The sequence below is a fragment of the Mesoplodon mirus genome, assembly GCF_964341445.2.
Source record: "Mesoplodon mirus genome assembly, chromosome: 8".
NCBI classification, from domain to species: Eukaryota; Metazoa; Chordata; class Mammalia; order Artiodactyla; family Ziphiidae; genus Mesoplodon; species Mesoplodon mirus.
In genome coordinates this window covers 103,151,585-103,223,673 of record NC_138984.1, presented here as the reverse complement: position 1 = coordinate 103,223,673, position 72,089 = coordinate 103,151,585, and positions in this window count along the sequence as shown.

The window sequence follows — 72,089 nt, the reverse complement described above, 5'->3', positions numbered from 1 at the left end:
AAATATTTGTCGAATTGAAAATTATACAGATGGGTATATGAAGGCTAATCCATAAGTGATTTTGGATTTACTGACCCAATGTAAAGCAGTACTTCTTTAAGATTAGAGTGGAACTTGAGTGAAAATGAGAGAAATTCCTCAGGATTCAGATAAGCTTAAAATAGACAAAATATACATCAAGATAATGAGTCATTATCTGATTCTTATTTCCTGATACAGCTCTCTGTACTTACTGTTGGGCAAAATAGTCAGAAATGTTAGCAAGAAAAAATAGGGTATATTTACAGGAAAGTGTGGGAGCAATTTGTTATGTTAAAATGTTTAATTACTTGAACAGATGTTCCTTTGGTACATTTTAAGCTAGGGTCTGTCAAAGCACTGTGGATAAAATAATCAGATAATTCTCCCCTTTCCTTGGAATCTTGTTATGTATTATGAGAAAGAGTTACAAATAACCAATTACGTGAAATATCTCCTGTTTTCATAGTGATGTATTAGTTTCCTGTGGCTGCTATTAAAAAAAAAAAAACCCACAAACTTAGGGGCTTAAAGAAGTAGAAACTTGTTTTCTCACATTTTTGGAAGCCAGAATTTCAAAATCAAGATGTTGGCAAGGCTACACTACCTGGACACAGAGTCTGGGGGAGAAAATCCAAAACCCATTCCATACCTCTTCCTCTTAGTTTCCAGTAGCTGCTGACCTGCCTTGGCTTCTTTGGCTTGTGGCTTCATTACTCACTTCTCTGCCTCTGTCTTCACGTGGCCTTTTGTTCTTCTGTCTATATAATCTCCCTCTGCTTCTCTTTTATAATGACACTTATGATGGCATTTAGGATCCACCCAGACATTCCAAAATAGTCTCTTTATCTCACTATCATTAATTTAATTACATCTGCAAAGACCCTTTTTTTTTTAATGTATAATAAGAAATAGAAGAGAATTTTATTTGAGCCAAGCTGAGGACTATAGCCTGGGAGACACAGATTCAAGAAGCACTTGAATTGTGTTTTGCCAGACTACAAAACGGGGGAGGCTTATACAGGCAAAACCCACCAAGTTACATAAATTGTTTGTCAAGAATTAGGATTGGAGCTGGCAAGAAGTAAGGGTGCTTGTTAAGCAAGGGTTGCTGGGGTCCAAAATGGTTGCACACTTATAAGGGGAGACCTTGAGACCATAATGTTTTAGCTGGCAGCTGCTAGCAGATACTATTTTGAAAATGGCTGGTGGTGGTGTTCTTGAGTTTGATACAGTTCACAAAACTCAAGTTCTCAGTGATGCAGTAACATGTTTGAAACTATACCCACAATGGCCATCTGACTCCATTTTGGATGCCTGAACCACAGTTACTCCACTTTGATTTTTTTTTTTTTTTTGCTTTATAACAAATTTAATCAGTTATACATATACATATGTTCCCATGTCCCCTCCCTTTTGCATCTCCCTCCCACCCTCCCTATCCCACCCCTCCAGGCGGTCACAAAGCACCAAGCTGATCTCCCTGTGCTATGCGGCTGCTTCCCACTAGCTATCTACCTTACGTTTGGTAGTGTATATATGTCCATGCCGCTCTTTCACTTTGTCACAGCTTATCCGTCCCCCTCCCCATATCCTCAAGTCCATTCTCTAGTAGGTCTGTGTCTTTATTCCCATCTTACTCCTAGGTTCTTCATGACCTTTTTTTTTTTTTCCTTAGATTCCATATATATGTGTAGGCATACAGTATTTGTTTTTCTCTTTCTGACTTACTTCACTCTTACTTCATTCTTTGTGGTACGCGGGCCTCTCACTGTTGTGGCCTCTCCTGTTGCGGAGCACAGGCTCCAGACATGCAGGCTCAGCGGCCATGGCTCACGGGCCCAGCCACTCTGCGGCACATGGGATCTTCCCAGACCGGGGCACGAACCTGTGTCTCCTGCATCGGCAGGCGAACTCTCAACCACTGTGCCACCAGGGAAGCCCCAAACCTTCCCTTTGAACAACATTCCCAGCACACTTCCTGTCAGAATAATGTTGAGACCCCAGAGAACCTTTTTACATTTGAATATTTTCAGTCTGCTTTAGTCTGGGCTGATACTATTTTTACTGGTAATACCATTTCAGAAACTTTATGTGTTTTTTAATGAATTTGAGTCTATTCCAGTCTAACAAGTCAGAAAGCCACATCAATACTTACTTTCTGTATAGGCCTTTCTGTTTGGTTTATTCAGTATTATTTAGGTGTGCCAAGCTTCTTAGATTCCTAGAAGCCCTTACTTCCAAGTGAGAGAAGCAGAGTGAAATTGTTTATCTTATCTTTTCCGTATATTCTGTAAATACCTGTGTATGCATATATTTTTATGACTGAATGTCAGAATAGGAACCATGGGAATCTCTTGAGGATACTTAATTAAAACGCAGATTCCAGAGCCCAACAAGTCTTACTCAGTAGGAACCTCTGATGGTATATATAAGAATCAAAGAATTTAGAAGATCAATGATTCAGATATCTATTACAGCAATATAGAAAATTAATATTTTAAGTTAACTTAAAAATTAAGTTATTTTTAAAATAATGAATTGATATTAAAGATAAAAGAAGAAACTAATAAAATAGAAAACTAAATGATAATATACAGTATAACAAAAACTTGGTTCTTTAGAAAAAAAATAAAATTAATAACATGTTAATTGAACAGGAAAAAAGTGATTAGGCACAAATATCCAATGTAGGAAATGAAAAATAGAAATAAATGCAGACCTAATAGCTATTGAAAAGATAAAAACACATTATGAACAATATGACAATGAAAGTTTAAATAAAATGATGAATTCAGATAAAACCAAAATTTACTAATAATGATGCAATAAGTTACAGGAAACTTGAATAATCATTAAATAAATCAAATAACTATTAAAAATCAAATCCATAATAAGCTTCAACAAGCAATCCTAGGTGCAGCTGACATCATAGATAAACTGAAACAAAATTTTAAGTAGGAAATAAAGTTAACATGACACAATTGTTTCCAGAGAATGGACAAAAAGTAACATAACACAATTGTTTCCAGAGAATGGACAAAAAGTAACATCTCTTCCTATACACTGTCCTCTATATTTTTAAAATCTACGTTATCGAACCCAAGTTCGGCAGCTCACCACCAGAAGCCAGTAATTTGAGAGGCAAGTGTCAGTAGAAAGGGAAGGTGCTTTAATCAGAAAAGCCAGTAATCTGGGGAGAAGGTAGATTCATGTCCAGAGACCAACTCCCAAGATTCTGCTTAACCATGACAGTTTTAAAAGGGAATAATGAGGGGGAGAATCTCAGTGACCCATCAAGGCAGGAGGGTGGGTCCTGCATCCTTTTCCATTGCTTGCAGACTGGCTGACTCTCTCTTCAGATGTTAATTTGCCCCGTGTGGTCTGCCTGCAGGTGATCACACAAGTTGATCTTTTCCTTATCTAGGAGAAGAAACAACAGGTTAGGCAAGGCATGTTGTGCTTTCAGGAGAGCTTAAGTCAGGAGTTAGGTTAAATTGCCTAGTGATCTCATTCCTATAATGAGGTTCTTTTAAGGTTAGAGGGGAACAGAAATGGGCAAACAGGAAAGGGGCAAAAGAGCTGCTTTCATCTATACAAAGGAGATAGGACAATAGAAAAAGGAGCAAATTCTTGAACATAAGTTTCCAAAAAGACCTAAATGGCCAAAAAAAGCATATAAGAAGAGCTCACTCTCATTTATTATCAGTGATATGAAACTTAAACCATAATAAGAAACAATTTTGTATGTACCAGTATAGCTAAAATTAAGGAGATTAAAAATAGCAAATTTTGGAAAAAGTTTCTTCAGTTTGAAGAAACTGAAATTCCTATGCAATGTTGAGAATGTAAATTTGTACAACCACTCTGGAAAATTATATTGTGGTATTTATTACAGTAACAATATGCAAAGCGCTTTTGTATTTTCTTATACGAACATAGACAGCAGAAATGCATGCATATGTGCTCTCTCCCAAAATGTAAAAGTATGTGTATAATAGCATCATTCATGAAAGAAAAAATTTGGATGTTCACCCACAGATGTAATGAATTATATTCATACATTAAAATACTAGACAACAACAATAATGGGTAAACTATTGCTACATTCAACAAACATGAATGAATCCCACAAACATAATGTTTAAAGAAAGAAGTAACACATCCCCCCGACCCCAAAGTTCATACTTTATGATTCCATTTATATAAAAGCCAAAAACAGGCAAAACTTATTTATGGTCCTAGAAGTAGGGTTACCATTTATGTTTGTGAGACAGTAAGAGTCTGAAAAAAAAACTTTCCAAATGTGAACAATATTTAGTTTCTTTAACTGAGTGCTACTTATAAGGGGATGCCAATTTGTAAAAATTAAATACCTCTCTTTGGGTTACATATATACATACATATATGTATACACATGTATTTATATGTGCTATATTTCATTTGATTTGAATATAATAATTAAAACAGTAAGCAAAAGACGAGCAAAATGTGGTCTTTTGAGAGCGTAATTTTCTCCTCAATTTTTCCCCAAGTTTAAATACAGATACAAACCAACAATTCTTTTAAATAAATATCTGTTATTACATTAAATGTTTTACAAGTATCCTTAACAATTAAGTTTAAAGGGAAGAGGGTTAAATGAAACAGCAGTATTATGCAGTGGATTAGAAGGATTGGTAAGAGGTTCTGTTTCCTGGAATTTAGAACGAAAACAAAAACAAACATGTTCTAACAAAGAGAGTGTGTTTGACTGCGTTGAATATTTCTGAGACGGTCTGTGAGGCACAGACCAAAAAGCAGCCTTTTGGATTTGGCAATTTTGGAGCTATTGTTTACTTCTCTAGATTGGCTTAAGTGGTGTGGTAAATGCAGAAACAAGTAGAACTGATTTCGGATGCAGGCAGCAGTAAGTGGCAGCTTGCAGCAAGCTGCAGTGAGCAGTAGCTGGAAGCAAGATGTTAATTCCGGGACCAGGAGTCCTAACCACTAGACCACAGGGGCCAGCGGCTAGGGCCTGGACCCTTAGTTCTTGTCTGCCTTGTCAAGAATGAATTCAGGCGAAGAGGCAGAGAAGGTAAAGAGAAAGGCAGAAAATTACTGGAAAAGCAAAGTATGTGCGGAAGGGCGCACAGGCAAACTCAGAGACAGAGTTGCGCCTTTGGGAAATTCTTAAATTCTTTATGAAGGGGCAGTTTTCTGGGTCTTTGTCTTCCTTCTGGCTAATCATCTTGCTTTGTCCCCCCTGGCTAATTAGTCTCAGGAGCCTCCCCTTAGGTGCGCACACACCTCTCAGCTAAGATGGATCCCGATGTGAAGGCATCTGGGAGAAGCGAGAATCACAATGGCCTGGCGTTATCCCCTGACTTTTGACCCCCAAGGAGCCTTTCTGTGCATGTGCAGTGTCTCCCTTGCCCCAAGCAGGGGGGAGCGGAGATCCCTTGATACTTTCCTCAAACAAGGTTTAGCTCCTCTCTGTCTCTGCCATGACTGTTATCTTAAGGTGTCCACAGGAGACAAAGCCTGGCTCTTTACCCTGTTTCTGTTGTTGCTTCCATTTCGGAGGGCAAACAGGAGGCTGATCGTAAATGCCTAACCTGGAGCCCAGCTATCTCCTGTCTCAGGGAATGCAAAGATGGGGCTAGTTGCAAGTGTCCGGCCTGAAGCCCACTTTTTTATGCCTCTTGAAATGTAAACAGGAGGCCAGTTTTAAATGTCTAACCTGAGGCCCATCTATCTCCTGCCTCAGAACCTGTCAGAGATTTCAGAGGCAAAGAATTTTGGAATCTTAAATGACATCAAGTTAAGCCCTTGCATTCACTGTGAGCTGTGAGGCCAGCAATAAAGAACCTTGCAGGTAAACTTATTGAAATTAGTTGACATCACAGTCCATGCTGCTGAGATCACCAAAACACCACCTTTTTGCTTTAAGTAATTGAGTTGTACCCAGAACGTATAAGGATAGGATAAGCTAATTAAATTAATTCTTTCATGGGAATTATTTCAAACATGTAATATAGAAACACAATTCACATGTTGACATATTTTATTAATGAATATGACTAAAACCCTAATCTCTTGGTGAAGACTCCTTTGACCTATTTTATTTTATTCTTTAGTTTTGAACATGATAATTTAGAGACTTAAATCTTGCTTTGTCCTGAGGGAGGGGACATATGTATACATATAGCTGATTCACTTCATTTGTACAGCATAAACTAACACAGCATTGTAAAGCAATTATATTCCAATTTAAAAAAATCTTGCTTTGTATCTGATATTTAAAATATTTAAATTTTATTAAGTTATGGCTATTAGTTTACTTATTCAGATATTTATATTAATGGAAAAGGTATATAGCAAACCTGGTAGAGAGTTTTCACATAGTGAATATTTAATAAGCAGTTTATGACGACAGCAGACCAAAGATCCTACAATTCACATTTCCAGAGTCAGATAGCTTTTATTTCTTTTTCAAGACAGAGACTGCTTTCCTAAACCAACTGGTTACAATACATTTATATCTCTGTGGGTGACACTGATGAGATTCCTGGCTTGGTCACCATACCTGTGTCCTGGATTGAATGCAGAACTTTGTTACCTAAAACATTTTGTAATTTTTATTTCATCCTTGTGAACTTGACTGTGATTTCCTAAATGAGACACTGGTAATAAGGCACCAGAAAATCAGGGAAAAAAAGCAATGTATTTTGATTTAACTGGTCTATGATTCAAACAAGACATCAAACTTATTTATTCTTTTATTATAATTCTGCTTTCACAAATATGCTTGCCCTACCCTTCTGACATGTCAGTTATATCATTTACCTTTCCCAGAAGATCCTATGATTTATCAACTATGTCTGAAGAGCTCAGGGAACTAATAACTACATCTAGCCATTTTTAGTATTACATTTCTAGTAGCCACGATGAGTAGAGATTTGTTCAATTAACAGGGTAAAGTACTCCTTTCAAAATACATGTGACTTAAGGGAAAGTTCATGGATGAAACTTGAAAACTTTAAGGTAAGTGAAAGAAGCAAGACACTAAGACAACGTGCTGTATGATTCCAATTATATGAGATGTCTTGGACATGCAAATCCATAAAAGCAGAATGTATATTAGTGGTTACCAGAGACTGGAGGAAAGGAGGGTGGCTGTTAGTGGGTAAAGGGTTTCTTTTTGGGGTAAAAAGAATGCTCTAGAACTAGAACATTGACATTTTCTAGAATTCACATCTCTGTGAATATACTAATAAAACATTGAATTTTACATTTAAACAAGTAAATTTTATCATATATGAATTACATCTGCATAAAAATTAAATAAACCCCATATGATCATATCAATAGAAGTATAAAAGCATCCAACAAAATTCGCCAGGCATTCATCATGAAACTGTAAGAAAACTAGTAATAAAGGGGAACTTTCCTAATATAATAAAGAGTATTTTTAAGAAAATATTACCTAACATCATGTTCAATCATTAGAGACCAAACTCTTTCTATCTAGGATAAGAAATAAGTCAAGCAGGTCCTCTCTCACCACTCATATTCTCACATTCAGCATTTTGCCAGAAGTCCTAGCTAGTTCAATAGAAAAGTAAACAAATGAAATGTATAGAGACTGAAAACGAAGAAGTGAAACTCTATTTGCAAAGAGCATATACCTAGTAGATCCCCAAATACCTATTTTTTTTAAGAAAATAAAGAAACCCTAGAAGTAATAAGAGAGTGCAGCAAAGTATAGGACACAAGATAAATATGAAAAGTCAATTGCTTGCCTATATACCAACAATGAATAACTGGAACTTTAAAATTAAAAAAAAAACAGTTAAATAGTGTGCACATGCAAAAAATAAATATTTAGGTATAAGTCTAACAAAACATGTACAGGAAAAGATATGCAGAAAAAGATAAAACATCAAAGAAAAAAGTCAAAGAAGATATAAATAGAGAAGTATTCCATGTTTGTACTTTGGAAGACAATTTCATTAAAGTGCCAATTCTTCCTAACTTTAGCTAAAGATTCAACACAATCCTTATCAAAATCCCAGCAAGCTTTCCTATAAACATTGAAAAAGTTATTATCAAATTGATATGGAAAGGGATAGGACCTAGAATAGCCAACACAATTCTGGAATAAAAGGTCAAATTTAGAGTATTCATGTTACCTGATTATAGAACTTATTATAAAACCACCATAATTAAGACCTCATGTCGATTGACACAAGTACAAACGCATTGATGAACAGAACAAAGTAGAGGATGCGGAAATAGACCTACACAAATGTAATCAAGTTATTTTCTATAAAGGCAGAAAGATAATTCAGTGGAAGAACAATTGTCCTTTCTAAAAATAGTGCTAGAGCACGTGGATATCCATATGCAAAAAAAATAAAAAAGAAAAAGAAACTAGACACAGAACTCATGGTTTTAAAAATGAATCATAGAGCTAAATGCAACAGTCAAAACTATTAAACTTCTATAAGAAAATATAGCAGAAAATTTGCTAATAAACTTTTAGTTTTTAACACTGAAAGCAAATCTATGAAAGAAAAATTTGATAAGTTGGCCTTTATTAAAATTAAAATTTTTGTTCAACAAAAGATGCTGTTTAAGAGAATGAAAAGACAACCTGTTCACTGAGAGAAAATATTTTCAATTTGGGGATGGTTAAATATGTAAAACACAAGGGAATTTTTAGGGCTGTGAAACAGTTTTCTATGATACAATAGTAGCAGATACATGACACTATTAATTTGTCAAAGGGAATTTCATAGAGAAAAGAGTGGACCATAATATATGAAAGTTCAAATAAAATTCAGCAGAAGATTGGAGGATCCTCTGATGTAATGCAGACTGTGATGAAAGAATCTAATTCTATTCCAAATGTGGGGCATACATGACTAAAGAGGGTGAGGGAAAAGGGGCTAACCTAGGTAACTTCAGAAAGAAGTAAAAACTGTAAGACTAGAGATGAGATCTATATATCAGCACGGTAGTTGGTAAATTTATTTCCCATATGGATACAGGTTAACAATTCTGAAAGCAGTGTTCATGTACAGTGGGATTGGACAAATAAGTAAATGTATGGTAGACAGAGCCAGATTTCTTCCTGTTGGAATGGGAGTTTAGTCATAAGCAAGCAGGAAAGGCTAGAATGAACAGTATACACTAAATGAAAGTTGGAGACATCAGCATGAACTCACATTGATCTTAAAATAAGTATGTACGTCCCATGATGTGATGTGATGTTATGAGAATGGCAATTCTGTGGTCTCAGTCCCATTAACCCATAATCCCAGTAATCATAAGAAAAATATCAGAGAAATCCCAATTGAAGGACATTCTACAAAATACCTGATCAATACTCCTCAAACTTGTAAATGTCAATAAAAAAAAGAAGAAAGAAAAAAGAAAATCTGAGAAACTGAGACAAGTCTAAATGAACCTAATGAATCTACTTGTAGGAATATATGAACTAGATTAGGGAACAGAAAAAGAATATGGGGTAAAAATTAAGGAAGTACGGGCTTCCCTGGTGGCACAGTGGTTGAGAGTCCGCCTGCCAATGCAGGGGACACGGGTTCGTGCCCTGGTCTGGGAAGATCCCACATGCTGCGGAGCGGCTGGGCCCATGAGCCATGGCCGCTGAGCCTGCGCGTCCGGAGCCTGTGCTCCGCAACGGGAGAGGCCACAACAGTGAGAAGCCCACGTACCGCAAAAAACAAAAACAAAAACAAAAAACAATTAAGTACAAAAAAGTATGTGCTTTAGTTAACAATAATGTATCATTATTGATGTATTAGTTGTGACAGATGCACTAAGGTACTGTTAACAGAAGGAAAGCTGAATGTGAGGTATATAGGAACTCTGTAGTGTTCTTGCAGATTTTGGTAATGCTAAAATTCTTCAAAAATAGAACAAATTTTTTAAAAAAATGCAACTGTCAATTATTGGCCTTGTGATCCTGGGAAAGTTGCTTATTTTCATAGTATCTCAGGTTTTTTTAACCTGAAATGGGAATAATTCCATAAAATTTATGGAATTGCAATTCAGAGCAAGTGAGAAGTATTTTTAAGAATGCTTTTGAAATTGTTTAGTAAAGGTGGGTGTTACTGGTACTCAAAAAAAAAAAAGAAAAAGTGCATGCCCCAGTAGGATACTTGATATTAAGACTTCCTACATATTTTACTCAAAATGTGTTTGTATGAGTATATTCCAAGTAGTAAGTGTATGTGGTTGATTGTATGCATGTGCCTGTGTGTTATTGGTATATTTACAGAGAAAAATTATATGCCTCCCAATATATGATAAATATAAGATATCTTCCACTCTTATTATGAACAGCTTTATTCAGAACAAAATGAGTGACATACATAATAACTAAATGCAGATGTTATAAAAATAACAAAACTCTTAAGCTGTTTGATAAATCATGAAGATATCCTGTTGCAAAATATATAAAGCAATTTGCTCTTTGAAATACTGTAACAGTTGGATATGGTCAAATCTCTCCTGAGTTTAACAGAAAACACAGAATGACTTAGCAATCCATAAATCCACACATGACAGTACTTAAGCAGGTTTCATAAATGATTTGCAGTAGAAGGAGGATTTTACTATAATTGTTCTCCATGGCCATAAAAAGCATTATGGAATAGGAAAAAAAAAAAAAAGTGCACAGTACAAGATGTGGAAGAGAAAAAACTTTTAATGAGCTAAAATAGATGTATTATCATCTATATAAGGACTGAAGGGGGTCTTTCCAAGTACCTAAGACCTGTCCTCTAATTTTTCAAGCAAATAAGTCCAGTTTCTTCTTGATTAAGTCACAAAATAAGTGGGTTTTAAAGCTTTGGGGTATAGAAGTATCTCATGGGCTTCTTGTTAAAATTATCCTTGACCCTTATCATCAGAGCTTATATCGGTCCTTTTTTGAAAACAATGTTTTATTTTTATTTTTTTTCTGGTCGTCTTTTAAGTTTTTTTTTAGTTTTCAATAAGCTTACCATAATGTATCTATAGAAATGTTTGCTTCTTTGCCTTGATGTCTTGCATCAGTTTTTGAAATTTTTGACTTGTTTGACTTTATAACCATAGTTGACTATTTTCATAAACTTGAAGTTTGAAGAGTTTTTGGATGGGAAACATATCTGTGTTATAGATAATTAGGTCTCTTTACCATATCTTGAACATATGCTCTTCTTTCTGTATTTTAATTATTTTATTTTCTATCCTGTTTCAATCAGAATATTGTTATTCTGATTTATATGCTAGTAAACTACTCCTCTCTTTCATGCTGTCTAAACCCCCAGGTGAAATGTTATTTTCGTTTATTGGATTTTTGTCATTCTTAAATGTACATTGAAATTTTATATAGCATCCAGTTTTCTAACAAGATTATGTATCAATTTTATCACCTTATTTAATAAACAAATTAATCACAGATATTATAAAGTCCATTTCTTATAAGAATAATATTTGACTCCTATAGTCTATGTCCATTTTTATCAGCTTTCTTTAGATTTATGCATTATATTTTATTTTTTTACATTCCTGGTGTTGAAATGAATTTTTATGCTCAAGATGGAACTGCTCTTGCCCCAGGTGGTACCTCAGCAAACCAAACTTTTATGTTCCTCTAAATGTTCCACTTGACCAGAAACATAGTTTATACAGTCAGCCAATCCCCAGATGCCAAGCTAACTCTAGGCTCCATAATTCTCTGTTTCTTTATCTTTCTAAAGAAGGTCAGATATGCAACCCCAGCCAACCATGGCCTGTTCCCATGTTGCCCCTTCTACTGCTCTGTAAACTCACTCTTGCCCAAAATCCCTCAGGAAGAATGAACCACTGCTTGTGAGGCACTGTATTCCCCCAATCTATGGAATGCTTTCCCTTGAATAATGGATATCAAACTTGTTACTAAATTGTTTTAGTTTTGTGATTTGACCCTGATTATTGTTAACCACATACTATTGTGAATGAAATGATGTATAAATAATTTGAGATACTGAAAAACGTTATAATGATTTAGTTTTGTTTGTGACAGCCGGTTAAGGTGGGGACAAGTAATTATAATACAACCTGAGATTAAGAATAGAATGTTAGTTTTAGGAAATCTGGTCTAGACCTTCAGAGTGACATTCAAAGCCTGAGAGAATCTGTTATCCAATTTTTGTCTCCCATAAGACCATCAAAATCTCTGTTTAAATTCAGCATCTTCACCTTCGATTTCTCCTAAACTTTTCATTCTCCAAGCATCAGCTTTAGAATCATTAAGTTGTAGATTCAAAGAAAAACTCTCATTGCTTTCAGAAGATATGTTTGCATACATAGAAAATTCAGTGGATTCAACAAATGAAAAGTATTAGAACTAATTTAGCAAGGTTGCAGAATATAAGGTCAATTTAAAAAAAAACAGTCACATTTCTGTATATGAATAACAGTCAATTGGAAAATAAAATTTAAAAATTAAGTTATAAGAGTTCAGTTTCCGGCTCTGACATAAGCCTGGACTGAAAAACAATTTTCCTTGGATGCAGTTGAAAGGTAGAAGAATATGCCATCCCAAAACATGCCTCTTTGGCCTAAGGATTATTTTGAGCTGATTATTTTTGAGACACAGAAAAAAACTGTGCAGACAGAAAAAAACTCTGAAAACGGAGTAGGAGATGTTTTACCCTTTTGTAAAGAAAAATCTACATTTATAAAGGCAATTTACGTTAGAAAGGTGCCTGTACCAGGAAGAGAGCTATTACCAGAGACAACTTTTTCACCTGAGAGACTTATCTGCTTGCCTTGGCAAACTTTGTTTACCAAATATTTCCTCCTTTCACCTACTTAATTGCTTCCCTCCCTGCCCCCAGCATCTTTCTTTTGTCTTTAGCTGAAGATAGTATTTAAGGTGATGGCTTTGGCCATCTCAGGGAGTTACTCAGTTTCCTTGGGCATCTCCCATGTGTCAACTGAAAAAAAAAATGTGCAACTTAGAAACTGAGAGTTATGTTTTATTTCATGGGCATTCTGAGGACTTCAGACCCGAGACACAGGATCTCAGATAACACTGAGAAACTATTAGGAAGAGGAAAGGGTGGGATGGGGGGGAAGCCAGGATATATAACAAGTTTTTGCAACAAAAGACCCAGTAGTCAGAACATCAAAAGATTACTGTTAGGAAAACCAGACATCTCAAGTTAATGAATTTAGTGCTTTTCTATATTTGGGAAGATGCAAAGTCTGGGCTCATTGAAATCATTCCTTTGATAGGCACCTCAGCTGTCTTGGGCCAGTGTCCCATGCTTTCTCATCCTGAGTATCCTCAAGGTGCACTTTTGGGGGTGGTTGCAGCATTCTGTTTCCATCCTGAGTTCCCTCGGGGCTCACTGTCAGGGCTGTAATGTGGTGGCTTGTTGTCTGCAACATCCTCTGTTTACTGATACGGCAGGCAATAGTTTTCATTCACACATCCATATTGAAGTATATATTTAATAAACTTGTGTGTTTTTTCTCCTTATTAGTCTGTCTTTTACTAAAAGGGGTTTCAGCCAAGAGTTCAGAAGGGTAGAGGAAAAATTATATTTCCTCCCTTACACATTAAAGAACTGAGTTTTCAGGGAATGCTACCACCCTGAAATCAAGAGACAGAGTAATCCAAAGAGACACAGCTGAGAACTGGTTTCCTGGAGCAAAATCTCCAGGAATCATAAACTGGTAGAAACACTTAAAATGATAATTTTGACAAATTGCTAGAGGCCAATAGAGTACCAACATGACAATGAGACACTCCTAGGAGGTGCCATCTTAGAGAGGCCCTGCACTTTTATTGGCTTTATTTTCAGGAACCCTACCAGATTCTCATAGAGAAGATGCAATAAATAACCCCTAATGTCTCTGGCAGGGGGATGGGAAGAATAATCCTTGTGAAATAGTCCTAGAGCCTTTTCCATAACAGAGACATACTCTCTGGAAGAAAGCCCTTACAGAGTCATGTTTCAGAACAACAAGAGAAGGTATTCCTCTCACTCTAACCCCCATCTCACCTAAGGAGTGGGATAAAGTTATACAAGAAGAAACACTTAAGACATCAGAGATGCCGACTGAAAAACAACAACAACAAAGCACAGCGCGCACACACACACACACACACACAATGTGAGAGCTATGAGTTGTTTTATTTGGGGCTTTCTGAGGACTATAGGCTGTCAAGAGACAGCCTCTCAGATAGCTCTGAGGGACTGTTCCAAAGAGGTAGGGGGGGAAGGTCAGTATAGATGTGATTTTGGTGAAGGGGTGGGGGGGTGGTCCATGCAATCAAGAACACAGTTTTTGCAGAAGGTGCTGCTAGTCTCGTGAGGGTTACTGCTAGTCATGAGGAGCAGACATCACCAGGAAGGATTTTGATGCTTTTCTAGGCACAGGAGATGCAAGAATTGAGCTCCCAAAATCTTCCCTTGACAATATCTAACTATCTGAAAGCCTATTCTGCCAGCTTTTTCCAGAGCACAGAGTGTCTCCTTCTTAAACTCCACCCTGAACTCCTTTCAGGGTGTGTTGAAGGTCAGCGGTTGCTGTGGCTCATGACTTAATCCTAGTAGGTGTAGATGGCAAGGGCCAATTTTTAGTTGGCAGGTATCTGCAATCAAGGCGTGGCTCTTGCTTTTAAGGTTCAGGCCTTTGCCATGTCTTAGTTGGATATCAGAGATGTAAATGCAGTGTTAAAATGAACCATCTGTTTTGGATGAGTCAGAACAATATGTCCCCAAGCACTGTTCTTCCTCCAAGAATGCTCGATCTCTGTCTTCTCATTACCATTCTCAACTTCATAGTTTTCATGGTAGCTGCTATTTGGAAAGCCTCCATCAGTCTTCCTCTGTTTGTGTGGAGCACTGCCCTCAGCTCAACAGTGGCCCAGATATGAGCTTCTGGGGTCTACTCTCTGCTCAGCTCCTTGAAATGATGGTTACTTCACCTCTTTCTGGCCCTCATCTCTGCATCCACTACTCCTCAACACTGTCATGAACTGCAAGGACTCTAGCTCTCTGTTGCAGTTAGAAATTGTCCCAAAGCAGAGAGCTGAGTAATTGTGGAACAGACTTCTTATGAGTCTTCCTTCCTTCTTTCCTTCTGCCCTATTTTCATGGAAAGTTTAATGTAAACTCCTTAAGAAAAAACAGTATAGTATCTGTAGCTTATTAACATTAAAAAATTAATATGAATTGACTAAATTGCACTGAATTATCTTCAACTGATTAATCATTGTGAAACAGGAGGGAAGGGGGTGCACAACTTTTGAAAGAATGACATAGCTCAAGGACATGACATAAACTAATTAGAACCCAGTGAGTCCCAGATGGAGGATAAGACAACTTCCAGTAGACCTTGAGCCTCAGTATACGCTCACTGTAACACATCACCAAGCTAAATGACACACCCATAGGCGCCATGACACTTCCAAGACTGACCTTAATGATCAAAGAGTGGGCGGTGGCCCAATTTCTGGAAATCCTTGCCCCTTCCTGAAAGAGCTAGAATACTCCTCCCACCCATTGGCCTATGAAATTACCCACCCCTATAAAAACTGACAACCCCATACCCTGGTGCCTTTCTCACTTTCTGGGATGGCCCACACTCTGTCTATGGAGTGTGTTTCTCCCAAGGCCTTTCTCGCCTTCTGAGATGGCCCACACTCTGTCTGTGGAGTGCATTTCTCTCTAAAGAAATCCACTTCTTACCTATCACTTTGTCTATCACTGAATTCTTTCTGCGAAGAGACATCAAGAATCTGAGCTTCATTAAGTCCTGAAACCAGGTGTGTGATCTCAGTTGGTAGACTGTGGGTTTTGGCCGGGTTCAAGTCCGGGCTGCGTGAGTTCAAGTCTCAATCTGGGTTTTGGCTGGGTTTGAGTCCTGGCCATGTGGGTTCAAGTCCCAATCAGGGTTTTGGCTGGGTTCAAGTCCTGGCATGGGGGTTCAAGTCCCAATCTGAGGTGCGTGGTTTCAATTGGAAGAATTCACAGAAAAAAAATATTGGAAATATCAGAGTTAAGTTTCTTGAGAAAAAAAAAATTGCAGATGAAGCTAAGTGAGATAATTCTTTAAATAACACTCTCAATTAAACCTGCAGCTAAAAGTAATTCACTGAATCATGTTTTATTGGGTGGGGAATTTTGTCAAGGTCATTTGGAGGTTGGGTATAGCTGGTCCCAAGGTAGGTGTCTAGGAAAACAAAAGGAAAATCCAGTCCAACATTGAAGGAAGTATACTGTGACAAAAAGGCTGGATAAGTAAGACAGTCCAGAATAGAATTTTGAGCAATGCTAGCAGTTTGGACTTCATTTGCAAGCCTGTAACCAGCTTTTATAGGATATTAAATAGTGCAGTGAAATGATACAGAAAACCACTTGAGATCATTCTTTCAATAGTGATTAAATATGTAAACCATACTGAAATGAAGCAGGACCCTGTGAGGCCCTCCTGGGTACAAATCCCTTTCATGCCCCCCATTTCTTGTTTGTAGGAAATAGGCTTCATTCAGCCTCTTTGACCTTCCCTGATTTCCAAGGGGCAGATTTGAACCGTTGCTAATCAGGGAAGGGAGGGGATGCAGAAACAAAGAAGGAGCAGTCCAGAAACAATAGTGCAGCCTTGGGGCAGGGTCCTGGTTCCTACTCAAGGGATGTACATAGCAATACCTTTGAGCTCTTCTGTAGGAAGTAAGGCCCCCTCTCAGGTAACTTCGGGCCGAGCACAAGATTCCTGGAGTACCGCCCTGTTACCTCACCACCAGCCAAGCAGAAGAAAGTCTGCACATAGCGGAAGATAATGAAGACTCTGACCCCTCCCCCAAATGATTCTCCCTTTAAAAACTTTCATGGTTGAGCAGAATCTTTGGCGTTGGTTTATGGACATGGGTCTACCTTCTCCCTAGGTTGCTGGCCTCCTGAATAAAGCAACCTTTCCCTTCCAACCAACACTTGTCTATTGAGTATTGGCTTTTGAGTGGTGAGCAGCTGAACCTGAGTTTGGTAACATATTGTTTAGAATTATAAAATAATATATATTTGTTTCCAGAAATCATAAAATTAATAAGGAGTAAATTATCACACTGCTGTCACTTAAACAGAGATAGCCATGGTTAAAATATTGGTGTATATATTCTACAGAATTTTCTAATTTTTTTATGACAGAATTGTCATAATCTTTGAGAACGTCCATCTAGTATTCTAGCATATTTTCTGGAAGATTATAGTAATAGATCTATAGCAAATATTCTCATAGTGTTAACATTAAGTTAAGTTTGTAACAATTACATAAAGTACACATAATTAAAATAGATGGACCTCAGGGACTAGTAAGTGCTTAATTAAAAACTTTTAGTTAATCTTGAAATTTCTACAAATTGAAGGATTATACTTAGCAGTGATAAAAAATTTTTCCCTTTGATTTTTGATCTCTTCATAATTTGAAGAATTTGCCAAATTGTTCTTAAATATATAGTTGGTGTTTGAACAGTGCAGGGGTTAGGGGTGCCAACATCCCTGTGCAGTCAAAAATAGAGGTACAACTTTTGACTTCCAAAAAACTTAACTACTAATAGCCTACTGTTGACTGGAAGGCTTACCAATACCATAAACAGTCAGTTAACACACATTTTGTGTGTTATATGCATTAAATACTATATTCTTACAATAAAGTAAGCTAAAGAAAAGAAAATGTTATTAAAATCATAAGGAAGAGAAAATACATTTATAGTGCTGTACTGCATTTATCAATACCATAAGTTTATGTGGTCTGTTTACAGATGAATTGTCTGTCAGTACCTACATCAAAATTGTCTTATATAATACAAAACAATGTAGATATTATATGTATTACTAACACTAGACATTAAAAATGAAAAGATAATGTGAAAAAGAAATTCATGTTTATTTACAGGCATAGCGATTCTTGCATTGATAACAAAGAAACAGCAATATGACTGCTTTATGGTCACCTAGTGTAATCGATACAATTGCTTCACAGTAGCCTAGCCTACACACTAATAAATGAATTGTTACTAAAATTTTTATGGCATACAGTATTACCATCATATTCATAATAAACTATTGGAAACATTGTTACATTAAAAATAAAACTTACCTGTGTTGATAGGCTGATACACAGTTTCTCCAATTATAAGAAAGGGAAATTGACAGAGAGAGAATACTGTATGGTAAAGTAATTCTTTGAAAGCAAAGTTATGAAAGAGCAATAAAACTAACACATTTAATTTTATTAAATTTATTAAATAATTTTATAAATATTAAATGTCACTCATGCCTATGCAATGGTAAGCTATCCACTCCAGTACAAGTCTAGCACATGGTGTTCTACATGATAAATACTTAGGCAGTAATAAAGGTGATGACACAAAAAAACATTTAACACAGTTCTTGCCATATAGTTATTAGATTTTCACACAAAGACATTCACATGCACACACGACAGGTAGGTTTTTTAAGTGTACGATCTGATGATTATTTACTATCAGTTAAGTGAAGTGGATCATCATAAAGGTATTTATCCTCATTGTCTTCACCCTGAATAGGCTCAGGAGGAGGAGGGGGAGGGGTTGGTCTTGCTGTCTCAGGGGTGGCAGAGGCAGAAGAGGTAGAGTGGGAAGGGGAAGCAGGAGAGGCAGGTGCACTTGGTGTAACTTTATCAAAATACATGTAACCTCTCTCTGACTTTTTTTGCTTTTTCATTTCTCTAACAATGTTCCTATACAGGACCAATCCTTCTTCCACTGTTTGCTTTAGTTTTAGTGCCTGTATCAGAAGGAGGGTCCATGTCCTTAAAGAAGTTAAAAGCAGTCATGAAAAATCATAATCCTTCTGCTAGATTGTCTGATGTCAATTTGTTTCCTGGCACTGCTTCTTCTAGGTTTCCTCATCATCATCTGTCACTGGTTGGGAAGCACTCATCTCCACCAGTGGTCTTCTGTTAGTTTCTCTGGCACAGTGCCTATCAACTCTTGAATTTCTCCAAGATCTATATCTTGAAACCCTTCACCCACCCAGCCCCACCTTCTGTGCCATATCTACAATTTCCTTTCTGATTTCTTTGCTTGGCTCTGTCATAAATCCTGTGAAGTCATGTGCAACATCTGGACAAGTTTTCTCCAGCATGAATTTATTAGTGGCTTTCATGCCTTTTTTCATTTAATTTAATTTTATATTTTTGTGGTACGCAGGCCTCCCACTGTTGTGGCCTCTCCTGTTGTGGAGCACAGGCTCTGGACGCGTAGGCTCAGCGGCCATGGCTCACAGGCCCAGCTGCTCCACGGCCTGTGGGATCTTCACGGACCGGAGCACGAACCCATGTCCCCTGCATCAGCAGGCGGACTCTCAACCACTGCACCACCAGGGAAGCCCCATGCCTTTTTTGATAACAAGGATGGCATCTTCACTGGTGTAATCCTTCCAGACTTCCATGATGTTCTCTCTGTCAGGCTTCTCTTCCATAGTGTTGTCAATCCTTTCCATAGGGCACCATATGTAGTGAGCATTACAGGTCCTTATGACCCCCTAATCTAGAGGGTGAATTAGAGACATTGTGTTTGGGGGTAGGTAGACCACTTTGATGCCACTGGGGTTGAACTCATGGGTTTCTGGGTGGTCAGGGGCACTGTCCAATATCAAAAGAACTTTAAAAGGCAGTCCCTTACAGAGACAAAGCATCAATACAAACAACCCAAAAAAGGGGTTCTCATTGTCCAGGCCTTCTTATTGTACAACCAAAAGACTTGCTGCTGGCGTTAATATTTTCTCTTCAAGACTCAGGGGTTAGAAGCTTTATATAAGGACAGTCCTGATGATAAGCCCAACTGCATTTTCACAAAGCAGTAGGATTATCCTATCCCTTCCTGCCTTAAATCCTAATGCTCACTTCTCTTCCTCACTAATAAATGTCCTTCATGACATTATTTTTCCAAGAATAAGGCACTTTCATCTGCATTAAAAATCTGTTCAGGCAGATATCCTTCCTCTTCAACGATTTTTTTAATGGTGTCGGGGAACTTATCTGTTGTCTCTTGGTTGGTAGAATCTGCTTCTCCTGTTATCTAGACATTTTTTTTTTTTTTTTTGCAGTATGCGGGCCTCTCACCGCTGTGGCCTCTCCCGCTGCGGAGCACAGGCTCCGGACGCACAGGCCCAGCAGCCATTGCTCACGGGCCCAGCCGCTCCGCGGCATGTGGGATCCTCCCGGACCGGGGCACGAACCCATATCCCCTGCATCGGCAGGCAGACTCCCAACCACTGCGCCACCAGGGAAGCCCTATCTAGATATTTTTTAAAGCCAAACCTCTGTCGGAAATTATCACAGCATCCTTTGCTGGCATTAAATCCCCAGCTTTAGATCCTTCACCTTCCTTTTGTTAAAAGTTTTCATATAATGACTTTGCTTTTTCTCAAATCATATGAGAGTCCATAGGTTTGCCTTTCTTATAACAATCCTGCACCCACATAAAGCTACATTTTCAATATGAGATAAAAAGGTATTTCACAAAAAGTACAAGGCATTTGTGCCTACTGGCCACAGCTTCATAAATTTCTTTTTCTTTTTTTACAGTGGTGCTTACACTGGATTCACTTCTCTTGAAATGATAAGCAACCACAGTTGTAGACTTCGTTCTATGATATGTATCAAGTAATTCAACTTTTCTTGTCATGTCATGACTTTTCTCTGGTCACTTTCAGCATCACTAGTGACACTTTGTTTGGGTCCCATTATGTTATAAGGTTTACAGTATTGTGCTGAACACAATGAAAAATACACAAGAACCATGAGACATCACTTTGCTGTGATATGCAATTAACTGGAGAGAAACTGCTCATGCAGAGATGGTTACTGTCACATGGTATTTTAATCAGAAACTCCCAACACTTGAGCTCACTGCATTAGCAACAGGAAGTGGCTACAAAATCATTACAGTAGTACAGTGTGTACTGCAGTTAATTTTATTTAGTTATGATTTAATACTGCATCTTATTTGTTTACATTTCCCTCACCTGGGAATGGTGCCATGTATGGTCTGTAAGTGTATGTGTAAGTTTTGATATATTTAAAATTTTTATAATAGATTTGTGTATATTTTATGGTAGTAAGTGATAAACTATTATCTATAATATTTTATGCATTCATGACATATTGAGCTTTTTCTTAATATTTTCAACATTTGTAGGTTATGTAGTTTGAAAGTTGTTTCAAACTGCCACAAATACAAAAAAATTACAGTATATTTATTGAAAACAATCTGTGTATAAGTGGACTCATGCAGTTCAAACCTATGTTGTTCAAGGGTCAACTGTACATACAACACACTTTTTGCAGAAAACACACATGAGAAGAATCAAACCCCAAAAGTTATAAGAGAAACAGTATTGCAACACTAGCTATGTCATTCACTGCTGTGAACAATCCAATAAACTAGAAAGGAAGGTAATAGGGTATGAAACTCCTTTGCTAGGGGATGGAGTATTATGCCATAACAAAAAAGGTGGCAAGAACAGATAACAGCCCAGCCATTTCAAACACACTGAGAAGGAAATTACCAAGGGTAGAATACATTTCAAATTTAAGTTTCACAATTATTTAAACATCTAGGTGTGCAAAAGTTAAGGGTCTTTTCATATAATGAAATAAGTCATTTTCAAGATTATTTGCTCTTCCTAATAAACCTTCTCAACAGCCTCTGTAGTATTTTTCATTGTGTGATAGCTAAAGGCAATGAAAAAAAGATCTTCCTCACATTAGTCCAACGTTTCCCTGGTTTAACTAATCATTCAAAATGTGTGGGAACACTTCTTGAAAAATTGCTGAAATGCATAGTATTCTTTCCACCTAAGAAGAATACATTGTTTCCTTGTGAAAAGTAAAGGGATACATAATAAAAAGTCAATTTCTTCTTCATGATAAAAATAAAGACAAACAACTAAGTTATTAAATAACCTACTGGATCACAAAAGAGACCTTTTTATATTCTCAGATAAATAGTCCTCGACGTTGACCAAGTGAGGAGAGAATGTAGTAGAGATCCCAATAATGTCTTCTTCAGTTTGGAAAAATGTAAATCCAAACCAACCAGTGATTAATCTTAATTCATGCAAAATGCTGTTTTACAGGGGGAATGAAATGGAGGGTTAGGCATGAATGTAACAGTCATTTGTTCAAGTGAATGTCTTTGTAGGCCATTCCATCATCAAATTCTTAGGTAGGGAGGAAAGCCAAAGGAGTTGAAGATGGCTATTAATGAGAGCAAATGAAACATTTTTATGTATTCATTTACTTTTCGTTTAATTATCCATTTATTTATTTATTTATTTTTCTTTGTCTGCCTTCTACTATAAGATATAAGTACCATGAGGGCAAAGATCTTGCATTTTTGGTCACTGTTGTATTCCAGTGTATAGAATGAAGTCTGAATCGTACAAAGCACTCAATTACTGTTTTTCCAGTGAATAAGTGACTGAATAAATGAAAATAAAATTTGTCCCCCCTAACTGAGTCCCTGGGAGGTGTCTTAAGGTCTTCAAAGTAGTAAGATTCAAACCAGTTTGGATTCAGTGTGCCTGTACTCTTGTGTCTGGAGGGGTTTCAGTGTATGGTAGCAACCAGTACTGATTGTTAAGAATTATGATTTCAGGAGCTCAGGCTTGGTGGAGATTGAAAGTCATATGACTGGTTCAGAGTTATCTTCCAAGCCCAAACCATGAACAAGCTACTCTTCACTGAGGATGATAGAAGGTAGAGGAGAGGACCCAGGCTCTACAGCTGAACTTGGCCCAGATTTAAGACCGGCCTTACTTGTATGAATATTTGGTCACTTTGCCACAGCCCAAATATTCTGCTTGGGAAACTTGATTGTTGTGCCTTCTCCAAACCACTTCTTATCTTCCAACAAAGAGACCTATTGGCCACTTTGTTGCTGAGATGTTTTAAGGAAAGTGAGTGGCACTTTGAGGTTCAGGAGTTTGTTCTCTACCACCTCAGACTTATGAAGTGACTGTGAATAAAAAGGAGCCTAAACTCAAAGGGAACATATTGACTGGGCAAGTCCCCATTTCACTGAGAATAACACTGGTGACTAGGCAGCTCTCCCCAGGAACGTCAACAACTGTTTGTCCAGCTCCTCGGCTATAGTCATTCAGTTCTGTATTCCCAAGGCTAATGTCTAGTTTCTATATTCCCAAGGCTAGACCCAAGAGCACCTCTCACTTATCCAGACCAGAGTTTCAAACAAGCCTTAGAGGGAATAAAGTGGACTCCAGAGGTTTCTGCTCTAACTAGAAAAACCACATGTCTCTTTTTGCCCAAGACAGTTCCAGTTTACATCTGATATTCTTGAGCTTTTTATTAATATTTTCACCAAGAGTATGTCAAAAATAATTCAAATGATAAGTTATATGGAAGCTCTAAGGATAAGGCGTACATAGTGCTTGAGCATTTCCATTTGGAGGATAAACTCAGATACTGGAGTAGCACAACCAGTTCTTTCAGAGGACACCCTGGTTAGCATTATAGGTATGTAACATTGGCTATAAATAAGTAGCCTCAAAAGAAATTAAATGCTTATCAAATTAAAAATGTGTTTAATAAGTTAATAAATTTTTGAATTCTGGCCTTATAATCCAGAGATCATACTACAAAATGACTATGTTACAGCAATAAGTATGTCAGAAGTAATCATAATATGGATACTTTGCATTTGTAGAGTGGATGAGATATCAAAATTTCTTTATGTGCATTGTATGCATGGTTTTATTTAAACATTATAATGACTGTTAGCTAAGTTAGTTCTCCCCTACTTGTTTTTTTTACAGACACAATAAGAGTGTTATGAAGAGTTTATATTTTAATGTATTTATTTTATGTGAAAAGGTGATGCTATAGAAGCACTCAGGACCATGTATTTTAAAAAAAAATCTTTGCCAAATGGAATTAACTATATATGGAAAGCCATAATCTCTCACCTCTTCTGTCTGTGGGTTCTGGTTCTTTGATTAGTGTTTACAGACAGCTGAATGCAATTCCAGATAAGATCAAGTCTATAAACACAGGTGTTCAAGGCTAACAGCTCTCCAGAGGAGCAAACACTTGATCTTGGTCTCATTAGACACCTAATCTGATCCACTGAAATAAGGGCTCCAGATGGATTCATAATGTTACTTTGTATCTACAAAGGGCTTTTCTTTAAAGTTCAGAGCTTCACTTAACATGGCATGGTGGGAATTTGACAACCACACACAGACACACAGAGACACACACAGAGACACACACACAAGTGCACTTATGTATGTAGAGACCTAGCTATGGGACTTCAATTAAGTAGCATAAACGTTAGAAATATGAAGATCTGCATCTAGTATCTGCCAGTAAATAAAACAAAAACAAACAAACAAACAAAACCCCTAAGATTCTAGCATTTTGAAAGAATTGCCATAAGTAATCCCAAACCAACCAGTTGTAACAGTTAATGACCATTAAGTGAGCCTAGAAAACACAATAAAAAAATCCTTACATTTATAGGGAAATTTTACCTTTTGAACACATTATTTTATTTCATCCATAAAATTCTCTCATGATAATTTGTAGGACTGTTATGATTCCCCATTTACAGAGAAATGTAAATAAAAATTTCTCACATTTTACAGTGTTCTCTAATTAATAATATCACATATATTATTTCCATGATTTTCAGAGTTGGTTAGATTTGAAACCGGTTCATATATAATCTCACTTGGAGTCTCAGGATGGGTAGTCTAATAGCAGGGTGCTCACGTGCAGTGTGAAAGGAGTGGGGTTCTATCCCAGCTCCAGTCTCTGGGATGCCTCTTCATCTCAGCACACACCTCCTGAAGCATCTCGCAGGAGCACCGAGAACAGACATCTTAGCAACATTTTAAAAAAAGTTTTCCTTTATATTTTATTAATCTTGTCAGGAAGTCATATGAATTACAGAAAAGGAACTTAAGAAATGGAGATTTAGTGATGACAGTCCTCTTGTTTGCAAGCAGTCAGTTAATACGCAGCCACAGAGGACCTTGAACCTTGGATTTATGGTCCTTATCCATTATTTTTCCACTCTTTGAGAAATGATTAAAACTAAAGTTCCAAACGATCAGGCTGCTTATGAATCCAAAAGAGAGCAGATTTCCTTGTTCTGGAAGTCTCCATATCACTGATTTGAATACACGGTAAGATTGATCAACCCATCATTATCCTGGCAAAGATCTCCAGCAGTTGGCTTTGTCCAGTTTTGTTCAGATGGAGCAGAGAATTTTTTTTTTTTTTTTTTTTTTTTACTACCTGAACTTCTAGGTGTTCAGACCCTGGATTCTATTACAAGAGAGCTTAAAGTACCTTCTGCTATTAAATAGAAGGCTGGTCCACTGGGGATGAGTCTTCGATACCAGAGGAGCCTCATTGCCTCTGTGAGTTCCCCAGTAGATCAAGTGGCTGCTGTTGCCTAGTGTTCCCCCATCTAACAGTGTCCAGAAAGAAAACTGGATGCCACTTAAGCTCTGCACAGCTCCCTGGCACACCCAGTGCACGGAATCTTCACATGTATTCCTTGCTGTCTCCATTTGTGTGGCTCCCTTTTTCTTCCTGATCTCTTCTGTCAGCTCCTATTGAGTCAGAGAATGGTTAAAAAAAAAGTCTCTCTCCAATTGTACACACAAATTTTGGTCATTGTTGACCATGCTTTTAAAAGTTAGGATGAAGTATGCCTGATTTATTTCTTGATCCTACTGTGACCCATTCTTCCAAAATCGGTGGCTAATTCATGTCCAGCTTCCTGAGATGGTAAAAGGAGAACATGAGATTTTTATGAGTGAGGTAGCATGAGGATTAATATTTTGGGATATTATGCTACCAAATATATATTTACCATCTTGCTAGCTCTAGCTATGAAATCTGTCTATGAAGACAGCTATCTTAATTTACTAAGTGATTTCAAAATAAAGGTTTTTCTATTATGGAGGAAATATATGTCTTAACTAAATTGGTAATTTCAAGAATTCTCTTCCTATTTCTATTTGTACATATTATTTTTAAGAGAGAGGGTTCAGAAATAGTGTTTAATAAGTGTTAAATTTACTGAGCACCTGCACACTGAACTAAAGACTTGACATGAACTGCCATATTTTAATCCTGATGAAATTTCTGTAAATTTGGAAAACCGAATAGGCTTTTTTTTTTTTTTTTTTTTTGTGGTACGTGAGCCACTCACTGCTGTGGCCTCTCCCATTGTGGAGCACAGGCTCCGGATGCACAGGCTCAGCGGCCATGGCTCATGGGCCCAGCCGCTCCGCGGCATGTGGGATCTTCCCGGACCGGGGCACAAACTCGTGTCCCCTGCATCGGCAGGAGGACTCTCAACCACTGCGCCACCAGGGAAGCCCCTGAATAGGCTTTAAGATTCAAAATGGGACTTCCCTGGCAGGAGAGTCATTGAGAATCCGCCTGCCAATGCAGGGGACTCGAGTTCGAGCCCTGGTCCTGGAAGATCCCACATGCCGCGGAGCAATTAAGCCCGTGCGCCACAACTACTGAGCCCATGTGCCACAACTACTGAAGCCTGTGTGCCTAGAGCTCATGCTCTGCAACAAGAGAAGCCAGTGCAATGAGAAGCCTGTGCACCGCAACAAAGAGTAGCCCCCACTCGCCACAACTAGAGAAAGCCTGCGCACAGCAATGAAGACCCAACCCAGCCAAAAATAAATAAATAAATAAATATATATATTAAAAAAAAAAGATTCAAAATAATGGCAGAGTGAATTGGGAGACAGTTTGGGGCAACCTGTCAGCTCATGTTATTTTATGTCACCTTAGCTCATGTTATTTTATGTCACCTTACCTATTCTTAAAAGCTTGCTCCCATTATAGGTGATAAAGTGACTGTAAATGTCAAATGCAGTAGCATTATTCTCCAGGATCTTGAAAAATCTGCCATAATAAGATGTGGAAAATCAGTTTAGAGATTCTAGGATGTGTCCGAAGTTGAACGTGTGAATTGTTAATTGTTTACTATTCACTTCTTGGAAGTTTTTGTATCATTGAACACGTAGAATTATTTTCCTTATTGCCACTGTCATTGGGCACATAAATACAATGTTATCTTGTTCTCAAGATCCCAGTCTTTTTTCTTTGTGTAGTAAAATGGTATGACATACCCCTCATGTGATCTTTACTGTGGGTAACTTACCATCCAGAGTACTCTCTGAACAACGCACCAGGCCTTTCTAATTGCTACAGAATTATAGGAGACATTGTTCTAAAGCAGCTTCAGTGGCCACCCTTACAGAGACACTAGCAGTTCTTAGGTGTAATAAAAATAACCACCACCTCTAATGCATCACTTGACATACGTATCACACTACCCTTTGGTATCACATTATACTCAATTATTTGGAAGTTATATATGTAATATTAGATACATTTAATGCCATTAGCCCTGCAGTATCTAAAGTGCTCAACAGAAATACAGTTCTAGGCTAGGAATTATTCTGAGTAATTGAAGTTTAATCATCTAAAGAATTTTCATCACCTCATTCACTTGAAACATTATTAACATACTTGATTTCTTTTATCCCTTAGAATTAGTACAGATACTTGGTAAAATGCCATGCAGTATTTAAAAACCTAAAATACTGAGGGGTCTTCAGGTCACTGGTCTGAACATCGATTCTCTTTTTACATTACAAGAGATAATGACATTAAAGGTACAGTTAGAATTAAGTCAAGATCTACCATAGGTCTGTAGACTCCCTGAAGAAGATTGGTTTCTTTTGGTTTGTCCTTCCTTTACCGGTAGTAGACATCAGAAAACCACTGATTGCTTCAAAGTAGCTGAATTGTGGTAAAGAAATCATAGATTACAAAAAATGTTTTCATTACCACTTGGCACAAATTCAGAATAGGATTATTCTAAATAAGTTTCCTTTAAAAAACAAAATGATTTGTTCTATAAAATTTGTAATTATTTCCAAAATTTTAGATATACATCTAATCATAAAACTTCACATGCTTTCAGACTGTCCATTGAAAGAGAAAGTGTCAATTTAGGGCACCGTCTAAATATAGAAGCTTTATGAGGGCTCAGAATATTAAAATCATCTAAGTAATTTGAGAATTTCAAAAGACAATATATAAAGTCTTAAAATGCTCATATCTTGATACAAGATTTTATCCTTTAGTGACTGATCCTTAAAATTCATATATATTGAATTGAACAGAAATTACCAAAGTTACTTGACAATGTTAATACATGTTAGATAATGTTTGTATACAGGAGGCTTCCCTTAAAATAATTTGATTCAGAGAAATTCAAGTTATGAAGAGTGATATCATTAAGTATATAAAAATGGTCATTCATTCAGTTAACACTTATTGAGGATTTATTATATATCAGATGCTGCAAACACTGAGATGAATACACAGACCTTAGGATAAAAGATGAATAACTCTGTCCTTATCCTGTGTTGGAATAAATGGCATGATAAATAATCAAACGAAGGGTACAAGAAAATGTTACATAGAACACAATAGAAGTGTGAAGAAGGTAGAAGATGAAAGGTCAACATGGAAGGATGTACCTAACACTGAAATGATTTCCTATAAGGAGTTTGATTTTTGAAAGATGATAATTGTTGCTATGAAACAAAGTGGGAAGGGAATTTCAAGCAGAAACTTCAAATAGTTTGTTACAATGGGAGGAGCTAGTGTAAGGATGAAGTAGGAAGAGCTGTGAAAATTGGTGAGGTTAAAGAGACAAGGCGAGCTTAGATCATGATAGTACGTTTGGATTTTATCCTACTTGTAATGTGCAAAATCTTTGTTTTAATCATTCTATATTACAGACAGAGTCTCTCGCTCTTTCTTTCTCATCTCTATGTCTATGTCCATGTCTATCTCTATCTCTCTTTTGTAACAGCTTTATTGAGATATAATTCACATAGTACCAAGCAATTCATCTACTTAATGTATAATTCAGTGTTTTAACATATATTCAGAGAATTGTGCAACCATCCCCACACTCAATTTTATAATATTTTTACTAATCCAAAAAGAAAAGCTGTACACTATAACAATCATCCTATTTCTCTCCAAACTTTCCAACCCTAGGCAACCACTAATCTAGTTTACGTCTCTGTAGATTTTTATATCTTGGACTGTTCATACAAAATGTCCTTTACTTATCATGATGATTTCAAAGTTTATCCATGTTGTAGCCTGCATTAGTACTTCATTTGTTTTTATTACTGGTTAATATTCTTGTTGTATGGATGCACTATATTTATTTATTTGTTTATTTATTATTGATCAGTTAATAGACAGCTGGACTATTTCCATTTTGGAGCTATTATGAATAATGCTTTGAAAATGTGTATATAAGTTTTTTTAGCTATATTCTCTTGGACATACTACTGGTACAGGAATTACTGAGTAATATGATGACTCTTTGTTTAGTCTTTTGAGGAACTACCTATTTCCAAAATAGCTGCATCATTTTGTATTCCTACCATCAATGTATGAAAGTTTCAAACTCTCCACATCCTCACCAAAACATCTAGGAATCTTTTTAATTACAGCCATCTTAGTGGAAATAAGTAATATCTCATTATAGTTTGATAGCAAATATTTAGTTACTAATGATGTCAAAGGAATTTCATCTGCTTATTGAGCATTTGTACATATTCTTTGGAGAAATTTCTACTCAGCTATTTTGACCACTTTTGATTTGGTTATTTTTCATATTATTATTTAATTAAGAGTGTTTATGTTTTAATTCAAGTGTCTCATCAGATATATTATTTGCAGCTAATTTCTCCTATTCTGTGTTTGTACTTTACTGAGAGTGTCTTTTGAAGTACAGAATTTTTAATTTTCATGAAGTTTAATTTATCCACATTTTCTTTTCATACTTGTGCTTTGGTGTTATATTTAACAAATAATTGCCTAATCCAAGGTCATGAAGACTTACCCCTATGTTTTCTTCTAAGAGTTTTATCATTTTAGCTCTTACATTTAGGGCTTTGGTCCACTTTGAGCTTTTGTTGTTGCTCTTGTTAATTTATTTATTTATTTTTGTATGTGATGGGAAGGGCTTTAACTTCATTATTTTGCATGTAGTTATCAAGTTATCCCAGCATCACTAGTTGAAAGACTATTAATTTCTCTTTATTTGATTACTTTGCCTTTCTTGTCAAAAATAACTTGTTTGTAAATGAAAGGGTTTATTTGTGGTCTCTTAATACTATATCTATATGTCTATCATTATTCAAGTATCACACTGACATGCTTATTGTAGCCTTGTAGTAAGGTTTGAAAATGGAAGTATGAACAAATCCAAATTTGTTGTTATTTATCAAGATTGTTTTTGGTATTCTAGGTCCCAAGGATTTCCATATGAATTTTAAGGTCAGCCTATCAATTTCTGTCAAAAATCAGTGGGGGATTTTTATCTGGTTGTATTGAATCTGTAGATCAATTTGGGAAATACTGTTATCTTGAAAATATTAAGTCTTCCAGCCCACGAACATGGGGTGCCATTTCATTTATTTAGTTTCTTTCAACAATATATATATATTTTTTAGTTTTTAGGATATGTTATCTTTTTATTTAAACCTATTTCTAATTATTTTACTCTTTTGGAAGTATGGTAAATTGAAGTGCTTTCTTGATTTCATTTAAAATTAGTCATTGCAGCTGTATAGAAGTATAATTGCTTTTTGTACATTGACCTTGTATCCTCCAACATTACTGAACTCATTCATTAGTTCTTATGGTTATTTTAGTAGATTCCTTAGAATTTTTAATATTCAAAGTCATATATCTGAAAATTGAGTTAGTTTTACATATTCTTTTACAAAATAGATGTCTTTATTTTGCCTAATTCTGGCTAGAATTTCCTGTATAATGTTAACTGTATGTGGCGAGTGAATTTTTCCGTCCTAGGGAACGATATCCAGACTTTCACCATGAAAAACAGTGTTAGCTGTGGACTTTTCCTCAGTGCTCTTCATCAGGACTTGGAAGTTCTATCTCTAGTGTTTTTGAGTATTTAATATTAAGGAGTGTTGGATTTTGTCAAATGTTTTTCTTCATCTATTGAAACAATCATGTTGTTTTTAATATATCGTTATGGTATTTACATTAATTTAATTTCAGATATTTAATCTTACATTACTGGGAAAAATCCCATTTATTCCTTTTATGTGTATAATCCTTTTATATGTCACTGAATATGTTGTACTGGTATTTTACTGTGGATTTTGCATCAATATTCATAAGTGATTTAGTATGTAGTTTTATTTTCCTGTGTTGTCTTTCTCTAATTTTGCTGTCAGAGTAATACTGGTGTCATAAACAAAGTTGGAAAGTATTCCTTCCTCTTATATTTTTGGTAGAGATTGCTAAGAATTGGTATTAATTCTTCCTTAAATGTTGGGAAAATTTTACAATTGAGACCATCTGAGCTTGGGAATTACTTTTTTATTTCTAATTTAATCTCTTACTTTCATGCAACTATTCAGATTTTCTATTAATACTTGAGTCAGCTTTGGTAGTTTTTGCATTTCTAGAAATTTATCAATTTCATCTAATATATCTAATTTTTAAATTATTATTTGTACATAGTATCCTATTAAAATTCTATTTGTTAATAAGTTTGGTAGAAACATCCTCTTTCATTTCTTTTTTTTTTTTTTTTTTTGTGGTACGCGGGCCTCTCACTGTTGCGGCATCTCCCATTGCGGAGCGCATGCTCAGCGGCCATGGCTCATGGGCCTAGCCGCTCCACGGCATGTGGCATCTTCCTGGACCAGGGCACGAACCTGTATCCCCTGCATCAGCAGGCAGACTCTCAACCACTGCACCACCAGGGAAGCCCCATCCTCTTTCATTTCTGATTTTTGTAATTTGAATCTTCTGTTTTTTCTGCTTAGCCTAGCTAAAATTTTGTTACTTTTGTTGATCTTTTTACAATTCAACTTTTGATCCAATTGATTTTTTTTCTGTTGTTTTCCTAGTCCTAATTTTTGTTAATTTCCACTCTAATAGTGGAATAATTTCTACTCTAATAGTCTTATTTTTGTTAATTTGCACCTTCCACTTTCTTTAGGTTTAGTTTGATTTTTTTTTCTTTTTAATGGCTTAAGGGGAAAGATTAAGTTATCAAAATTTTTCTTCTTTTTTAATATAGGATTTAAACTTCTTGGTAAATAAGTTTCTTCCTTTGATTCCTTTCATAAGGTGTATCTGTCATGCCATCATTTTTATTAATCTCATAGTATTTTCTAATTTTCCTCATGATTTCTTATTTTTCTCATTGGCTATTTATAAGTTCATATTTTAACTTCAACATATTTTTAAATTTCCAAATTTATTTCTATTTTCTAATTTAGTTTCATTGTGTTTGGACAACATACTTTGTATAATTTCAGTCATTTTAAATTTAATGGGAGTTATGTCCACGCATGTGGCAAATTATGGAGAATATTCTGTGTACACTTGTAAAAAATGTGTATTCTTCTATTTGGGGTTTAAGTGTTCTACAGATGTCTGTTAGGTCTACTTGGTTTACAGAGTTCTTTAGGTCTTTTGTTTCCTTGCTGAAATCATTTGTACCTGGTCTACCCATTATTCATAGTGGGATATTGAGGTCTTAAAAATAACTGTTGAATAGCTTGGTTTTTTTCTCCCTTCAGTTCTGTCAGTTTTTTTTTTTTTTTTTTTTTTCTTTTTGCGGTATGCGGGCCTCTCACTGTTGTGGCCTCTCCCGCTGCGGAGCACAGGCTCCGGACGCGCAGGCCCAGCGGCCATGGCTCACGGGCCCAGCCGCTCCGCGACATATGGGATCCTCCCAGACCGGGGCACGAACCCGTGTCCCCTGCATCGGCAGGCGGACTCTCAACCACTGCGCCACCAGGGAGGCCCTCTGTCAGTTTTTGCTTCATGTAGTTTGGGGCTCTGTTATTAGGTCCAAAAATATTTATAATTATTATATATTCCTAATTAATTGAATCTTTTATCATTATAAAATGTCTTTGTACCTAGTAATATTTTTGTTTTAAAGTCTGTTTTGTCTAATATTAATCAGGTCACTCCAGCTTTCTCATTGTTGCTGTTTGCATAGTATTTTTAATGTATATATGTTACAAACCCCCCCAATAGTTATAACTATTACTCTATACAATTTTCTATCTTTTAAAACTAAGAGAATAAAGTAGAGCATGTTTATGCTTATAGAGTTTGTTATAATAACTTTCCTATTTAACATTTCTGGTTATTTTTATTTGTTCCTGTAGATTCAAGTTACCATCTGGTATCATTTCTTTACTTCAAAACAGCTTTGCCCCCAACCACCTCCTTTGTGCTTTTATTGACATATATATTACATATATGTTTCAGGCCTGAAAATAGAATTACTTTTTTTCTAATATAATTGCTTTATAATCAGTTAACAGAAGAAAGAAAAATATACATTTATATAGCCTTTTACAATTACATAATTACCTTAACTGATGCTTATTGTTTTTTGGTGTGGATTCAAATTACTGTCTGAGATTATTTGCTTTCCATCTGAAGATCTTCCTTTAATATTTATTATAAGGCTGATCTGTTAATTTCAGTTTTCTTCACCTTTAGTTTATTTAAGAATTCCATTTTTTTACTTTTATTTTTGAAAGATAAATTTACTAGATGTAAAGATTCTTGACTGTTTTTTTTTTTATTTCAGCATGTTGAGTATGTCATCATGCTGTCTTCTGCTTATATTGTTTCTGATGCAAATTCAGCTATTAGTCTTATTGGGACTATCATATATTCAATGAGTAAGTTTTCCTTTGCTGCTCTCAAGGTTTTCTCATTATCTATAGTTTTCAGCATTTTTATTATTAGAGGTCTGTTTGTGAATGTAATTTGTGTTTATCCTATTTGAAGTTTGTTAGTTTGTTCGCTGTATAGTTTGATGTTTTCCATCAAATTTGAGAAGATTTCAGTCCTTGTTTCTTCAAATATTCTGCTTTTTCTCTCTTTCCTCTTATTCTGGTACTAGACTTATATGTATGTTGGTATGCTTAATAGTATTTTATCTACTTCTGTTTTTTATTTTTTATTTTTTATTTATTTATTTATTTTTTTTGATTTGCCAGCTTTTAATGCAAACATTGAGAGTGCAGTAATTGAATGGTGTCATGATGATGAAGTTAATGTGTGCTTAGTGCAGGTTGGGATACACAGTCACAGAGGCACATTTACAATGATCTACATGCCTTTTAAGTAGTAGGAAGAGCATTCTGTAAGCATGACTCAGAATTAAAGCAGAAGGCTCATTTTCCAACACTGAGCTTGTGGTATCTGGTCGGAGAAAACATTCCAAAGCTTTGAAGTTGATAGGCATCCATTTCTTTTTTTTTTTTTTTTTCATTTCCTTTTTTTTTTTTTTTTTTTTTTTGTAGGTTAAAGTTTGTTTTTTTTTTTTTTTTTTTTTTGTTGTTGTTGCTTTATAACAAATTTAATCAGTTATACATATACATATGTTTCCATATCCCCTCCCTTTTGCGTCTCCCTCCCACCCTCCCTATCCCACCCCTCCAGGCGGTCACTAAGTACCGAGCTGATCTCCCTGTGCTATGCGGCTGCTTCCCACTAGCTATCTACCTCACGTTTGGTAGTGTATATATGTCCATGCCGCTCTTTCACTTTGTCACAGCTTACCCTTCCCCCTCCCCATATCCTCAAGTCCATTCTCTAGTAGGTCTGTGTCTTTATTCCTGTCTTACCCCTATGTTCTTCATGACATTTTTTTTTTCTTAAATTCCATATATATGTGTTAGCATACAGTATTTGTCTTTCTCTTTCTGACTTACTTCACTCTGTATGACAGACTCTAGGTCTATCCACCTCATTACAAATAGCTCAATTTCATTTCTTTTTATGGCTGAGTAATATTCCATTGTATATATGTGCCACATCTTCTTTATCCATTCATCCGATGATGGACACTTAGGTTGTTTCCATCTCCGGGCTATTGTAAATAGGGCTGCTATGAACATTTTGGTACATGTCTCTTTTTGAATTATGGTTTTCTCAGGGTATATGCCCAGTAGTGGGATTGCTGGGTCATATGGTAGTTCTATTTGTAGTTTTTTAAGGAACCTCCATACCGTTCTCCATAGCGGCTGTACCAATTCACATTCCCACCAGCAGTGCAAGAGTGTTCCCTTTTTTCCACACCCTCTCCAGCATTTATTGTTTCTAGATTTTTTGATGATGGCCATTCTGACTGGTGTGAGATGATATCTCATTGTAGTTTTGATTTGCATTTCTCTAATGAGTAAAGATGTTGAGCATCCTTTCATGTGTTTGTTGGCAGTCTGTATATCTTCTGTGGAGAAATGTCTATTTAGGTCTTCTGCCCATTTTTGGATTGGGTTGTTTGTTTTTTTGTTATTGAGCTGCATGAGCTGCTTATAAATTTTGGAGATTAATCCTTTGTCAGTTGCTTCATTTGCAAATATTTTCTCCCATTCTGAGGGTTGTCTTTTGGTCTTGTTTATGGTTTCCTTTGCTGTGCAAAAGCTTTGCAGTTTCATTAGGTCCCATGTGTTTATTTTTGTCTTTATTTCCATTTCTCTAGGAGGTGGGTCAAAAAGGATCTTGCTGTGATTTATGTCATAGAGTGTTCTGCCTATGTGTTCCTCTAAGAGTTTGATAGTGTCTGGCCTTACATTTAGGTCTTTAATCCATTTTGAGCTTATTTTTGTGTATGGTGTTAGGGAGTGATCTAATCTCATACTTTTACATGTCCCTATCCAGTTTTCCCAGCACCACTTATTGAAGAGACTGTCCTTTCTCCACTGTACATTCCTGCCTGCTTTATCAAAGATAAGGTGACCATATGTCCGTGGGTTTAACTCTGGGCTTTCTATCCTGTTCCATTGATCTATCTTTCTGTTTTTGTGCCAGTACCATACTGTCTTGATTACTGTAGCTTTGTAGTATAGTCTGAAGTCAGGGAGCCTGATTCCTCCAGCTCCATTTTTCGTTCTCAAGATTGCTTTGGCTATTCGGGGTCTTTTGTGTTTCCATACAAATTGTGAAATTTTTTGTTCTAGTTCTGTGAAAAATGCCAGTGGTAGTTTGATAGGGATTGCATTGAACCTGTAGATTGCTTTGGGTAGTAGAGTCATTTTCACAATGTTGATTCTTCCACTCCAAGAACATGGTACATCTCTCCATCTATTTGTATCATCTTTAATTTCTTTCATCAGTGTCTTATAATTTTCTGCATACAGGTCTTTTGTCTCCTTAGGTAGGTTTATTCCTAGATATTTTATTCTTTTTGTTGCAATGGTAAATGGGAGTGTGTCCTTGATTTCACTTTCAGATTTTTCATCATCAGTATATAGGAATGCCAGAGATTTCTGTGCATTAATTTTGTATCCTGCAACTTTACCAAATTCATTGATTAACTCTAGTAGTTTTCTGGTAGCATCTTTAGGATTCTCTATGTATAGTATCATGTCATCTGCAAACAGTGACAGCTTTACTTCTTCTTTTCCAATTTGGATTCCTTTTATTTCCTTTTCTTCTCTGATTGCTGTGGCTAAAACTTCCAAAACTAGGTTGAATAAGAGTGGTGAAAGGGGGCAACCTTGTCTAGTTCCTGATCTTAGTGGAAATGGTTTCAGTTTTTCACCATTGAGGACAATGCTGGCTGTGGGTTTGTCATATATGGCCTTTATTATGTTGAGGAAAGTTCCCTCTATGCCTACTTTCTGCAGGGTTTTTATCATAAATGGGTGTTGAATTTTGTCGAAAGCTTTCTCTGCATCTATTGAGATGATCATATGGTTTTTCTCCTTCAATTTGTTAATATGGTGTATCACGTTGATTGATTTGCGTATATTGAAGAATCCTTGCATTCCTGGAATAAACCCCACTTGATCATGGTGTATGATCCTTTTAATGTGCTGTTGGATTCTGTTTGCTAGTATTTTGTTGAGGATTTTTGCATCTATGTTCATCAGTGATATTGGCCTGTAGTTTTCTTTCTTTGTGACATCCTTGCCTGGTTTTGGTATCAAGGTGATGGTGGCCTCGTAGAATGAGTTTGGGAGTGTTCCTCCCTCTGCTATATTTTGGAAGAGTTTCAGAAGGATAGGTGTTAGCTCTTCTCTAAATGCTTGATAGAATTCGCCTGTGAAGCCATCTGGTCCTGGGCTTTTGTTTGTTGGAAGATTTTTTATCACAGTTTCAATTTCAGTGCTTGTGATTGGTCTGTTCATATTTTCTATTTCTTCCTGATTCAGTCTTGGCAGGTTGTGCATTTCTAAGAATTTGTCCATTTCTTCCAGGTTGTCCATTTTATTGGCATAGAGTTGCTTATAGTAATCTCTCATGATCTTTTGTATTTCTGTAGTGTCAGTTGTTACTTCTCCTTTTTCATTTCTAATTCTATTGATTTGAGTCTTCTCCCTTTTTTTCTTGATGAGTCTGGCTAATGGTTTATCAATTTTGTTTATCTTCTCAAAGAACCAGCTTTTAGTTTTATTGATCTTTGCTATCGTTTCCTTCATTTCTTTTTCATTTATTTCTGATCTGATTTTTATGATTTCTTTCCTTCTGCTAACTTTGGGATGTTTTTGTTCTTCTTTCTCTAATTGCTTTAGGTGCACGGTTAGGTTGTTTATTCGAGATGTTTCCTGTTTCTTAAGGTGGGATTGTATTGCTATAAACTTCCCTCTTAGAACTGCTTTTGCTGCATCCCATAGGTTTTGGGTCGTTGTGTCTCCATTGTCATTTGTTTCTAGGTATTTTTTAATTTCCTCTTTGATTTCTTCAGTGATCACTTCGTTATTAAGTAGTGTATTGTTTAGCCTCCATGTGTTTGTATTTTTTACAGCTCTTTTCCTGTAATTGATATCTAGTCTCATAGCATTGTGGTCGGAAAAGATACTTGATACAATTTCAATTTTCTTAAATTTACCAAGGCTTGATTTGTGACCCAAGATATGATCTATCCTGGAGAATGTTCCATGAGCACTTGAGAAAAATGTGTATTCTGTTGTTTTTGGATGGAATGTCCTATAAATATCAATTAAGTCCATCTTGTTTAATGTATCATTTAAAGCTTGTGTTTCCTTATTTATTTTCATTTTGGATGATCTGTCCATTGGTGAAAGTGGGGTGTTAAAGTCCCCTACTATGAGTGTGTTACTGTCGATTTCTCCTTTTATGGCTGTTAGTATTTGCCTTATGTATTGAGGTGCTCCTATGTTGGGTGCATAAATATTTACAATTGTTATATCTTCTTCTTGGATCAATCCCTTGATCATTATGTAGTGTCCTTCTTTGTCTCTTCTAGTAGTCCTTATTTTAAAGTCTATTTTGTCTGATATGAGAATTGCTACTCCAGCTTTCTTTTGGTTTCCATTTGCATGGAATATCTTTTTCCATCCCCTTACTTTCAGTCTGTATGTGTCTCTAGGTCTGAAGTGGGTCTCTTGTAGACAGCATATAGATGGGTCTTGTTTTTGTATCCATTCAGCCACTCTGTGTCTTTTGGTGGGAGCATTTAGTCCATTTACATTTAAGGTAATTATCGATATGTATGTTCCTATTCCCATTTTCTTAATTGTTTTGGGTTCATTATTGTAGGTCTTTTCCTTCTGTTGTGTTTCTTGCCTAGAGAAGTTCCTTTAGCATTTGTTGTAAAGCTGGTTTGGTGGTGCTGAACTCTCTCAGCTTTTGCTTGTCTGTAAACGTTTTAATTTCTCCATCAAATCTGAATGAGATCCTTGCTGGGTAGAGTAATCTTGGTTGCAGGTTTTTCTCCTTCATCACTTTAAGTATGTCCTGCCACTCCCTTCTGGCTTGTAGAGTTTCTGCTGAGAGATCAGCTGTTATCCTGATGGGGATTCCCTTGTGTGTTATTTGTTGTTTTTGCCTTGCTGCTTTTAATATGATTTCTTTGTGTTTAATTTTTGACAGTTTGATTAATATGTGTCTTGGCGTATTTCTCCTTGGATTTATTCTGTATGGGACTCTCTGTGCCTCCTGGACTTGATTAACTATTTCCTTTCCCATATTAGGGAAGTTTTCAACTATAATCTCTTCAAATATTTTCTCAGTCCCTTTCTTTTTCTCTTCTTCTTCTGGAACCCCTATAATTCGAATGTTGGTGCGTTTAATGTTGTCCCAGAGGTCTCTGAGACTGTCCTCTGTTCTTTTCATTCTTTTTTCTTTATTTTGCTCTGCAGCAGTTATTTCCACTATTTTATCTTCCACCTCACTTATCCGTTCTTCTGCCTCAGTTTTTCTGCTATTGATCCCATCTAGAGTATTTTTTATTTCATGTATTGTGTTTTTAATCGATGCTTGATTCATCTTTAGTTCTTCTAGGTCCTTGTTAACTGTTTCTTGCATTTTGTCTATTCTATTTCCAAGATTTTGGATCTGGGAAATAGAATCTTGGATCATCTTTACCATCATTATTCTGAATTCTTTTTCAGGTAGAGTGCCTATTACCTCTTCATTTGTTAGGTCTGGTGGGTTTTTATCTTGCTCCTTCTCCTGCTGTGTGTTTTTCTGTCTTCTCATTTTGCTTATGTTACTGTGTTTGGGGTCTCCTTTTTGCAGGCTGCAGGTTCGTAGTTCCTGTTGTTTTTGGTGTCTGTCCCCAGTGGCTAAGGTTGGTTTAGTGGGTTGTGTAGGCTTCCTGGTGGAGGGGACTAGTGCCTGTGTTCTGGTGGATGAGGCTGGATCTTGTCTTTCTGGTGGGCAGGTCCACGTCTGGTGGTGTGTTTTGGGGTGTCTGTGGACTTTTTATGATTTTAGGCCACCTCTCTGCTAATGGGTGGTGTTGTGTTCCTGTCTTGCTAGTTGTTTGGCTTAGGGTGTCCAGCACTGTAGCCTGCTGGTCGTTGAGTGAAGCTGGGTGCTGGTGTTGAGATGGAGATCTCTGGAAGATTTTCGCCGTTTGATATTATGTGGAGCTGGGAGGTCTCTTGTGGACCAGTGTCCTGAAGTTGGCTCTCCCACCTCAGAGGCACAGCACTGACTCCGGGCTCCTCAATTTGGGATGATGTGTTGTCTATTCATGTATTCCACAGATGCAGGGTACATCAAGTTGATTGTGGAGCTTTAATCCGCTGCTTCTGAGGCTGCTGGGAGAGGTTTCCCTTTCTCTTCTTTGTTCTCACAGCTCCTAGGTCTCAGCTTTGGATTTGGCCCCGCCTCTGCGTGTAGGTCGCCGGAGGGCGTCTGTTCTTCGCTCAGATAGGACAGGGTTAAAGGAGCAGCCTCTTCGGGGACTCTGGCTCACTCAGGCCGGGAGGGAGGGAGGGGCACGGAGTGCGGGGCGAGCCTGCAGTGGCAGAGGTCGGCGTGACGTTGCACCAGCCCGAGGCGCGCCGTGCGTTCTCCCAGGGAAGCCGCCCCTGGATCCCGGGACCCCGGCAGTGGCGGGCTGCACAGGCTCCCGGAAGGGCGGTGTGGGCAGTGACCTGCGCTCGCACACAGGCTTCTTGGCGGCGGCAGCAGCAGCCCCAGCGTCCCACGCCTGTCACTGGGCTCCGCGGTTTCAGTCGCGACTCGCGCCCGTCCGTGGAGCCCCTTTAAGCAGCGCTCTTAATCCCCTCTCCTCGCGCACCAGGAAACCAAGAGGGAAGAAAAAGTCTCTTGCCTCTTCGGCAGCTCCAGAGTTTTCCCGGACTCCCTCCCGGCTAGCTGTGGCACATTAGCCCCCTTCAGGCTGAGTTCTCGCCACCAGCCCCAGTCCTCTCCCTGCGCTCTGACCGAAGCCCGAGCCTCAGCTTCCAGCGCTGCGTGCCCCGGCGGGCGAGCAGACAAGCCTCTCGGGCTGGTGAGTGCCGCTCGGCACCGATCCTCTGTGTGCGGATCTCTCCGCTTTGCCCTACCCAGGTATGTGGGGAGTTTCTTGCCTTTTCGGAGGTCTGGGGTCTTCTGCCAGCGTTCAGTAGGTGTTCTGTAGGAGTTGTTCCACGTGTAGCTGTATTTCTGGTGTATCCGTGGGGAGGAAGGTGATCTCCGCGTCTTACTCTTCCGCCATCTTACCCGGAACTCCTACTTCTGTTTTTTATTGTTCTTTCTTATTTCTCTCTGTTTTGGATTGCATTATCTCTAAAATTCTATCTTCAAGTTCATTGATTGTTTCTTTTGCTAGTTCACATCTGTTTGATTTGATCACTTTTAGTGAATTTTTTATTTCATTTGTTGTACTTTTCAACTCCAGAATTTCCATTTGGGTTTTCTAAAAATAACTTATATCTCTTTCTTGATATAGTCCATTTGACAAGACATCATTGTCACACTTTATTTAAGTATGCTTTTCTTTAGATTTTTTAAGCAAATTCATAATGACTGCTTGCTGTCTTTGTCTATTGAATCTGTCATCAGAACCTTCTCAGAAGCAGTTGCTTTTTGCTTTTGTTCTTGCATATGAGTCAGACATTCCTGTTTGTTTGACTATGTACTAATTTTTGTTGAAACCTGGACATTTAGATAATATATTTTAGCAACACTGGATAGTGATTCCAGCCCCAATTTAGCACTTGTTGTTGTTGTTTGTTTGTTTGTTTGTTTGATGACTGGCTGTAATATTTTAGTGAAGTTTACCTATCTCATAGTGTGAAGCCATTAATGTTGTTCCTCAGAGAGCACAGCATTAAACATGCATACAAGCATCTGGGATGACAGTGGTTTTGGCTGATTGTCCTGAAAAATTGTATGCCTCTGTTCATATGCACCCAGGTATTAGCCTTGACTAAGTATGGGCTCATTGCTCTATTGCTTTTAATTATGTCCTGGACCATATTTGCTCTACCATCTTATTCTATTAAATCTGGGCCCTGTTACATGAGTAGATTTCTAGACTAATGTTTAAAGTTAATTCTTGACCTATGAGGGCTCTTTTTTGCTGTTTATTACATTTTTTTTTTTTTGGCTTCACCACACAATTTGTGGGATCTTAGTTCCCTGACAAGGGATTGAACCCAGGCCCTTGACAGTGAGAGTGCAGAGTACTAACCACTGGACCACCAGGGAGTTCCCTGCAGTTTAACTTGCTGCCATCATTAAGTGAACAGCCTCCTCTTAATTGCTTACTACGATAATCTCCATTATTTTCAAGAGAGCCCTTAAGCTTGAACTTCCTCACACTGTGTTTCAAATAAATTAAGTTCCTATGGGGAGAGCTTTAGAACTTTCTGTTATTATACCACACCACCTCCTGTGGGTAAAATCTCTGAACCACAGCTCTGGAATTTGGGACAGGAACATTGACCGACTTTTCTTGGATTGATAGCCACATTTAATACATAAATCACTGTGTATTTTCAACTTGCTTCTCCTAGTGGGGGACTTATTCCAATTCAAACAAGCTGTAGCAAGTAAAATCAGGGATCAAGTAGTATCAAAATGTTGTTCCTGGGTTAGAGCCTCCATTTTATGAATGAGATATAGGAGGGGAAAGGGAGAACCTAACTCCTCAGTCACACTCATCTGGAATTTAGACTGCAGCACAGAGCTGGAGAAAATGGGCATTTTCCTTCTATTTCTGCTTTTTGAGAGTTTTTATCATGAAAGGGTATCAACATTTGTCAAATGCTTTTTCATGCATATATTGAGATAATCATATGATTTATATCCTTTATTCTGCTAACATGGAGTATCACATTAATATACTAATACTAGGTAAGAAAAGACAGATTCTGTAGCATTCGAACACCAACCTGCTCTTCCGCTAGCTCCCCACAACCAAGCTTAACATGATGAAACCCTATCCCAGGCAAGTTCAGCCAATAAAACAGGGCTGCCTTTTCCTGTCAAAGGCTATTGTATTTCCACTTGAGGAGAAGATCACCAGCATTTGCACAGAGATTGTATTGAATCTATAGATTCCTTCAAATAGTACAGACATTTTAACAATATTAAGTCCATGAAGATAGGATATCTTTCTATTTGTTTGTGTCTTGTTTAATTTCTTTCACTAACATTTTGTAGGTTTTTGTAAATAAATCTTTCATCTCCTTAATTAAGTTTATCCAGTAGTGTATTTTCTTTTTGACACTATTGTAAATGTGTTGTTAATCAGTAATCAAAACCTCCCAACAAAGAAAAGCCCAAGACCAAATGGCTTGACTGGTGAATTCCACCAAATATTAAAGAAGAATTAATGCCAATCCTTCTGAAACTCTTCTAAAAAATTGAAGAGACAGAAACATTTCCCAATTCATTTTACAAGGCCAAAATTACTGAGATACCAAAGCCAGAAAAATGTACCACAAGAAAACTGGAGGCCAATATCCCTGAAGAATACAATGCAAAAATCCTCAACAAAATACTATCAGACTGAATCCAACAGCACATTACAAAAATCATTCACCATTATCTTATGAGATTTATCCCCAGGATGTAATGATGGATCAACATAAAAAATCAATTAATGTGATATACCACATTATCAGAATAAAGGATATAAATCATATGTTATCTCAATAGATGCATAAAAAGCATTTGACAAATTTCAACAAAGTTTTGTGATAAAAACTCTAAAAAAATTAGAAATAGAGGAAAATTCTTCAATACCATAAATGCTATGTATGAAAAGCCCACAGCTAACATCATACTCAATGGTAAAAAATTAGAAGTTTTTCCTTTAAAATCAGAAACAGGGAAGTGATGCCCACTGTAACCGCTTTTATTTGACACAGTACTAGTAGTTTTAGTTAGAGCAATTAGACAAGAAAAAGAAAGAAAAACATCCAAATTAGCAAGGATAAGATAAAATTATGCCTGTTGGCTGATGGCTAGTCTTAAATATAGAAAGTCCCACAGATTCCATTAAAAAAAACCAAACTGTTAAAACTAATAAACATATTCAGTCAAGTTGTAGGATACAAAAATCAATGTGCAAAAGTAGTTGTATTTCTATACACTAACAATGAACTATCTGAAAAGGAAATTAAAGAAAATAAAATTCTGACACTTTAAAAATTTTTAACACTTATTATTTTTATATTGCTTGATTTAATTGGTAACAAAAGCAATGATAGTGACAGTTTGGCCTCATTACTCATTTAAACAGAATGCCAATAATATTTCACTATAGTAGTAGAACTTTTACTACTAATTTTTTAAACAGCTGTATTGAGATACAATTCATATACCATACAACTCTCCATTTAAAGTACATATTTTAATGTTTTTTACTATATTTGCAGATATATACAATGATGCCCACAGTCAATTTTAGAACATTTTCATCACCTTAAAAATAAACCCTGATATTGAACTGCATGAGCTGTTTATATATTTTAGAGATTAATCCCTTGTAGGCTGGTTCGTTTGAAAAATTTTCTCCCATTCTGATGGTTGTCTTTTGTTTATGTTTCCCCTTGCTGTGAAAAAGCTTTTAATTTTAATTAGATCCCATTTGTTTATTTTTGCTTTTATTTCCAAAACCCAATAAAAAAATGGGCAGAAGATCTAAATAGACATTTCTCCAAAGGAGACATACAGATGGCCAAAAAGCACATGGAAAGATGCTCAACATCACCAATTATTAGAGAAATGCAAATCAAAACTACAATGAGGTATAACCTCACACTGGTCAGAATGGCCATCATCAGAAGATCTAGAAATAATAAATGAAAAAGGTGTGGAGGAAAGGGAACCCTCTTGCACTGTTGATGGGAATGTAAATTGATACAGCCACTATGGAGAACAGTATGGAGGTTCCTTAACTAAAAATAGAACTACCATATGACCCAGCAATTCCACTCCTGGGCATATACCTGGAGAAAACCATAACTCCAAAAGATACATAGTGGTGAGCTATATCCACCAGTAGGCTGGCAGCAACCATAGGCCCCCCTGAGGCCCCTGGCCACTGTGGGACCCAGAACCCCATTAGGGGTTCCAGGAACCATCCCCGCTCACCGGTGGGCTGACACTAGCCCAGGGACCCATCCTCATTTATTAGTGGGCAGGTGGACTTTCAACCGCTATGCCACCAGGGAAGCCCCTTGCTACATTTTTAAAGAAGCTTTTCTTCTGGACAATTTTTCTATTGGTCCTGGTTCTCCATGGGGTTTGCTTCTTTTGATGCAATCAGCTGCAACAAGTCACCTCTCCCCAAAAGGACTTGCTCTGGACTCTCTCACTGGCTTGCTCGGTGCAGACTGCTTTGGGTAGACAGCTGGCTCATACTGGTCTCATTGGATTCACATTGTCACTCTTACTGAGTGGAATTGGTTGGAGTCCTGGTAATGTATGTGACTTGATAGGAGGTGAATCTTGCTGTTATGTGATGTAAGAAAATAGGTTTAAAGATAATCTGACACCTGGAGATCAGTATTATTTTCTCACAAAAGAAGGTGTTTTTTTTTTTTTTTTATCAGTAGGGTAAGAATTGAAACTGAGCGTATTTGTCTCAGAAAATAAAATCTTTACTTCCTCATAAGGATATTCTATAGTTACCACACATGGGTATCATTTTCAGTGGAGAAAGTAATTTTGGAATTTGTTGAAATCCAAGTGGCAATGGGAAAGATTATTGATTAGAAAAAAATGATTTGCTTTGATGTTTGCTGTACCTAGGCTTGATATATATATATATGTTTCAGGTAAGAAATTGTGTATTACACATAAATTATGCAAGAATTCTGATTCATTGCAATTTTTGTTTAATTTACAGAATAAAAAAACAAACAAAAACATCCCAGAATCATCCTCTTTTTTATATTTCTTATTAGAATTACTGAAGTCATCTGACAGCAGTGATTTTTCTGATCCAAGAAGGGGTGTAATTATCAACTTGTTTTTCATTCTGAACACTAATCTAACTTTAAAATTCTCTCATCTATTTCATGTCTAATGGAGAGATGCCTGTAGGGTGTTATTATTCCCTTTCTCCTTTGAGGAGATTACAGGAAGAAATTATATTATCTTACAGAGGAGGAGAAAGCTTACAGAAAATGTTAATAAGAATTAGGGTGGAAGAAGTTATTAAGGAAAGTAATTTTTAGTGGATTATTTATTTTAAGATATGTGTGTTTACTCTAAAAACTTAGATGAGGACTTCTGGATATCAGCTATGAAGTTAGTACTGTCCTGTCCCCATAAATATTACATTCTGTAATTTTGTATGTTCTCAAAAATTAGAAACTTGACAAAGCACTCTTTTTATTGAGATATAGTTGACATGTAATACTGTGTAAGTTTAAATTGTATGTGTGGATTTGATACTCATATTGCAATATGATTACCGCCTTAGCATTAGCTAACACCTCCATGAATTCAGAAGATTATTATTTTTTTGTGGTGAAAACATTTAAGATCCAATATCCTAGCAACTTTCAAGTATATAATACATTATTGTTAATTATAATCACAATGCTGTGTATTAAATCCCCAGAACTTACCCATCTTCTAAATGTGCATTTGTATCCTTTGACCAACTTCTCTCCAGTTTCTCCACTCCACCCTATGGAAACCAGCATTTTTCTGTTTCTACAGGTGCAGCTTTTTTTTCACACATATGTGGTATCGTATAGTGTTTGTCTTTCTCAGTCTGACTTATCTCACTTAGCATAATACCCTCAAGTTACTTCCATGTTGTTGAAAATGGCAGAATTTCCTTTCTTCTCATAGTTGAATAATATTACATTCTACATACTACCACATCTTCTTTTTCTGTTCATCCTCTGACTGACACTTAGGTTGTGTCCATATTTTGGCTATTGTAAATAATGGTACGTTAAACTTGGAAGTACAGCTATCTTTTCAATATCCCATTTTAAGTTAATTTATATATATACCTAAGAAAAGGATAGCTGAGTCATATGGTAGCTCTCTTTTTGGTTTTGGGGGGAGCCTCCATGCTGGTTTCCATTGTGGTGGCACCAATGTACATTTCCTCCAACAGCTATAAGGATTTCCTTTCCTCCACATCCTTGCCAAAACTTGTTCTCTCCTGTCATTTAGATGACAGCCATTCTAACAGGTGTGAGGTGATACTGCATTGTGGTTTTGATTTACATTTCTCTGATGATTAGTAACATTGAACATCTTTCATGTGCCTTTATTATTTGTACGTCTTCTTGGGAAAATTTTCTCTTTAGTTCCTCTGCCCACTTGTTAAATGTATTGTTTGTTTATTATTGAGTTGTGTGGATTCTTCATATATTTAGAATACTAACCCCATATCAGATACACAGTTTACAAATATTTACTCCTCTTCTGTAGGTTACCTTTTCATTTTCTTGATTGTTTATTTTGCTGTACAGAGGCTTTTTTGTTTGACGTAGTTCGACTTGTTGATTCTTGCTTTTGTTGCTTTTGCTTTAAGTGGTGTATCCAAAAAATTGTTGCCAAGATCAATGTCCAGTAGCTTTTCCATGTTTTCTTCTAGGAGTTTTACTATTTCAGGTCTTACGTCTAACTCTTTGTTCCATTTTGAGTTAATTTTGTTAGTGGTATAAGATAGGGGATCAATTGCATTTTTCTGCATGTGGTTATCCAGTTTTCCCCAACATTATATACTGAAGAAGCTATTCTTTCCCCATTGAGCATTCTTGGCTCCCTTGTCAAATATTAGTTGACTATATATGCAGGGGTTTATTTTGGGCTCTCTGTTTTGTTGGTCTAGGCGTTTATTTTTATGTGAGTACAATACTATTACTGTTTTGATTACTATAGTTTTGTAGTATAGTTTGAAATCAGGAAATGTGATACTTCCAGCTTTGTTCTTCTTTCTTAGGATTGTCTTTGCTACTTGGGGTCACTTGTGGTTTCATACAATGTTTAGGATTTTTTTTCTAATTCTGTGAAAAACGCCTTTGGAATTTTGATAAAGATTACATTAAATTTATATATGGCTTTGGGTAGTATGGGCATTTTAACAACATTAATTCTTCTGACCAGTGAACATTGGATGTCTTTCTGTTTCTGTCTTTTTCAATTTTTTTCATCAAAGTGTTGTATTTTTCATTATACAGATCTTTCTTTTTCTTGGTTAAATACATTTCTATGTATTTTATTGTCTTTGATGCTATAGTGAGTGGGATTGTTTTCTTTTTTTCCAGATATTTTATTGTTTGTGTAGAAAAACACAACTGATTTTTGTATGTTGATTTTTATGCAGCAACTTTACTGAATTTGTTGATTAGTTTCAACAATTTTTTGTTGAGTCTTTAGGATTTTCTATCTACAAGATCATGTCATCTGTAGATACAGTTTTGCTTTCTCCTTTCTGATTTGGGTGCCTTTTATTTTTTATATTGCATTATTGCTCTAGCTTGGACTTCCAGTACTATATTGAATAAGAGTAGTGAAAGTGGATACCCTTGTCCTCTTCCTGATCTTTGAGAAAAAGCTTTCATCTTTTCACCACTGAGTATAATGTTAGCTGTGGCTTTGTTGTATCTGACCTTTATTATGTTGAGGTATGTTCCTTTTATACCAAATTTCTTGAGGGTTTTTATTATAAAAGGATGTTGTATTTTGTCGGGGTAATTCAATGGGAAAAATAAAAATATGTTTATAAATATTGCTAGAAAAAATGTGCTTTGTGTTTTCATACGAACATGGACACATTTTTCCTTCCATACACAAGAATTATTTTGAAATGGAAATAAAATCCAGAATTATAAAGTTTCTGGATATTGACATAGGATAATTGTAGTTTTATGTTAAGTGAAGTTTGTTTTCATGGATAGGACACAGAAAAGACAAACCATAAAAGAAGAAAATTTAAATTGGATTTTATCAAAATAAAAAATTCTGCTTAATCAAAAGATAGCAGTTAAGAATGTGAATAGACAAATTAGTATCTGGGAAAATATTTGCAGCAATATATGAAAAAACTTTTATCTACGATATATACAGAAACTTTACAAGTCAATAATAAATGACAGCACAATAATTAATAGGCAAAATACTTAAACAGAATTGTCACAAAAAATGTTCAAATGGCCTAGAAGCACACGAAAAGATACTCAATCTCACTAGTAATCAGGGAAATGTAAATTACAACCACAATGATATTCCATTACACATCCACTAGAATGGAAAAAAGTTTAAATAAAAATTTCTGACAAATATTTATAGGGATATGGCATAACTAGAACTTTGATACATTGGTGACAGGGGCTAAAATAATTTAATCATTTTGAAGAACTATGCAGAAGTTAATTATAAAGTTAAAAATGAATCTACTTTGTGATACAGTGATTTTACTCTCAAGTACTGACTCAACAAAAGTACAAGCAGATGTTCACCAAAGACTGGCCTGAGAATGTTCATAGCAAGTTTAATTGTAACAGACTCAAACTGGAAAAAAAAGAAAAAAAAAGTCCCTCTGCTTGCTAATGATAAACAAATGATTTTATAACCATACAATTGAATTATTTCATAGCAATTTAAGAATTGCAATTTAGTTTATGTTAGTTGTATCTCAATTTAAAAATACAGTGGGACTTTCCTGGTGGTGCAGTGGTTAACAGTCTGCCTGCCAATGCAGGGGACATGGGTTCAAGCCCTGGTCCAGGAAGATCCCACATGCTGCAGAGCACCTAAGCCCGTGCACCACAACTACTGAGCCTACGCTCTAGAGCCCGCGAGCCACAACTACTGAAGCCCACACTCCTACGGCCTGTGCTCCACGACAAGAGAAGCCACCACAATGAGAAGCCCACGCACCGCAACGAAATGTAGCCCCTGCTCGCTGCAACTAGAGAAAGCCCGCGCTCAGGAACGAAGACCCAACACAGCGAAAAATAAATAAATAAATAAATAAATTTAAAATAAAATAAAATAAAAATACAGCATGATATATTCTGTGAAGGCAGGGATGGAGAACTGAAGCAAACATAGAAGAGGCACTCAGCACAGGCGTGCTGGTAATGGAGCTGTCCCCGTTCGTAGGGATGACATGGCCTTTTTGTGAAAGAGGCTAGACCAGGAGCCAAGCTGGGTGTCACACCATAGGGAAACTAAGCTAAAAGTGGGAAAGTCAAACTCTTGATCTAGATGTGCTTTTCCTTTCCTTTTAAAAAATTCCTTGCCTTGACGTTTTAAATTGTTCCAGTTCATTCTCATTTGTGCCAAAGGGAAATAAAGACACTTCTTCATCCTTGCATGAACCTGACGACAGTGTCCACAGGAGGCCTGAACAAGGATTGGAAGATGTGGCATGTGAAGAAGATGCTCAGTGGATGTATTCTCAGAGTGTGGTCCCAAGAAGAAAAGGGTCAGCATCAGCTGGGAGCTTGTTAGAAATACAGATTCTCAAGTCACAACTCAGGTCTGCAGAGGCGGAAATGGCATGCGTGGTCATAGGTGTTTGAAACATAGCTCTCAAAGGGACTCTGATGTACACTGAGATTTGAGAGATGGTGCTCAAAGGAAAAGACTGTTCTCAGGGGGAAATCGTCAAGGTTACAGCACCTCCTTCCAGTGGGTTCATGTTCCATTCTTGAAGGTTTAGTTTTCTATTGTGTGTTGTAGGTACGAGGTGGCACTTAAGGATTTATATTCTGATAAATCCCCATGGAGCGCTGATGCTGCTGGATGGGACACCACACTTTGAGAACAGAGTATTATATGATTAGAGACAAAAAGTGTCTTTATATGAGGTCAGGGAAGCTTCCTGGAGGAGCAGAGATCTGCGGGAGTCTTCAAAGAGGTAAATTTAAGGACGATTTTTTTTTTTTTTAAGAAATGATAGTAAGAGGATTATAAGCCAGTTAAACCCTACATGATTAGAGTTAAGAAGGTGTGAACTATTAGGATGGTGAGAAATCATTGAGAATAGAAAAGAGATATACTATTCTGATAACAAGGTGCTGCTGGGCAGTAGGAGAAAATAAAGGCTGTGGAGGAAAACGGGGAGGCCAGTTTATCTGCTGAGCGCACACTGATGGCTTGTTTTCTAACCCCTCGTTTCACAAAATGACTCTAACTCCTTTGGAATTGATTTCCTGGTTTGCTGTCATGTAAATAGATCTTAATCCACATTCCCCCTAATCTCTAAAGCCATCATGCTAGTCTCTTCATGTCTTATGTATATGTGTTCTTCTCTCCTCCTCATCTAATTTCCTTTTACCCGAGAAGGAATTTGTTCAGTATAATACACATTTCAAAACCGTTTTACCTATCTCAGCAAATTGTATCCTCACAACCGCCACTGACATATTGCTCCACTTTCCAAATGGGGACACTGCAGCTCAGAGGGCTCAAGTGTCCCATCCAAGGTCCTATAGGTTATTAGAAACAGAATTGACCCCTAGGAAATGCTCCTTATGTTCTGGAAGTATTAGTATCTTTGACTTGTCCTGGCTTCGGGACTTTTCTAGGAAGCCAGTGTAAGAAAGAAGAGATCGTTCATAGAATCCTTCCAAAACATAACTCTTACTGTCTGTCACTGCCTTTTAATTTTCCCCTGCTACCTCCTATTACTTTCCTTAGTAACTGTATTATTTAGCTCTATTAAATATTTAAGAGTGCAGGATGAGAGATGCCATGCAAAATAAAGTTTTATTATCCATAGGATGCAAGAACACATGTATATTATGTGAGGAGACAGATGCACAATCCAGAGAAAGACTATGCCCCCAAGCTATCTCTTATCATCTCCCTGGCTTGGGTCTTGCCATGGCTATTTATGCCTTTCTGACCTCCAAGAGGAATGACTTCACTTCTGCATTCCTGCTAAAAGGCAAACTCAGGGCTGTTCAGAGTGCTGTGTCACTGTGACCAGTGTCACAGAATCAATCTTCTAAAAGGATTAAAGATCAGGAATCACTTAGACATTTCCAGTTCATGGCTTTTCTAGAGTGGTTAACCTCTAACCCATATCCAAGGTGACAGAACAGCTAATTAGCAGAGTTCAAACTGGACCCTACGTTTGCTAATCTCTAGTTGAAGTTTGTTTGCATTTACCTCTGGCTACAGGAATCCATTTTGTTCTTGATTACTGAAAGTATAGTGAGGCATTCTACGTGGTCATTTTTGGCCAGTGGTCTTAAGGTGACTCTGGGCAAGGAGAATGGATGATGCTGACATTGTGTATATAACTTTGTAGCAATGATATCCGGGTCTCAAACTTTCTTTTGTTTTGACGATCTTTCCACCTGTCGGTCTTCATGTATATAACCATTGAGTCCTGACAGATGGTGTTGCATGATAAATATTTGCTTACCAATTCATTCTTTTTTCTTTGATGAATATTTAGTGAGATCCAGTTTTTGCTATGTATTGTTTTAGTCACTGAGGATAAAACACTAAATGAAAGAAACAAGGTTTTCACTCTCTCAATCCTGGTGGGGGAGACAGATATTAAGGAAATGAATGTATAAATGAATGAGGGTTGCTAAGTGCCATGAGAGCATATACAGGAAGTTTGGTAACATGTCATGTACTGAATATCTAAATAAGTGAACTATTATCTAAATAAGTCCGCATGAGGTAAAAAAAGATTACTCTTTAGCTCCTATTGGGTAATAAAAAAAAATAATAAATGAAGGTTAAGTCAATATGGAGTTGAAATTAGATGGTGGTGATGTCACTGTAGGGAGTAGAATAATGGTCCCCAGAGGTGACCAGGACCTAGGAACTCGTGAATATGTTTTCTTCCACGGCAAAAGGGACTCTGCAGATGTGATGAAGGTTTAAGGACCTTCAGATAGGGAGATTATTCTGGGTTACCTGGGTAGGTTCAATCTAATTGTATGAATCTTTAAAAGTGGAGAACCTTTCCTGACTGTGGTCAGAAAAAGAGATATGACAACAGAAGCAGGGTCATACGGATGGCAGCACGAGAAGGACTCAAACTGTTGTTGCTGGTTTTGAAGATGGAGAGAAGGGGCCATAAGCCAAGGAATGCAGGAAGGCTCTACAAGCTAGACTAGGTAAGGAAACAGATTGTCCCCAGAGTCTTGAGAGAGTGCAGTTCTGGCCTTCAGACACTTCAATTTTAATCCAATGAGGCTAGCAGGGGACTTCTAACATGCAGAGCTGCAACATAGTAAATTTGTGTTGTTTCAAACCAATGAATTAGTGGTAATTTGCTTCAGCCACAACAGGAAATTAATACAATCGCTACAGAGGTGACTGTGAGGTCAGTAGAATCAGAGCATCATTATCTTCACTTACCCCCATCTGTCTTGGTTTTTCTTTCCTGGTAGCAATATATTCTTTCTTTTCCAAAAGGCTTTAGCTTTGTAGACCCATAATCCTTTTGGAAAATCTTTGGAGCAAATATATCATATAGATGTGTTTAAAGTTTATATTCCTCTTCCCACTGGAAGCAAAAGTTCTTTGTAAATACAGGCTTGCTGCTATGATGTTTGGAGGAGCCCCTGGCAACACTTTTATCTGGGGAATGAAAGTGTTTAAAAAGTATTTCTTTTTATCCAGTTTGACTCTTGAAAGTAATTGTTTCTATTAAAAAAAAAAGAAAACAAAAACCCTCTCTTGTAGTACTGCATTATAAAAAAGCAACTATTTTTTTTTAATTTAATATACTTGGGAAGTTAAGTTTCCAAAACGTTTTTCATATCTGCTGTGCATGGCACAATATGTGAAATTCTTTTATTCTTTAATTTATTTGTGCTTGTTTATGTGTTTAATGTTTATAATCACCCATGTTTTGGAAGTATATTAACCCAATACTAAAACTTAAAGGAATTAATACAGTGATTGGACTTGAAAAGTCACATCCTAGTGTAGCAGAATCATATATTTCCAAAAAGTAATAAGTACTAAAAAAATACTTTGCTTCACTTAAACCATCTCTTTGCTGTATATTTTACACAGCAAACCTGACCTTGGTTTTGCTAAATATAATAAATGAAAACTTTGTGAAAGATTTTAGAAATGCTTTACATGTGATACTTATTGCTAGAACTAAAGAGTCTCAGAATGCACACACTGAGTTCATAATCACCTGTGAACTATATTGCATCTATATTACAGAGCTGTCATATTTTCTGAAGTTTGAATTGTGCAATGGTCTGATATAAGGATACCATTTGAACCTAAGACTACCCCCCACACACACACTCTTGAATATAATCCTGTGGCCCCTATTATCCGGTTATATACTTGATGGACAAGTCATCATTTATATCTTTGAGGAAATTGGCAGAACTATCTATCATTTCTCTCTTGTCTCTCCACACATCTATCCACTATTGTACTTTGATGCCCAAACCTTTGTGTACCCCTCTCCTATTTGTTTGAGAATTGCTGAGATAACCTCCTTCCCAGGGCCCAGACCCTTATAGGTAATATGTACCTTATAAGAAGATTCACATTCTTTGGGGGCAGAATCTTCCCTAAAGTAGTTAGAGACCAAAGGCTTTAGTCTTCCTGTTGGCTAATGGAAATTATTTGTAGCAATGAAATTGAGGCAGTGCTAGTTCGGACAGGACTCTGTGACTCAGCTTAAGAGCCTGAGCAGGCCTTCCCTGAGCACCTGGCACCTTCAGTGAGGTTAGGCTGTCTGGTCCTGCCTTCAGGGTCACTACCCACATAAGGCCCCAAGTCTGATTTTCTGATCAAGCCTTAGGCCAATAGATGTGCAATAAGTCAGTGTTGTATTGTCCTCCTGGGGCCCACTGATGGACATGTTGGTTCACCTTTGTCTCAGCCTTCTGAAGAACCTCTTTCTCTACCTTCAGCCTTTCTAAAACCTGCCAGGAATGGGTGAGAATCTCAAAATCTAAGTGCTGTTTCTAGGCTACCCATCTTCTCCTTCTTCCTCTGGTGAGGAACAGAAGGCAGCATCAGAATAGATGTACATTAAAAAAAATAATTTATTAATTTATTTTTGGCTGAGTTGGGTCTTTGTTGCTGTGTGTGGGCTTTCTCTAGTTGCGGTGAGCGGGGGCTACTCTTTGGTGCGGTGCGCGGGCTTCTCATTTCAGTGGCTTCTCTTGTTGCAGAGCATGGACTCTAGGCACACAGGATTCAGTAGTTATGGCACGTGGGCTCAGTAGTTGTGGCTCGCAGGCTCTAGAGTGCAGGATCAGTAGTTGTGTCACATGGGCTTAGTTGCTCCACGGCATGTGGGATCTTCCTGGACCAGGGCTCAAACCTGTGTCCCGTGCATTGGCAGCTGGATTCTTTACCACTGCACCACTAGGGAAGCCCTAGATGTACATTTTTAAATTCTCTGTGAGAAAAACACAACTGTTCCAGCTCCACTTCTGTAGATCATGTAGATAGACTCGGTAAGTGTATATATTTCTTGACAAGACTCAATAGATGATCTTTAAAAGAGGAAATATTCTCTACAGTGTTTTCAGTGTTCATACATTTTGCACTTAGTGACCCCTTGCCTGATAGAGGCACAGTTCTCTTGTGTCCTTGGTAGACTCATAGACATCCATCAAGACCCATTCCAGATGTTGCCATGTTGGTTTAACTATCACTGGTAGAACAGTGTCTCTCCCTCTGTGCTCATACAGCTCTTTGTGCATATATAGCACCTAATTACCGACGCTGTGTTATTATTGGCTTATCTGGCTTTTTCATTGTCAGAGACTCAGGAAGGGAAGGTCCTCTTCTTGTGTATCTGGCATACAGTTTTAAGCATGCAGCAAGTGCTAATGAAAGTATGTTAAACATAAATGGATATAGCTGCATCCCACTGTTAAACCTCTGACTTCAGTCTCTCCTTCAGTGTGCCAAGGACGAGTCATTTGTCTCAGTCTGAAGGTATTCTGCAGATGCTTCACAAAGGGTCAAAACCTGTGCTGGGATCAGGAATGTGTGTCCTGATGGAAAAGTCACATTGAAATAGCCTGAGCTTGGTAAAAAAAAAAAAAAAAAAAATCTCTATTTGTTAAATTGACCCACAATTGTAGCTCATTTCTCTTATTGAACATATATGTGTATATTTATACAAATATGTATATTTAGATTTTAATACCAATATAGTCACATTTTAGCAAAGTTAGACATGTTAAAAAACAATCAGGGCTTCCCTGGTGGTGCAGTGGTTGAGAGTCTGCCTGCCGATGCAGGGGACACGGGTTCGTGCCCCGGTCCGGGAAGATCCCACATGCCGCAGAGCGGCTGGGCCCGTGAGCCATGGCCGCTGAGCCAGCGTGTCTGGAGCCCGTGCTCCTCAATGGGAGAGGCCACAACAGTGAGAGGCCCATGTACCGCAAAAAACAAAAAACAAAAAACAAATCAAATTCCAACTCCCTAAAATTTTTGCTGTTACTGATTTGAATGTATTTTGAATGTATTTATGTTGTATAGATATAGACATACATACACATATCAATGCTTTTGTTTTAAATTACTTGGCCTTTTTATTTCATTACACAAATAATGGATGCTCATTGCAAAATATTTATAAAATGATGAAAATTATATAAAACAAAACACAAATCCCATATACTTAAATCTCTAAAACAGGTTATTACCATTTAGTTCTAATTTTTCTCTAGATTTTTTTTAATAAATTTATTTATTTTATTTATTTATTTTTGACTGCATTGGGTCTTTGTTGCTGTGTGTGGGCTTTCCCTAGCTGCAGAGAGAGGGAGCTACTCTTTGTTGCAGCATGCATGCTTCTCATTGCAGTGGCTTCTTTTGTTGTGGAGCATGGGCTCTAGGCACACAGGCATCAGTAGTTGCGGCACGTGGGCTCAGTAGTTGTGGCTCACGGTCTGTAGAGCGCAGGCTCAGTAGTTGTGGCGCATGGGCTTTGTTGCTCCATGGCATGTGGGATCTTCCCGGACCAGGGATCAAACCCCTGTCCCCTGCATTGGCAGGCAGATTCTTAACCACTGTACCACCAGGGAAATCCCTTTCCTCTAGACTTTGATCCGGGAAAAATTTTTATACACACACACACATTCACTAGAATTTTCTTTAGTCTGAGAGTTCAATTCATAAAATAAAACTTAATTGTAATATTGTGACATCTTTGTTTGTTTTTGGGGAGAGGAGAATGATCTTATATCAGTCATTTAAAAATTATTAGAAGATACTAGATTCCATGTAAATTCTCTATAGATGTAGTTGCTGGAAACCCAGGTAGGTCAAGTGATTGAAGAACACAGTGGGATTATTGGTGATTTGGAATCACTGGGCCAGGGACTAATTGGCAAAATGCTGAAATAGTGTTGAAATAGAGTGAACTGTGCAATTCCTCGGGTCACTGTGGTTTACCTCCACCAACAGACTGGGGAGATTGGCCACATTAAAGATATTAATCAGGTTAGTGACCTTGAAAAACCATCCTTCATTACCCTCTGCTTTGATGCATAGAATACATGTCTGTGGCAGAACCAATGAAATGCATCTTCAGAAATCTGAGTAAAGATCAGAAAACCCCACGGGTTTAAATTAAAGTGAATGGCTTGAGAATGCTAATGAAGGTTAAACTTTCAGAAGCCTAATATAAACCATAGGAAAACCTGAATCTTAAATTTGGCTAAGCTGTTGAAGGCTGGATAGATTTTACAATATTCTTTTTCCTGCTTTTTCTGTCTCCTGTCAGTAAATCTTACAATTTATCACAAAGTTAAAAAATCTTTAACTGGTTTCATTGGCCACATAACTATTTTCTTTTCTCCATCCACTCCCCATTCTTTGTAACTTTATAATACTTTCTAGAGCCAACCACATTTTCTATTCCTGGGCCTAGAGTATTTTCTAACCACTGATGAAATGCTAGTTATTATTTTTAACTTTACTACTACATTTTGATCCAGAAAGGTAACAAAGAGCTTTGATAGATGTTGGTGGACACTGAGAAATATGGAGTGTTTCTTTATGTTAGGAGGAAAAGTCTCTGAAAAATCCTCCTTTGCTTAAGTACGACTAATTTCTATACTATAGAATGTTAGATGTTCTTATTCTAACTTAAGTAGAAGTTAAAAATTATTTTCTTTTCATATGTAGGATCAAAAAGATGAATTATCCCTATCCCAAGTAAAAACTGCAGATATTTGAGGACATATTTTTCTCAAAAACATTTCTTACTAGGGTAAACATCTCTAATTCATTTAACGTTTCTTATTCTGACATATTGTGAACACTTTCATTACTGTGTTACTCTTCCTTGAACATTTTGAATTGGACTATATTTACTTTATGGTGTAGTTCCAGAACAGAATTCAGAATTTCAAGAGTGTGGACAAACAGGCCATTTGAGAGAGGCTCTTCTCTCATGTCTAGAAATATGTCCTTTAATATAAATTAAAATCACAATAGCTATAGGTGGACACATTATAGCTATAGAGGTTGAACAAATTATTTTCTAGTACACCTAAATATTTTTGTAAAATTTTGGTTTCTCTGGATTCTGTCTCTCCTAGACTCTCATTCTAGAAATATGTATTATAATATGACCTAAACATCACGTTGGTTTTTCGGCGGGCATAGGATACCATTTTGGTATGTTTTACATTTGGTTGACATCTATTATTGAAATATATTACATACACACATCTTAAACTGGAATTTCTATGGAGCCCATCTCTCCCATTTTTGCTAATAAAGTTGAATTTTGAATGCAGGTGTGATACTTCCTTTTTATCCCTGATAAATATTATTTTATTAGATGTGTGTGGTAAGACTACTTAGATGAGTCTAGATACTTTAGTATCTATTTAGATTGATGTTTGTTGTCCAATATATTTGATGTTCCATATATGTTAATGCCATTTTCTTCATTTGTTCCATGAATGACAGAACTGAAGTCAGAGAGTTGTCATATATCACTTGACTATAAAGCCGTTAACTATTAACCCTTCTGGTAATTAATCTACCCAATTCTGGATCTCGAAAAGTATAAATTATCATAAAAGATTTTGGTAAGTTCCTTAAAACTGAAAAATATTACATGTAACATCTTATTTCAATTTAATCAGGTTAAGTGATCTTGTCAAGGATTAATTGTACTTCATTTGTTCTTCATTTGATCTTTTTCATTGGCCTTTGTGTGACCTAATGACTGTTCCAACTTCCAGGTGCCCATATGTTCTCTTTGATATATATATATTTTTTATATCAGTTCTTTCCTAGATTTTTATACCTTCTAACCTCTTGCTGTTTGAATTCTTTCTCTTGTTTTAGTTTTTTCCTCAAATCTAATATACAGGTTTGTATTTGCAAATTATTTTATAAATTATCACCATCACCATCATCATAACATCTGCAGATCTATACACTCCTCCAGTACCGTTTTTTTTTTTTTTTTTTTTTTTTTTTTAAGTAGACATTTTTGGAGCAGTTTTAGGTCTACAGAAACATTGAATGGAAAATACAGAGTTCCCACATATTCCATCTCCCCATTTCCCCTTCTCAACATCTTGTATTAGTGTAGCATATTTGTTACAATTGATGATATCATATAATATCTGATCTGATATTGTATAATAATAATAATGTATCTGACAATTGTATAATGTATATGTACCTGATATTGAATGATATCTGATCTGATATTGTATTATAATAATAATGATATATTGATAATACATTATTATTAGCTAAAGTCCATAGTTTACATTAGAGTTTACCCTTTGTGTTGTACATTCTATGAGATTTGATAAATGTATGACATGTTTCTACCATTGCAGTGTGATATAAACTACTTTTACTACCTTGAAAATCACCTGCGCTCCACCTGTTTATCCCGCCTTTCCTACTCTGGACCCTTGGGAAGCTCTGATCTTTTTACTGTCTCCATAGTTTTGCCTTTTCCAGAATTTCATATGGTTGTAATCATAGTATGGAGCTCTTTCAAAGTGGCTTAGTTCACTTAGAAATATGCGTTTAAGGTTCCTGCATATCTTTTGTGTCTTGATAGCTCCTTCTAGCATCTCTTCATCTTCTCAGTTATGAAACTCAATGAATTGTGATTCAATAAACTCAATAGCAAGTTTTCTCAAGCATCTGATAATTATATCAGAAACCCTGTGAGTTCTCTCTCAAAATATCTCTTGAAATAAGTTTACCTTCCTCAATATTCATTCTCTATTTTTTCCACATTTTCTCTTTAGAAAGCAACAAGCCTGCACATATCCTAGGTTTTTTAAGCCATTCGTTTCTATTTGATAATCATATTGGATTAATCTACCTCCCTCTTAGAAAAGCTGTTTAGGAGTTATCAGATGTTGGAGAATCTTGAGTTTTCCTAATAAGCTTTAACTCATTTCCTCCACAAGGGAGGTAGCACTGTGCTGGGAATAAACAAGGCCAAATGTCCAATCCTGTTGGCAAAACAGTTGTTCTTCTCCCTAGTGCCTGTGGACAGCAGCGGCCAGCCATCAGAGTCTGTGGTTTGTTTAATCAACATAGTAACCAAAAAAGCCTGTCTTCCTGGCTACCAGAAATGAGAAGAAGTGCACAGAACATGTTTAATTAATTAGAGAACAGGATGTCATTTATGTCATTGGCATCGGTAGTTCTCAAAAAGAGACACATCACCTTCTTACAGCATCAGATTATAGAAAGACAAGTTACATGAATGGTCTTCTCATGAAATAACATTTAAAGACAACCTTAAAGCTATTTTTTTACCATTAATACAAAAAGAAATAAGTAACTACATAAATAAAACCACAAAACGGACAAGGAAACCAGTCAACAAGTAGCAGTGTTCCTTTGTTTGTGTCTAAATTGGATCAGGTAGCAATGACTGAACACAGAGTCTGAAAGGTACCTAGGTGTGTGATATGGGTTGTCTAGTTTAATCCTTAAATAGCATAGGCAGCATTGCTAACATCCCATGATTTGTGAGGAAGCTGAAACTCAGAGTTTATCAATTTTCTACTGGTCACAAGGCTAATAAATTATCCTTTTCATTTTATTTTCTACTTTCTCCTCCTTAAAATATCTCTACTTTGATCAGATGTTCTTCCTCACTGGCCTGTAAGTATACATTGTGTAGTTCAACTGTTATTTTATCTACACTTACTGAAGAGAATTAACCAGCCTCTAGTAAAAGTTGGGACAAGTTTGCTCTGAGTTAACTGACATTTTTCATTACCTTTATTTACCAGACACCTAATGCTATACAGTTTATTTCACATAATCTCATTATTCATGCTAAAAAGGTAGATATGATCTAAATTTTGTGGATCACATATTTGAGATTCCAAAATTAAATAACCTGACTAGTACTGTAGAGCGAGTAAGTGGCCTGAAGAAAGATATAAAGCCAAATTCATCTTCTTCTGAGCCTATTCACTACCCAGCCCACACCAAGGAATGCATATTGCTGAATATCTCATGTATAAATACCATCAAATAATTTCCATTTATGCTAGACCAAATAATTTTACTTAGAAGGACATTTTCTAGTTAATTTTTTTTTTTTTTTGCTGTACGTGGGCCTCTCACTGCTGTGGCCTCTCCCGTTGTGGAGCACAGGCTCTGGACGTGCAGGCTCAGTGGCCATGGCTCACGGCCCAGCCGCTCCGCGGCATGCAGGATCTTCCCGGACCGGGGCACGAACCCGTGTCCCCTGCATCGGCAGGCGGACTCCCAACCACTGTGCCCTAAATTCTTTTTTATTGAAGTATAGTTGATTTTTAAAGTTATGTTAGTTTCAGGTGTACAGCATAGTAATTCAGTTTACATATATATATGTATATATATGCATGTATATATATGCATGTATATATTCTTTTTCTGATTTTTTTCCCTTATAGATTATTATAAGGTATTGAGTATAGTTTCCTGTGCTCTACAAGTAGGGCTTTGTTGTTTATCTACTTCATGTATAGTAGTGTGTATATGTTAATCCCAAACTCCTAATTTATCCCTCCCTTCTCTTCCCCTTTGGTAACCACAAGTCTGTTCTCTATGTCTGTGAGTCTGTTTCTGTTCTGTAAGTAAGTTTATTTGTATCATCTTTTTGGATTTTACATATAAGTGATACTATATGATATTTGTCTTTGGCTTAGTTCATTTAGTAGGATAATCTCTAGGTCCATCCATGTTGCTGTAAATGGCATTATTTCATTCTTTTTTATGGCTGAATAGTATTCCATTGTATATATACCACATCTTCTTTATCCATTCATCTGTTGATGGACACTTAGGTTGCTTCCATGTCTTGGCTGTTGTAAATAGTGCTGCTGTGAACATTGAGGTGCATGTATCTCTTCAAATTAGAGTTTTCTCCAGATGTATGCCCAGCAGTGGGATTGCTGGGTCATATGGTAGCTCTATTTTTAGTTTTTTAAGGAACCCTTACTGTTCTCCATAGTGTGTGAACCATGTAATTGAATTCTTTATTAGGTATCGGGGCAATTTTTGTGTAGCACCTTGAATTCTGTGCTAGGCACAGAGGACAGACATATGTCAGACAATGCTTGTATCCCCAAGGAAGCTCACCATCCAGCAGGAAATAGAGACATGGGAACAAACTACATCAATGAAGTGGGATTAGATTTATAACGGATATTTATTTGAAAAGTCTGCAGTTTTATTAGGAAAGACTGTGATCAAATCAGTTGGGTAAGTTGGGAGTAGCATGCTTTCCAACGATTTTAAGGACAATAACTTCCTACTCCCGTGCATACTCTCATCACTTGCCATGCTGGATGACTCGGAATATCTTAAATAATTTACCCCAAAGATTCATGACTTTTGGAGGAGGGCATCAAAACAACATGACCACCAGGTGGCCCGAAAGCTGGACTCAGACAGGTGGAGGCTCCTCACCTCCTCCCCTGTCCTTGGAATATGCATTCTGCTTGCCTTCCTGCTTCTAGAAATTGCTCCAAGAATAAAGTCTCAACAGTGGTGTTGAGATTATCTGGACTTTGGTACATGGCTCAACTCCAAAAAGGCCTCCTGTGTATGTGACTAAACCCAGTTAAGGCCTCTATACCTCGAAGATATTGTAGTTTCTGCTCCAGATCACAGTAGTAAAACAAATACTACAATGAAGTGAGTCACACAAACTTTTCAGTTTCTTAGTGCATATAAAAGTTATGTTTACATTATGCTGTAGTTTATTAAGTGTGCAGTAGCATAATAATGTCTAAAAAACAATGTACATGCCTTAATTAAACATTACTTTATTGGTAAAAAATGCTAACCATCACCTGAGCCTTTAGCAAGTCATAATGTTTTTTGTTGGGCCAGGGTCTTGCCTCAGTGTTGATGGCTGCTGACTGATCAGGGTGATGGTTGCTGAAGGTTGAGGAGGCTGTGACAATTTCTTAAAATAAGACAACAGTGAAGTTTGCCACATCCATTGACTCTTCCTTTCATGAATTATTTCTCTGTAGCAAGCAATTTTGTTTGATAGCATTTTACCCACAGTAAAACTTCTTTGAAAATTGGAGTCAGGGACTTCCCTGGTGGTGCAGTGGTTAAGAATCTGCCTGCCACTGCAGGGGACATGGGTTTGAGCCCTGGTCCAGGAAGATCTTACATGCCATGGAGCCACTAAGCCTGTGTGCCACAACTACTGAGCCTGCGAGCCACAATTACTAAGCCCACGAGCCACAGCTACTGAGTTCATGAGCCACAACTACTGAAGCCCGTGCACCTAGACCCCGTGCTCTGCAACAAGAGAAGCCACCGCAATGAGAAGTCCATGCACCACAACGAAGAGTAGCCCCTGCTCTCCACAACTAGAGAAATCTCATGCTCAGCAACAAAGACCCAACGCAGCCAAAAATAAATTAAAAAAAAGAAAAAAGAACTGGAGTCAATATTTTCAAATCCTGCTGCTTCTTTATCAACTAAGTTTATGTAATATTCTAAATCCTTTGTTGTTATTTCAACAATCTTTGCAGCATCTTCACCAGGAGTGGATTCCATCTCAAGAAACCACTTTCTTTGCTCATCCGTAAGAAGCAACTGCTCATCCATTAAAATTTTATCAAGAAATTACAGCAATTCAGTCTCATCTTCAGCCTCTGCTTCTAATTCTAGTTCTCTTTCTTTTTCCACTACATCTGCAGTTACTTTCTCTAGCGAAGTCTTATTTATTTATTCGTTTGTTTGTTTGTTTGTTTATTTATGGCTGCATTGGGTCTTCGTTGCTTTGCGCGGGCTTTCTGTAGTTGCGGCAAGTGGGGGGTACACTTTGTTGCCATGCGCGGGCTTCTCTTGTGGTGGCTTCTCTTGTGGAGCACGGGCTCTAGTCACACGTTTCAGTAGTTGTGGCTCGTGGGCTCAGTAGTTGTGGCTCGCAGGCTCAGTAGTTGTGGTGCATGGGCTTAGTTGCTCCGTGGAATGTGGGATTTTCCGGGACCAGGGCTCGGACCCATGTCCCCTGCATTGGCAGGTGGATTCTTAACCACTGCACCACCAGGGAAGTCCTCCACTGAAGTCTTAAAGTTCTCAAAGTCATCCATAATAGTGACTCCAGAAAGTACATAGACTAATGTAACAGAAACCTAGCAGTGAAATGTTACTTTTAATATATTCTTATGGGTTTCTACCGCCTCTAAATAAAAATATTATTATTTCCATATCTTCTTCAAATGTTAAAATTACTATGGACTCCTACCATAAAACTTCACTCCCAGAGCCAATGACTTGGATTAGTTTGTATTTTAATATTCATTTTATATATTCAAGAAAAAATATTTAAAGTTCATTTTATGCATTTGTGTGCTCAACACCTTATTTGCTCATCTATCAATTTAATATTTATACATTACATGCAACTAGAATATTGTTCATGTTTTATCTTTAATATATAAATACACTACATTTAATTTATATCTCTTGTCGGACATTGAGGTGCATATTAGTGAAGATAATCTCAGTTCTGCTGCAATAGTGTGAGTCTTGAAATGGCATTTCTTAACAAAGTTTTATTTCTGGCTGAGCTATACTATAATGTGGGTCAGGGAATAAGCCTTCTTCCACATCCTTTAACTCCTCAATCTGGAAGACGTGTTCTCCAAATCCACTATGATAGGGCAAGAAAGGGATAGAGGAAGCACACTCGTTGTTTTATCACTTCTGCTCATATTTGATGGTCAGAATTAGTCACATGAACCTAATCTAATTGTAAGGGATTCTGGAAAATGTAGATATGCATATGGAATAGTTAGGCTCAACTATAACATGTCTAAATTGTCATTTTATGGTGTGATGAACACTCTTGCTCATGTACATTTGGGCTAACATGTGAGAATTTCTCTGGGATAGGAGTAGGATTTGCTTGTAAGGTTTACATATTTTCTATTTTGCTGGAGCAGACATATTGTTCCCCTGTATGGTTGTGAAGAATTATGGTCTTTCATTAGGTCCAAAACAACTAAACTTGCATTTTGATATCCATCTCTCTGTGTTCACACTTCCCAGTTATACTGAAATCAGCAACAGGAGAGGACATTGTTTTGTTTTCAGTATGGGTCCTTAAAACTCCTTTAGTCCCCACAAATTTGTGAAATTTGGGAGAGGGGATTCTTTATTCTTTTACTGATCTATTTCTATATCAATACTGTGTTTAAATTACTATATCTTTATAATTCTTCATCCCTTTATGTGTTCTTAGTTTTCAGAGTTGCTTTGCTGTTCTTGAATATTCAGAGTTTTGCTGGAATTTTTAATCAGAGGTGTGTTACATGGATTTTACAGATTTTTAAGAGATAATGTCCATCTATTAATTAGTAAACTATGGATATAGCGAGGTCTATTTCCTTCAATTCCAGATAATTTTTCCTCTGTAAGATGTTTGAAGTAATTTCTTAAGTCATTTAATCTCAGTCTTTCTTATTCCAAATTATGTATAAAGCTAAATTTTATTTCAAAAGGCAGTTTAGATGTGAGAGACTATATGTATGTGTTGATTTCATAGTTGTTAAATTCTAAACTTACTTATTTTTTATTACAAGTTCCTCATTAATCTATGAGATATTTAGAGTGGCATTATTTTCCAAATATTGGAAGTTTTGGGTCTCTGTTTTACTATTTATAATTTCATTGCATTGTAGCCAACATATGTGTTCCCTTTGATTCACACTTTTTGAATTATTTGAGTTTTGCATTCGATAGTCATGTTTTATAAAAGCAATTTGTATTTTTTGAAACATTCTCTATCACAGTTTCTTAGAAATTTGATTATGACACGCACCTTGTGTGCATTTAAAAATGTTTGTGTGGGGACTTCCCTGGTGGTCCAGTGGATAAGACTCCATGCACCCAATGCAGGGAGCCTGGGTTCAATCCCTGATTGGGGAACTAGATCCCGCATGCTGCAACTAAGAAGTCTGCATGCTGCAACTAAACAAGATCCCGCATGCCACGACGAAGATCCTGCGTGCCGCAACTAAGACCTGGTGCAACTGAAATCAATCAGTCAATCAATCAATCTTAAAAAGAAATGCCTGTGTGTGTGTGTGCGTGTGTGCGCTTGTAGGTTTTTGAACTTTCTCTGGCATATGGTGCTATAGTTTTCACCAAATTTAAGTAAGTTCCATTCATTACTCTTTCAGATAGGTAGTAGAGATATAGAGACAAAAATGGATAAGTTGGTAAACATATATATATATATCATACTGCCTTCTCTTTTTGGGACCCTGAATATATATATATATATATGTATATATATTAGTGTCTTTGACAGTTAGGGATGCTATAACAAAAATACCATGGACTGGGTGGCTTAAACAACAAACACCGTAAGTCCCCTACATACGAACCTTCAAGTTGCGAACTTTCAAAGTTGCGAATGTGTGTTCCCATGTCCAATCACGTCAGTTAGTTCACATGTCTGGCATACATTATCAGTGCGTGTATCCTCTACAAATGCTTTTGTGTACTTTACTGTACAGTACTGTTGCTGTATGGCATGAGGAGCTTACTAATGAAGACCTAATGGAATTGGAGGCCCAGAGAAAGGACAAAGAGAGACAAGAGGAAGAAGAAGTAACTGAAGAACTGAAGAGATTCATGATTCAGGAAATAGCAAGGGGCTTTTCTTTATTTGAGGAGGCCCTGTTAGTTTTTGACACACAGGGCCTGAACATAGTACAGTACAAGAAGGTTGAAGCAGCCATTCAGAATGCAATCCAGTGCTATCGTGTTATCTATGATGAGAAAAAAAGAGCTACTACCCAGACATCACTGGATCATTTTTTCAAGAGGGTAGATAGAATTGAATCCAGCAAGGAACCAGAACCTGTCCCATCCACGTCAGGCATGAGTGACATTGCAGCTTGCCCTCCATTCCCTATTGCTGATGGTCCTTCAGCTCTACCATCTCCCACCTCCTCTCCCTCCTCCAGTCAGTAACTCTTCCTGCCTGTTCACTTGATGCCAGCCCCTGGATGCCAGCTGTTGTACTGTACTACTGTACTTTTCAAGGTACTGTACTATAAGATTGAAAAGGTTTTCTTTATTTTTTGTGTTTGTTTCTTATGTATTATTTGTGTGAAAAGTATTCCAAACTTATTACAGTACAGTACTATATAGCTGATTGTGTTAGTTGGTTACCTAGGCTAAATTTGTTGGACTTATAAATAAATTGGACTTATGAACGCACTCTTGGAATGGAACTCATTCGTATGTAGGGGACTTATTGCATTTATTTCTCATAGTCTGGAGTCTGGGAACTTGAAGATCAAAGTACAGGCAGATCCAGTGTCTGGTGCCGGGGGTGGGGGTCCACTTCCTAGTTTGTAGACAGTCCTCTTTTATGGGGAGGGGGGAGTATCCTCATATGGTGGAGAGAGCAAGCTCTGGTCTCTTCATCCTCTTATCAGGTCACTAATCCCATTCGTCAGGCCTCAACCCTAATGACCTAATTACCTCGAAAAGTCTTCACCTCCAAATCACAAATCACACTGGGGATTTACACTTCAACATATGAATTTTGGGGAGACATAAACATTCAGTCCATAGAAGTTAGACGTGCTGAAGATGTTACATCACTTATTAATATGCCCCCCACAGGTCAGTAATGCTGTGTCCTTTTGTTTTGCTTTGTTTTTGTTTCTCCCTGACCTTTATTCAGATTGTATTGTTACCATTTGGGGATACAAAAAAAAAAAAAAAAAAGAAGAAACTCAAAGTTCACTGTTCTTTTCTTCTTCAGTGTCTACTCTGCTATTAATCACTTCTAGCAGTTTTTAAAATTTCAGGTAGTGTGTTTTTATCTCTAAAGTTCCATTCAGTTATCTTTTATATGTTTTATTTCTCTACTTTTTGTGTTCTTTTTTATATTATTAAGCATATTGATAAGTTTTATAAAACTGTGTTAATGTTCTCTTCTGCTAATTTTATCATGTCTGTGATTTCTAAGCCAGTTTCTATTGATCAAATTTCCTCCTGGTTTTGAGTGTCATTTTTCATTCTTTTAAGTACTTTGGGTAGGATGTTAGACATTAAAAATGTCCTATTTTTTGAATCCTGTATTCTTTGTATTCCTCTAAGGAGTGAAAGAATATTTGATTCTTTCTAGCAGGTAGTCAAGTTACTTTTGAATTATTTTAATCATTTTGAGGTTTATTTTCAGATTGTTTTGGGAAGAACTAGTGTAGACTATATTCTAGAGCTAATGCAATTCCCTTTTAAAGCATGAACTGAAGGTCTAGTATATTCAGTGAAGTCGTACACTCTGGGTGAAGGAAACCTCAACAATCCCTGGCCCTGTGTCACCTTTGAGAATTGATCATCGTATCACTCGGTACAATTATTCTTTCCTTTGAAGTTATTCTCTTCAGTCTTTCAGGGTTTCACACTACCCATGTGCCTACTATATTCAGTGAAAGGCTTGTGGGCCCCTCTGTAGACTTCTTCTGGAGCTTTATATTGCTGTATCTTTAGTTCCCTAGCACTCACTACCTTTCTGAACAATTTCTTGTTGTCTTGGGCTCTAAAAATTTTAATATCTATATCCTCAACTCACTGAGATTGCCAAGTGTGCTATGAGTTCCTCCTGCCTGTGCTGACATATGGAAATTACCTCTAGTCAGAAAGTCTAGGGAGCTGCTCATTCAGCTTGCTTCCCTTTCCTTGTGAATTACAGACCTGTGCTGCCTGTGGTATAATGTCTAAAAATAGTTATTTCCTTTATTTTCTCTAGTTGTCATAGGGCAAGGGTAATTTTAGAACATCTTATTTCTTCCTGGCTAAAGAGCAGAAATCTTCCTGTGTTTTCCTTTCCTTTTTAATAATGATTATGTATTCTGTTAAGTATATTTTAAAATATTATACCCTTCATTCTGTGTTTAGAGCAGATTTGTGCAGGTTGTAATGCTCACTCTCCCATCTGTATTCAAATTCCCATATTATTCAGTTTAATTTTCTTCTTTTGAAATATCTTAAAATGCTTACTTGATTCACACAATTGAACTTATATGTCTTAATGGGATAGAACTTTCCTAGCTGTCAATTATAAATAATAGAAACCCAACTCAAACCATATCAAGGGGAAAAAATGTTTATGTAAGTATTTGAATTTTGGGTTTTAAATACTTTTCGGTCCAGGGTCCCTAAATGAATATTTCTCTCTGTCTTTCTCTGTGTCTCTCTTTCTCTTTCCCACTTTATTGATATTTCCTGACTCTGCTTCCTCTCTTCCCCCTGTATTGGCCTCATTTTATCCTCCCACAATTATAAGACTGATAGAAGTCTTGGTGGTTAGAGGACATCCACTCTCTATATAGCAGTTTCAGGGAAGTCACTTTATCATATTTGCTATTTCCTGTAGCCACCCCAAGATAACTAGTATATTAAAAGGATTGGGTTTTATGATTATGTTGGCCTGAGCCGTATGACCACCATATTGCAATTGTTTCTGGGAACAAACAAATCCCGGCCACACAAGAACAAATTATTGTGTTCTGCTTGAATTTATGTCACTTGTTTTAGTAATATTTGATTTTTAAAATAAAGCACACACTATTTGAAGACTCAAACAAGAATTTTTAAATGAGAAATTAATGCCCCAAAGGCCTAAAATAAAATAGGAACATTCCAGTAAGCGCTTTTTATTTCCAGCCTTATTTTGTACTCATTTTCAAGTTATATAGCTGTTGCAGTCAAATTGTTCTATTCACTGTCAACTGCCCTGTTCGTTGCTAGGCCTCATTTCTCTAACTACTCTCCCCACCTGGAATATTTTCAGACCCATATCCTATGCAATGAAAAATTCTACGCATTCTTTAAGGCTTTATCTATAAAATTTTACCTAATTGTCCAGGCTTAAAATCATCTCTGTTTCTCTTTCCTCTGATGTTTCTCAGTTGTTCAAGCCATTCTTTTGGCACGTAGCATGTTATTTATCTTCTGGGGGGTAAATATTTCAACTTATCTGCTAAACTATAAACTTATTTAGGACATATATTTTGTTTTATACGTAAAGTGTAAGTGGTTTGAATAAGAGGACAGAGTTTGGACTCAGATAACTTTGGTTTTGAATTCAAGAACAACTTTTCATTCTCTGTAAGATGTTTCTTGGTCATGTTATTGAATACTTAATACCTCTGGGACTAGGTATCTATGCTTGTCATATGGGGATGATGATATCTACGTTTGTCAAGTGAAATGTCCTATGTCATATTATGGGTCATTTTCTTAAAATAAACCCTTTTTGTAATCCCCTCTTTCAGCCATCACTATGCCTCACACACAGCCAGAGTCAAACAAATATTTGCTGATTGATTGAATAGTACAAATTAAGACTCAGACTTTACAGATTTAGCTTCAACATTTACTTAATTTAATAGCATTAGATGGGAAATGAAAATGAAGGGGAAAAAAACAGATTATAGGGCTTCCCTGGTGGCACAGTGTTTGAGAGTCCACCTGCCGATGCAGGGGACACGGGTTCATGCCCCGGTCCGGGAAGAAGATCCCACATGCCGCGGAGCGGCTGGGCCTGTGAGCCATGGCCGCTGAGCCTGTGCATCCGGAGCCTGTGCTCCACAACGGGAGAGGCCACAACAGTGAGAGGCTCGTGTACTGCCAAAAAAAAAAAAAAAAAAAAAAAAAAAAAATCAGATTATACTCTGTTGACTCCTGACTTTCCCTAGCTTTGGCTTATTTTTGTAATGGACAGATAACTGGCATTATGGCTTTTTAGCAAGACTATGATGATACTATTACTTTATTTTTCTTGTTTTCAAAGAACACCTGGCCATAATGGTTTATAGTGTTTATTAACAGATGGTTGTTGGACATATCAACAAAACCACTTTCTAAACAGAACACTCTTAGGTTATGATTTTTTTAATCATCTTTCCTTTACTTGAAACTGTTACCAAATTAAGCCATATGGACCCTGCTTGGCCCGAGTTGGGAGAGGCTTTCTGCCTCAGTGGAGGGAGGGTTCTTTTTCCATTCAGGTTTGAGTAGGCTGAGATGGACACAGGTCAAGCTTTATTCAGTGGCCAAAGAATGGAGAAGCAGGAGCTAAGTTCACAGATCAAGTTCTTGCCCACCTGGTTAGAGGGATTTAATTTTAAAGAGTAAAGACAAAAGGAGGAGCAGTGAGGCTAATGCTGGGGAGACATATGCATTTGTTTACTGGGGAGGGGGCAGGGCTCTTTCCAAGGGAGTGAGGTACCACCCGGTTTATTTTATGACTGAACCATAAGGTTCAGTCATAACCACAAGTAGGTGTGTCATTTAATTTGCTAATGTAAAATCAGTGTATAATGAGGCTCAGGGCCCGTTGGAGGTCAGATTCATCACCTTCTTGGTCCCAGCTGGTTCCATCTAGTCGTTTTTTGTTTGTAGCTTCCTTTCTTATCTCTGGACCCTTTAACTTAAAGATTTAGGTTCACTCCTGCTAAAGGTTGGGGGGGGGTGTTTGGCAGGTTTGGAGCAAGGGCACTGCTGCTAATGGTGGGGGTTGGAGGATTTTGAACAAAGACCTGGAGCAGCTCTGGCAACAAACTAGAGAGGGAAAAAAATACAGTATTTTACCAACATCTCCATGGCAGGAAGGAACCCTGTTTGTAATCATCATCATTTTATAAGGTAATTTTCTTATACAAATCATCTCAATGACACAGAAAGAGATTTTTAATTCAGTTATT